Here is a 72,089-nt window from a genome sequence, read left to right on the forward strand (position 1 = left end):
ATAGCTACAAAATAAAAATATTATGTTGACATATCGTGTCAGTTCAGTGATGCTATCACGCAACACCACGGGCGCAGGCGCGTTTCGGAAAGTTTTCCGTCACAGCGGCAACCTAACTGAGCTATGGCTAAACAGCTGTCATTGAAACATAAAAAAAAAAAAAAAAAACACGTCTAGATGATGATATAGGCTACTTCTGGACCATGTCATACCTGAGGAGGAGGAGGAGGATGGTCGTGAGACACTTAACGTTAGTGGCTTTTTCATCAAAAACATACTCACTATTTGTATTTCAAATGATCCAGAACTTATTCAGCAACTTTTATTTAAAAAAGTTTTGTCAGCATTGCGATTCTCTTTGTACACATACACTCTTTAATAAACGTTTTAACACAATTTAAACAACGTATCATTCAGTGCTACTTCTATAAATAGTTTAAGTTGCTCAAGCAAGTGGTAAAATATTTAACCATGTACTTATATTAAAATCGCAAAGATTTTAAATTAAAACTTAAAATTGACAAAAACAGCCGACTCTCATGCCTTTTCTTTTGCATTTAAGTTTTAATACAATAAATCTTGCATGTCACAAAGAACTTGTTTTTTCACCTCCACGAATGAGACAAGTGTTCATTATGTCGCCTTGTTGAGGTAAATTGTAGTTTTCCTTGCTTTACCCCGGTCTTAAAGTTGGCTAGCCTTAAAAAGATGACTGTGAAAAAGAGTATAATTAAATTAAATGCATTTATGGTGAGATTACTACATTTTATTTAATCAAACGCATTTATGGTGATATTATTATATTTTCATGTCAATCTGTGTTCATTTAGACCACGAACCATGCGCTGGCACTTTAATTCAGCGCGTGCAGCACAGCAAAAATAGACTCGGTGCGGAAACGATCTCTGCACTGCTGTAGCCTCTACGCACCGCACATGGAACGCATCGCCAGACCACATCCACGCCCAGTGTGAAAGCTCTAATATGGAGCCCGGGAATCAGGTGTGTATAAGCTTAAAAAAACAGAGGCCCCTAGTATATTCACCAGGCCCACCTATTAATGACGTTCTGTATCCGCCACTGGTATGAGTATGTTCGTATGCGATTTCGAATTCAGCCCATCATTTCTTCGCTGTTATTTTTTTAATAAATCAATGCTATTGGTCAAACTTTATGTATGTCAGTGAATTTTACAAATATTTAACAAACAATGAAAAGCATTAAAACAGCTTGTGTTAAATCTTGTTACTCGATTAGACTGTCAAGCGAAACCTCACAGCTCATAGCTCCTCGTAGTTCCGCCCCTCCTCCTCCGGCCAGCGCATAGCTGAACGTAGGCTAATCAGTGATCTTGTAAGATTAAATAAAGAACTGTTTTTTAAAATAAGTACAGTGTTTTCTTTACTCAAGAAATACTATGTCTATAAAGGTTAATATTTTATGTTTTTGAGGTCTGAGATGCGGGAGCGGCGAAGAGAGAGAAAGGGCAAACCAGAGTACAATTTACTCTCGCGATCGACTGGAAAGCAGTCCGCGATCGACAGGTCGACCGAGATCGACTGGTTAGGCACCCTTGGTTTACAGTCTGTCCTAACACCATTCCTGATGAAGTCTGAAGCGCTAGATGAACTGCCTGTACTGCTCTGAGGAATGGGCCCATACCTTGAGCGACTATGTCAAGTTTACCAGAATAGTAATGAATTGGGCGTAAACTGCCCCCATGATCTTGCATTACACATGTAGTCATGAAGCCTATGTGTTCATGGACATAAAGCACAAATGGTCTATCAGATTGGGCAATTCCTAATGCTGGGGCTTAACATAGTGCTCTCTTCAAATCATTGAATGCTTTGAGGTGAAGTTCTTCCAAACAAACAGAATCTGAATCTTTACCATGGCCTTTCAACAAGTCACAGAGTGGCTGAGCAATCGAGGAATATTCTTCAATCCACGGTCTACAGTAACCTGCTGTGCCTAAAAATGAGCGTAGTGTTTTAATGGTAGTAGGCAGAGGTATGGCTTTGACTGAATCCGCTCGATCCTGTGTAATGGATCTATTTCCTGCACCAATTGTTTGACCCAGAAATGTGACTTGCTTTTTAGCAATTCGAGCTTTGTGAAAGCTGCATTTGTGTCCTTTTTTATGCAAATAGTCCAACAAGGCTGCCAATTCAGTTTGATGTACCTCATGATCTGTTGAGGCAATCAAAATATCATCGACATATTGGATCATAGTGGACTGTTTTACTGGACATTCTGGGTCACACAAATCACGTCTGACAGCCTGATGGTATATGGTTGAGTTTTGAAATCCCTGTGGCAATCGTGTCCACTGGTATTGTTCATGGTCAACTGTGAAAGCTAACCATGGCTGGCTGTCAGAGCGCAACGGTACAGAAAATAATTCATTAGATATATCAATTACTGAAAAAATCTTACAATCTAATGGTAAGCCATTACAAATTGTAGATGGATCTGCCACTAGCAGGGTGATTTTATCAATATGTTTATTGACTACTCTGTAGTCTATTGTAAGTCTCCATGTTGAATTGGACTTCTTGATGGGCCATATGGGTGAATTACATCTGCTGTTGGTTTTATCTAGCTCTCCCTGCGTCAACAACTTTTCTACAATAGGTTTGATCCCCTGTATAGCTTCCTTATTGATCGGATATTGTTTGGTGACCGGAGGTGGAGTTCCCGTCAATTTGACTGGTTCTACACCTGTCAACAAACCACAATCATCCTTGTCTTTAGCCCAAATTGGATGATTCAGTAAGAAAGCATACTCTGGAGGGATTGCATTATTGGTAGAAACTTGTGCTGAGGAAATTTTAATGCTAGCAGATTCTGAGGACATGTCTAAAGGTAGATGTACTTGTCTCAGGAGATCCATGCCTAAAAGTGCACCTGTATTCAATGGAGCACATAGCAATTTTGTAGTTGGAGTTTTCGGGCCAAATTGTACCTCTATGGGCGGGGTTTCATACAAAACAGAATCTTCACCTATTACGCCAGTTAAAGAAAGTTTGATTTTCTTGTACGGGATGTCTAAACCTTTAGCCAATTTTGTAGGAATTATTGTAATCTCTGCACCTATATAAAGCAAAAAATCAATCTCTTTCTCTTGTATGCTACCTTTCACAAAAATTATTTTGTCATTATGATGGATTACAGGGGAAAGGTAGCTACTCACAACCCCAACAATTAGTTTTTTTTCCTGTTCTTTGTGTGCTCTTAGAAGAGCCTGAGCGAGCTGTCCTAATGTTTCAGTGGACATTGGCAGAACTACGTCAGGGTTGTAGGCAGGCTGAGAAGAAGCAGAATTATGCATTCTATTTCTTTTATTATCTTGCAACTTCTTCCTACACTCTTTCTCCCAATGTCCTAATTTTCCAGAGTAGTGGCATGTACTTTCTTTTTTAGTCCATCTATTGTCTTGTTTCGTTGGGTTAACCCTCTGAGGTCGACAAACGCGCCGGCGCGTTTTGCTGGATTTTCTCCACATTGTAGCACTATAAACTTAAATCTCTCCGTCATTTATGGTCATACAGAAAAAATAAATATAAAAAAAGAATCTGTGGTATTTCTACTTTTGTATGTGTCCACTTCCAATCAAATCAAAACATTGTGCTTTTGCAAAATAAAGAAAATAAACAGTGTGTGTGTTCTGCCTCTCCGTCGCGGTGAACTTTTTTTTCTTGAGCACGTCTATAAACTGAAACAAAACTCAGCGAATACTTGTCACACATTTATGAGCCATACACCTTTATAAACATTTAAGTGTGTACTTTTAAATGATCGGATTCAAAACGAAAACAAATATTCTCTGTTTAAGTAATTTGTATAAAACCAACAAGATTTCCAGCTTCTCAAACGCTTCCTAATTATTTTTAATTCGGCCACGCCCACTCGCGCAAAAGATATTCACATGCAAATCTCCACATGGAACGCGATCGCCCTCATTACCTCAACAACAAAACACTTCACTTCACTTTTCGTCGAGTTTGAAAGACGTGCCTGAGCTTACATTGGATTTACATCAGAAGAAGAAGAACGATATTTGAAGACAAGAAAGATAAGGTAAGTAATTCTTACATATTAGTTTGCTATTGTTGCATAAATTTCACATTGCAGTTGAACTGTTGCTAGATATATGGTGAATATTATAATATTTAGACCCGTGTTTACTGTTACTGTGTTTGTGGATATCTGCTCAAACGTAGATAGGCTATGTATATGGTAGGCCTAACCATAATGTTTTATATTTGATCGCAATCGCGTTTTAATGTATCATATTTTTGATCGCGATCGCGTTTTAATGTATCATATTTTTGATCGTGATCGCGTTTGAATGTATCATATTTTGGAAAAGCAAAACGCTCCAAACGGCTTCATGTTTTTACTATTATCTCATTTCATATCATCATAACGAATGGAAACATTTGAAGTAACATGATAATCAATATATTTTTCTCTAGCTTAGTTGTTACTGAAATCTTTTTGAAAATATATATAGGCTGCTATATTGTTATTATTTTATGCAGCACTGCGCATAGCCTATACCTACAAGGCACAACAAACCTGGTGTTCATTATATGTTGTTGGAAACATTTGTGTGAGTGTGTGTGTGTATTCTGTGAATTTTAAAAAGCAATTTTAACAAGAAAAATCTAAAATGTATTCCCAAAATCGTGCAGGCCTTTCTCTTGATATTAGTATGTTCTTTTTTTTTTTTTTTTCAGGGCCCAGATGCCACTGAGTCCTGCTGACTTAAACATTCACAGTACATGTCTCTGTACATGAACATGGTAAAGTGAAAATCAAACACCTTAGAAAATGAAAGGTATGTACAATGTTTTTAGGAATGGCACAAAGGTCTCTTTCTTCAATAAGTGCTTTTTTGTTGTGTATCTTTGGATTATGTTGTGTTGTAAATAAATCCAAACAATTTTAAAAGCCATTCTTTTTTAAATCTCCTCATTCTTTGTGCAAGGTTGGTCAGAATGATGGGCCCTGATAAGCTCCTAATAGGGCCATTAGGGAGGTTCTTTGTCTTTCTCAGGTGTGGAAAGCTTTCATATTAATGAGGTGATCCGCCCCTTCGCATATTGCTTTCTAACACAAAACACGTCGTAAAATTTTAAAATCAATATATTGTCTTCTCTGAATGAGCAGTCAGGGTGATTCTCACATAGTTTTAGAGCAAATATTCTAGGCTACGTGATACAATTTTCAAAAGTCTTGTGAAGAAATAATCAGTATGGGTTTCATGACCTTATTTCAGTGAGAATTTATTTTTGTATTTTCACAAACCACGCATAAATGTCATTATCTCAAAACTACAAACTTTTACATACATGCTGCTGATATATTATTGTAGCAGAGTTTGTGCTGAATACAGTGTAATTAGACTTTAGCCATGAAAATGTCACAAGTAACAGAAATAACCACAAATGTCAGAGCATGTCAGAACACCTCCAGGGCCCAGAAAACAGCTCAGACCTCAGAGGGTTAAACGTAGCTGCTGCTATTTTTAACATCAGCATCTCTTTCCCATGTAGCTAACCTGTCTAGGTTACTTCTGAGAGTTTCGTTAGACCACATAATATCTAGGAATGTCAAGGCTGATCTGTACTCAGCTATAAGACCATCTGCCCAAATACGGATTAGAGCTCCTTTATCATCTAGCACACTTTCAGAATCCTCCACTATTCCACTGTAAGTTACAGCTGACTGACAAAATCTTTCAGTGTATTCACTTATAGTCTCTTCTTTCCGTTGCACACAGTTAGTGTAGTGAAACAGAGACGGATACAATTGCAAGTAAAAGAATGTTTAATGAAGATGGTCAGAGATACACAGGTCGGGGAAACAAACACTCTGATGGCGAGATGACGCAGGGACTTCAGTGGGCAACCCGGTGATGGTGTGCGGTGAAGGCGTGCTCAGGAACCAGGAACAATAAACAATCCAGACAGCGTGAAACACGACGAAGCGGGTCCACGAAGACAGTAATCCACACGAGGAGATGAGAGCAGTACACAGGGAACAGGACACGACACCGGGGAAGCCACAACGATCTGACAACATGAGATGGGAATTACTGCACATATAAAGGGAACGGGGATTGAACACAGCTGGCGACAATAATTAACACAATGAGTAACCACACCCACACAGACACACACACACACATCAGAAATGAGACAGCCGATTCATGAACCGTGACAGTACCCCCTCCCCTAGGGACGCCTCCTGGCGTCCCCAGCCAACCTTACCTGTCGATTGTAATCATCGATAAGGGAGTGATCCAGTATGTCTCTAGCAGGTACCCAACTTCTCTCCTCCGGACCGTAACCCTCCCAGTCCACCAAGTACTGAAATCCGCGTCCCCTCCGTCTCGAGTCCAGAATACGACGTACCGAATAAGTAAGTTCCCCATCTACGAGTCGCGGCGGGGGGGGAACCGGGGCTGGCGGATTAATGTGAGAATAAAACACGGGCTTGACTTTAGACACATGAAAGGCGGGGTGAATTCTCCTGTGCGCTGGAGGGAGTTTGAGTCGGACTGTCACCGGACTAATAATCTTGGTGACAGGAAACGGGCCGATAAATTTGGGAGCTAACTTGTTAGAAACGGAGCGGAGTGGAATATTTCTGGTAGAAAGCCACACTTTTTGGCCCACGACGTATACGGGAGGCTTTGACCGGTGGCGATCGGCCTTGGCCTTCATGCGCCCCCCCCGCTTGGAGTAGAGTCTCACGGGCTCTAGTCCAAGTGCGGCGACACCTCTGGACGAAAGCGTGAGCAGAGGGGACCGCGACTTCGGATTCCAGACTCGGAAAAATTGGTGGCTGGTAACCTAAACTACACTTAAATGGAGAGAGGCCCGTAGATGACACTGGTAACGAGTTATGGGCGTACTCCACCATAGAAAGTTGTTGGCTCCAGGACGAAGGATTCTTGGCTACCAAACATCGCAACATTCTCTCAAGATCCTGGTTGGCTCGCTCAGACTGACCATTGGTCTGGGGATGATAACCCGAAGACAGACTGACCGTGGCTCCCAATAACTTACAGAATTCCTGCCAAAATTTGGACACAAATTGGGAACCCCTGTCAGAGACCACGTCCGTCGGGAGGCCATGTAACCGAAAGACATGATCAATGACCGTGACCGCTGTCTCCTTGGCTGAAGGTAATTTGGGCAAGGGAATGAAATGTGCCGCCTTCGAGAACCGGTCCACTACGGTTAAAACAACCGTCATGCCCTTGGAGGGCGGGAGGGCGGTGACAAAATCTAGCGCGATGTGGGACCAGGGTCTCGAAGGGACAGACAGCGGCCGAAGTAACCCATCCGGAGGTCGATTAGATGTCTTACCAGTGGCACATACGGAACAAGCCAAAACAAAATCATGAATGTCGCGAGCCATTAAAGGCCACCAGAATCGTTGCTTAACTAAATAATTGGTGCGAGTCACTCCTGGATGACAAGCCACGTTGGAGCAATGACCCCATCGAATAACGTCGGACCGTAACCCCTCCGGAACAAACAAACGATTCGGTGGGCAACCGGGCGGAGGCGTTACCCCTTCTAAGGCCGTCTTGACCTTCGACTCGACCTCCCATACGAGTGTGGAGATAACTACTTTCTCAGGTAAAATGCACTCGGGAGTCACCGGGCGTTCGGATGGATCAAAAATACGAGATAAAGAGTCGGGTTTGATGTTTTTGGAACCCGGGCGGTACGATAGAACAAAATCAAAACGTCCGAAAAAAAGTGCCCACCGAGCCTGTCTGGAGTTGAGTCTTTTAGCAGATCTAATATATTCAAGGTTCTTGTGATCGGTCCAAACGATAAAGGGTACCCCTGAACCCTCTAACCAATGACGCCACTCCTCCAATGCTAACTTGACTGCCAACAACTCTCTGTTACCAATGTCATAATTACGTTCAGCAGACGATAGTCGATGAGAAAAAAACGCGCAGGGATGCATCTTGTCGTCTGAGGAAGCGCGTTGTGAAAGCACTGCTCCTACTCCCACCTCTGACGCGTCGACCTCCACCACGAACTGACGTGTGGGATCAGGGGTGACAAGAATAGGAGCCGAAACGAAGCGACTTTTGAGGTTGACGAACACTGCCTCGGCAGTGTTCGACCACCTGAACGTCGTTCGGGGGGAGGTCAAGGCAGTCAGAGGTGCGACTAGTTGGCTGAAATTGCGAATGAAACGCCGATAAAAATTGGCGAACCCCAGAAACCGCTGTAGGGCCTTACGGGAATCTGGACTTGGCCAATCTACCACAGCCTTAACCTTGTCAGGATCCATGCGCACTCCCTCAGAAGAGATGATGTACCCTAGAAAAGGAACAGACTGTGCATGAAACACGCATTTCTCCGCCTTGACAAAAAGCCCATTCTCTAACAGTCTCTGGAGCACTCGTCTGACGTGTTGAACGTGTTCCTGGAGAGACGAAGAAAAAATCAATATGTCATCCAGGTAAACATATATGAACTGATCGACCATGTCTCTCAACACGTCATTAACGAGTGCTTGGAAAACCGCTGGGGAGTTGGAAAGCCCAAAAGGCATAACCAAATATTCAAAGTGCCCCCTAGGGGTATTAAAAGCGGTTTTCCATTCATCCCCCTTCCTGATGCGAACCAAATGATATGCATTACGTAAGTCCAGTTTCGTGAAAATGGATGCTCCCTGCAACCTCTCGAAAGCTGAAGACATCAACGGCAAAGGATAGGAATTCTTTACCGTGATGTTGTTCAGCTCTCGGTAATCAATACAAGGTCGCAGAGAGCCATCCTTCTTCCCAACGAAAAAGAACCCCGCCCCCGCAGGAGAAGAGGAAGGCTGGATGAACCCAGAGGCTAGAGAATCAGAAATATATTTCTCCATGGCCTCCCTCTCGGGAACAGAAAGAGAGTAAAGTTTGCCCTTAGGCGGAGATTTACCTGGCAGTAGATCTATCGCACAGTCATAGGAACGATGCAGAGGATGAGAAGCAGCACGAGACTTACTGAACACCTCCTTCAGGTCGAGATACTCCGCGGGCACGTTAGACAAATCCGCTGCCTCACTCTGAAACACAGAACCAGACACAGACGAACAGGCAGACAACAAACATGACTCATGACAACGGTTACTCCAAGTGGAAATGGAATTATTGTGCCAGTCGATACGGGGGTTATGTTGAGTGAGCCACGGGTGCCCTAAAACCACTGGTGCTAGTGGTGAGTCCATGAGTAAAAAGGAAATGATTTCAGTGTGATTGCCAGAAGTGATAAGTGTGAGGGGTTCAGTAGAGTGGGAGATTCCTGGAAGTTCTTGTCCATTGAGTGCGTTGACGGAAATCTTGTGAGTGAGAGAAGTGATGGGAATCTGGAGTCTGAGTGCAAGTCCAAAGTCCATAAAATTACCCTCTGCTCCCGAATCCAGCAGTGCTTGAGTGCGGTGCGTGGAGGTTGCCCACTTCAGTCTTACCGGGAGGAGGGTTGATGATGGTGATGAGGTCTTCTCGGCGGAGATCCCACCCGATAGTAGCCTCATACTTACTACCGGGCTTGCTCTTTTACCGGACAGGAAAAGAGAAAGTGGCCAGGCTTGCCACAGTAAAGACAGAGTCCTTGGGATCTCCGCCTCTCCCTCTCCTCCCGGGAAAGCCGAGCTCTCCCCACCTGCATGGGTTCATGATCTGAAACTGGGCTGACCGCGCTCCCGCCGTTGGCCCGTGGATCCTCAGTGTGGTACTGGAGTCGACTCTGCTGTACCTGAGCGGTCACACGATTAAGACGAGCATCGACCCTCAGAGCAAGCTCCACCAGGCCATCCAGGGTCTTGGGAAGGTCCAGAATGTAAATCTCTTTTTGAACGCGGTCAGCCAACCCATGCAGGAACATGTCCCACTGCGCCTCCTCGTTCCATTGGCACTCTGCGGCCAGGGTGCGGAACTGGATGGAATAATCCGACACTGAGCCATTACCTTGACGTAGATCAGCGAGTAATCTGGCCGCCTCCTTACCCGCTACCGCTCGATCAAAGACTCTTCTCATCTCTGTGGAGAGTGCCTGGAACGAGGCGCAGCAGGTGTTTTGGTTCTCCCACACCGCCGTTCCCCAGAGAGCCGCCTTCCCCGACAGTAGTGTCAACACGAACGCCACTTTAGACTGTTCAGTGCAAAAGGTCCGTGGCTGCAATGCAAAGTGCAGGGAACATGCTGTGAGAAAAGCCCTACAATACTCAGGCTCACCTGAATACTTCTCAGGCGTGGGCAGACGAGGTTCTGGCTGATTCTCTTGCGGAGGCGGGGGGGCTGAACGGGCGGTGTGGGCGGCGCAGTGGGAGCTCGAAGAAGTTGTAGCTGTTGGGTGAGCTCGGACACCTGCGTCACGAGTGCTTGAACCGCGCGACCTGTGTTGGCGATCTCCTCTCCTTGTTGATCCATTCTTGTGACGCTATGTGTGATGAAGTCATTCAAACTGGTCGCACTTGCTGTATCCATGATTGGTCAGATCGTTCTGTAGTGAAACAGAGACGGATACAATTGCAAGTAAAAGAATGTTTAATGAAGATGGTCAGAGATACACAGGTCGGGGAAACAAACACTCTGATGGCGAGATGACGCAGGGACTTCAGTGGGCAACCCGGTGATGGTGTGCGGTGAAGGCGTGCTCAGGAACCAGGAACAATAAACAATCCAGACAGCGTGAAACACGACGAAGCGGGTCCACGAAGACAGTAATCCACACGAGGAGATGAGAGCAGTACACAGGGAACAGGACACGACACCGGGGAAGCCACAACGATCTGACAACATGAGATGGGAATTACTGCACATATAAAGGGAACGGGGATTGAACACAGCTGGCGACAATAATTAACACAATGAGTAACCACACCCACACAGACACACACACACACATCAGAAATGAGACAGCCGATTCATGAACCGTGACAGTTAGTGATTCTAGACCAGTCTATTTTGGGTCCTATGATATTCTTTAGAATTTTCAAGACACCTTCTCTCAAATCAACTTTACTGGCATGTAGCAATTCAGTAGTAACAGCAGACTCAAAATTGTTGAATTCAGATTCAGTTATAATTTGTGACATCAGCTGTGTGACTTATGGCAACGACATGTCGTAAAGACGCATTTTGCTGATCAATGTTCTTCTAAATTCAGAAAAATTTGTTAGTGCTGAGGGTAAGCTCTGGGGTTGTCTCTCTATATCTTTAGGTCCTAGCGCTTTGGCAACAGTTTGTATTTGGACAACAGAAGAGTTGGGAGGAACACTTTAAGTTCCCTCAATTCCCTGAGACCTTCTCCTAGCGCCACATACCTTTACTGAGTCTACAGGCTCATCAGTTACTGATTGGATGGCTACATCTGTTTCAAAGAAAGCTTGTAAATCAGGGTAAATGTTATCAGGCTGACTAACTTCTTCTACATCAGTTTTTCCTATAGCTTTGTTGCTGTTCAATTTCTTGGTCAAAGAGGAAACTCTAGCATGGAGCTATTTCATCTCTTTCTCTAGCTCTGAGTTATACTGAGACTGTTCTGTAGCTTTTGCTAAAAGAAACTCTCTGTGGCAGCAGATAATGCCCTACACATTGTTTTTGCAGATGCTTGCTCCAAGCACCTTTTTACCCTCATCTACTGAACAAGTTTTGTCTGGGTGAATTTCATATTTCTGAGTTAGTTCCTGTCTAACTTTTTCAGTGACTATTAGGTCCATTTGTTCTTCTAACATTTTTTTGGATTCACTATCTGACCACAAAGGAGTTGCAAGTCCACCTTTTTCAGTTGTGGGGATTAGTCTAGCACTTTTCCTAAACAAAGGAACTTTGTTCCTTTGTTACCACACAAACAAACACTAAAAAACTTCCCTGGTTAACAGAGGGTACACTTGTTAACACAGCTTAAGGCAGGCATACACTGTGCGATGTCTGTGCGATTTTAGCAAGGTACCTACTCACACTGAATGAGTAGATCGCATGCGATGTAAAGCCAAAGCTCAGGATTTATGTGCTCACACTATACGGTCCGGACGTCGAGCTGCGACTTCACTGCTCACACTATAGCCTACGTGTGAAATATGCGTGAATCAGCGTGATAAACCCTCGTGCTGGTTGCGCCTATAACATGAACTGGAGGTAAGCAACAGTAATTTGTAGCTAGTTTGAACTACAGATGTCCCTTTTTTTTTTTTTTTTTTTTGCTGCAGATGAAACTTCTGTTTTTTGGCGCAGGCGCAGTGAGGGAAAAAACACTGAGTTTAGGTCAAGCGGTTCGTAGCTATGCTTCATCTGTGCGATATAGTCACGAGGAGTGACCAAAATTTCTAATATGGCAGAAATTCATCCAACCATCCGATTGCCGGTCGGGAGAGGATAATCGCCTCTCGTATCCCCCTGTACACTGCACGAACACTGCACGACAAACGACGCACGACAATCTGAAAATCGGCCCGACCTGAAAAAGAGTCGCACGAGTCAGAATTCGGCTCAAAATCGGACGAAAATCGCACAGTGTATGCCCGCATTTAACCATCGTTAACTTTCCAAATGACCAACACTTCACACTTAACCTCCCTGCCTACAAGAACAGAGGGTAAACCAAAATATTAGCACGTAATTGTCACATTCACCGTCTGTCTTCTCTGCACTACATTCCCCAGGATCTTCTTTGGCGCACCTGCACTCACGCTCCCCTGAGTATTATCATAATCACCCGCACCTGTTCATCATCAGCAGCCTCATTAACAAGCACTATAAAACACTCACCACAGCCCCAGTTCAATGTCAAGCCTCCAACAGGAACAGACCATTATCCGTTGTCTCCTGAGTCTCTGATGCATCCAAGATTCCAAGACGTAACGTATACTCACCTGTGAAACACTAACCTCTGTGTCATTGTTCTGCTGTCTCCAGGACTCCTGTTCGATTCCTATTGCATGTGATCCTGTTTTCTCCCGAACTTCCAGTGTTTCCTCTGAGCTTGCTTGCTATTGACCGCATCTGAAAGAGAAAAGACAAGTATTAATGAACTGTGACTGCTTGGTATCAACATATCTGAAGTGAACGTGCTTACCTGCTGTCAGCCCCGCACTGAGTATCTTCTCTGAATCTGCATTTGAACGCGCTGAATACTCACCTTGTACTCTTGTCACCTTGAATAAAACTGTGTTTGGATTAGTGGTGGGCCGTTATCGGCGTTAACACGCTGCGTTAATCTATTCTCCAAATTGGGTTGGGAGCTGGCTCAAGCTACACAAGCTATGATGAAGCAATCTACCCGCGGCCGCGAGGAACACCCGGCTGCAAGCAACGCATCATATTCGTCGTCATCTTAAGTAAAAACGGTTGAAAGTGAAAGCTGGTGTAAAAGATCACGGCTGAAAGTGAAAGCTGGTGTAAAAGATCACGGCTGAAAGTGAATGCTGGTGTAAAAGATCGGTGCAACATCCATTATTTGGACTTGGTTCGGATTTAAGCCGTCCGACGTAGACTGTGTGGTGTAACAGTTCGGTAAATTAACACACGACTAATTCGTTCTACCACCTCAAATTCAAAACGAAACATATCACTGAATACCAGCGCGCGCGTATTATTCCCAATATATCTTAGTGAGTGGTGTAGCACATAATCTCTTTTTATTAAAAGCGCCCGATTTTAAGAATCGTTGTTGTGTTTCTTTTTAAGTGAAAAGACATCAGTTAGACAATATTCAAATTTTAAATTTGGGGTTTCATAAGCTCCAAGCCATAATAAACATTAGACCTACTTAAGTCTCTGCAGCTAGTGTATTAATTTTATTTATCTGCAAAATTATGTTGTATACTTACAGTTTTACACAATATATGTTCTCAAAACTACATACACCCTTTCAAAAAAAAAAAAAAAAAAAAATACATTTAGCAGTTGTTTAGCAGGGTCTGTGTAACCTGTTCTGAAATGGTTTTATTATAATATCGTTATCGCAAGAGGCTGCAATGTATATCACAATATGGATTTTAGGCCATATCGCCCATCCCTAATTGATAGCCTATAGTAGTTGATAATAACATAGGCCTACCTAATGTTGCCTACGGACGGTAACAGTACAGTAGTAACCTTTTACAGTCTATGAGTAGAACAGCTTTCTCAAGCAGTTTGTGATGCATTTTGGAAACAGGAGATGAGCCCCTGGTCTAATGCGCCACCTGGCTTGAGAAACCTGTTCTCAAAGACTTACTTTTATAGTCATTATTTGGGTAGCACACATATTCTGAATGCCTTCGGCAGAATTCAAATGAGCCATTTTAATCTAGATTAATCTAGATTAAAAAAAATAATCTATGCCCACCTCTAGTTTGGATTCACTTACCTCTGTCTCCTTGCCTATATCCTGACAGTAAAGCCTTGTTTATACTTTCGCCTGGCTCCGCAGCGCGAGTCTCCGCAGACTGCGTGCGCACCTCCTCAAACGGACGAGGCATTTATACTTGACGCGCTCGCCGTTCTACTATTCTTTGAAATGACAGGGGGCGACTCGAGTAATTGTCTCTAAACCATCAGGAATCAGCAGTGAGAAGAAGAAAGCTATACACACGTGACAATGTTTATTTTAGTACACCACCACCAATACAACACTACAAACAGAATCGTGTAAAACCCAGTAAACCCTGTTTATTAAAAATGTTCATTAAAAACACTTTTTATGCTCATTTTTTAAATGTAAGCAACTCATTTAAACGTGCAAACTGGGTGCCGGTGTGGTGAGAAGTTCGAGCGCGGCCAGATTCGGCTCGAAGTCGTTCATCTTCGGATGCAACGCCGTGCGCATTGTTACAAATGCCAGGCGAAATTGGGTCTTGCGAACCCAACGCGCACGACAGCCCACACCACAATGACGTCATTTTTGCCGCGCGCACCTTCGTGCTCGTGCGGACGCGTCGAGTATAAACCAGGCTTTATGCTAACCTTCTCTGCCTAAAGCAAAGGATACGATATATTAGCACATGATGCTAATCTTCCCTGATAAAGCAGAGGATAAATCTTCAATAACTTTACAGAGGATAAACCTTCTCTAGCAATGTAGAGGGTAATGCGCAGAGGATACAAATTTGTACTGGTCTTTAAAGGTTCTTTTGGATAGAGTGAAACTCACCGAATCGTTGGTTGTACAGAAAAATTTCGTCTGGAACTCAGTCAGAAAAGTTCATTCTTTGTTGAGATCTTTGAGCTTGAAGTTTCAAGATTCAGTCTGCAACTCAGTCAGAAAAGTTCATTCTTTGAGATCTTTTTGGTGCTTGAAGTTTCAAATCTGGATTCCAGTGAGTATATCTCCATCCAGGTCACACGGCACCAAATTGTAGGGAACTATTTCCTTCTTCAAATTAGAGACCAGGAGATGTTGGGATATCGTTCAAGCAGAAGTGATTCTTTACTGAGCGTTGCTGCAGTTCGTCCAACAATCTAATCTAAAGTAACTTTACATGGTATCTTATATGCATTTTAGGAGGGAGGGACTTCTGGAGGTGGAGAAAAATTCAAACAAAGCATACAAAAGTAGGGAGTAGTTGATTCTATCAAGCGAAAACCGGTTTGGCAGGTTATCTGGCTTGCTCAAGAGAAACAGACCCAATCAGCGTAACACTCTATTGCATTGCTAATCCAATCAGCCTAATGATTCAACGTCTGGCCTTAAAATGCTAAATTCAATGTACTCAACTTTTACTGTTGCAACCTAAATTAAACATTTAATAAATTTGTAATACAACAGACCCCAGAGGATTAAAAACACAGTATATAATTATTATAATTGATTAATCACTAATTATTATTATAATTTTAAAGTGTAAATACCATTTTAAATTCCTCTCTCTTTAACAGATCTGAGGATTGTGCTGTTGGGTAAAACTGGATCAGGAAAGAGTTCAACAGGAAACACCATCATCGGCAACTTGGTGTTTAATCAAGGTTGTTCTGCTAAGTCTTTGACTAGACACTGTGAAAGACATGTGACTGCAGTGGAGGAGGATAAAATCATCTCAGTGATCGACACTCCAGGACTATATGATACGTCAATGAGTGAAGAAGAACTGAATAACGAGATTGTGAAGTGCATCTGCATGTCTGCTCCTGGTCCTCATGTGTTTCTGCTGGTCATCAGACTTGGTGTGAGATTTACAAAAGAAGAGAAGAAAACAGTGACATGGATTCAGAAAAACTTTGGAAAAGAAGCTTCTCATCACACCATCATTCTGTTCACTCACACTGATCATCTGAAGGGGCTTTCATTAGATGAATATATCAGTGAAAGTAATGATCTCAAGGCTCTTGTTGATGAGTGCGGTGGCAGATTTCACTCATTCAACAATGAAGACATGAGTAATCGCTCTCAGGTCACAGAACTGCTGAAGAAGATTGATGAAATGGTGAGGATCAGTGGAGGACAGCACTACACTAATGGCATATTTAAAGAGGCCCAGAGAAGGACTGAACAAGAGGCTTTAAAACAAATACTGAGAGACTTCGGGCAAACAGTACTAACAGCGATAGGAGGTAAGGTAGGAGGAGGGGTAGGAGGAGTGGTAGGAGGAGTGGTAGGAGGAGTGGTAGGAGGAGTGGTAGTAGGATGGGTAGTAGGAGTGTTAGGAGGAGTGTTAGGAGGAGTGTTAGGAGGAGTGGTAGGAGGAGTGGTAGGAGGAGTGGTAGGAGGAGTGGAAGGAGGAAGGGTAGGAGCAGAAGCAGCAGCAGCAGGAGCAGAAGTAGCAGCAGAAGCAGCAGCAGCAGCAGTAGTAGCAGTAGCAGCAGCAGCAGAAGCAGAAGCAGGAGCAGAAGCAGCAGCAGAAGCAGCAGCAGAAGCAGCAGTAGAAGCAGCAGCAGCAGCATTAGAAGCAGTAGTAGCAAGAGCAGCAGCAGCAGCAGGATCAGCAGCAGCAAGCAGGAGCAGGATCAGCAGCAGGAGCATCAGCAGGAGCATCAGCAGGAGCAGCAGCAGGAGCAGCAGCAGCAGCAGCAGCAGGAGCAGCAGCAGGAGCAGCAGCAGCAGCAGCAGCAGCAGCAGCAGCAAGCAGGAGCAGGATCATCAGCAGGAGCATCAGCAGGAGCATCAGCAGGAGCAGCAAGAGCAGGTGCAGGACCATTAGCAACATTAAGAAAATAAAATAAGGGCCATAGTTAATCTGATTTGTTACGTTTGTGACGTTATGCAGCTACTTTGTTTCTGTTGTTGTTTCTGCTGTCTATTCCTCCTTTAGCATTGGTCCTGGACTTAATCTGAAGCTATTTGTGGTTGGACCAGAGAAGAGGCCTGGGCTATAAATTTCCCAGAATTCCTCTGGAGGGAGCGTTCTGCCTCTTTGATTGCCTTGTTTTTTTTTTTTTTTTTTTTTTTTGTAGGCCAAAAGGCCGTTACTTTCCTCCTGTTTATTGGGTTAGATAAGGAGATAGGGTATGTTTATTGTATGTTTTGTTTCATTTATTTTTTATTCATAGGGAAGTTAGTTTTTTGTGGGAAAGTTGTTTTCTGTTTGTTTATTGTTTTCACATTAACTCACCCTTTAAGATTTTGCTTCTAATCTTTTCTTTGTTTGTTTGATTCTTTCTTTTTAAGATACTGTTTTGTAAAAGTTAAAGTATACTGCTCTGAAAACAAACTAGAGAGCAAGAAAATAAAATTTTAAAAATGGCTAAGAAGTATTGTTTTGTTGTTTATGTTACACACAGACCTAGACCATGGACTGAAACAGATTGACCAACAAAGGCCAAATCTTTATATACTAATTAGGGCCCAAGCCCTGAAAGGGCGAAGGCCCTATTGTTTTCATAAGGATTATTATTATTAGGGCCCAAGCCCTGAAAGGGCGAAGGCCCTATTGTTTTCGGTAGGATTATTAGGGCCCAAGCCCTGAAAGGGCGAAGGCCCTATTGTTTTCGGGAGGATTATTTATTAGGGCCCGAGCACCGATGGTGTGAGGACCCTCTTGGAATTGCTCTGTTTATTAGGGCCCAAGCCCTGAAAGGGCGAAGGCCCTATTGTTTTCGGTAGGATTATTAGGGCCCGAGCACCGATGGTGTGAGGACCCTCTTGGAATTGCTCTGTTTATTATTGTTTTCGTTAGGATTATTTTTATTAGGTAGCCTGGTAATACCAGACTCTGCTACTTCACTTTGCTTCGTAGAGAGAGTCTGGAATAGCATAATAGAGAAGTGTTTTCTCTCTCGCGGGGGGGCGCTTGTCTGAAGTTTAAAATCATTGGTTACCCGTAAGCCAATCACATAACGTTTGGTTATGGCGTGTGTTATGCGCATGCTCAGCCGCATCTAACTTCCACTGTAAACACATGTATGATGCAAAAACTAAACCATTGAGCGAAATACCGGAGTGAACATGGCTGTGAACGACTTTTGCAGATTATGTGAAGTAAATCTACGCAAGTACGCATCCAAAAAAAATGGAAAAAAATAATACTCAAGTAAAGTACAGACACTCAAAAAGTGTACTTAAGTACAGTACTCTAGTAAATCGTTACTGTCCACCTCTGAATGAGAAACAGTACTTACTTCTGTTATAGTCTCCATAATCACCATAATGATGAGATATATGGATGATGGAGATCATGAAGATATCAACTCTGATCAAGACAATGTTAATCACTCTCAGAAAAAAGTAAAAAAAAGTACTTTTTTCAAAGGGTACAACTTTATACCTTAAGCGTGCAAATTGGCACCACAGACTGTAAAAAAATATGTGTGTAGTGTGCGTGACGTCACCCGTTGGTTGCTGAAGAGTGTTTTGAAGCCTAAAGTGGGCGGAGCCGGCCGTCGCCATCTTGGCAGCGCGTCACTCCCGGATAACAGAAAATGGACAGAGAGGCGGGACATGGGTGAGCTGAGGCTATTGGTATTGACCTGTTGCTGAAACCACGCTCGCCTAGCTCGACGTGATCGAGTTAGCTCAGGCTAAGGAGCTAATGCTATGTGCCAAAGGCCTCGCGCTAAAGTGACAGCTGATGATGTAAAGCCAATAGTTAAAGTTCATGTTTTTGCCCTTCGAAATATTATAATAGTTAAAAGACATAGCTACAAGTGAGACTGTGTATCGTGATTCTGTACCATTCTGCTAGTTGAAAATGTATTATGCAGTAACTTACAATATTACTCTGAGCTTGTGTGTGTGTGACAGTGATTTATGTGCATACATGTCAGTCACTCTTTTTTTATAGTCTATGGTCCGTCAGCTCGGCATAGCTCATCAAGTTCGTAGAGAGCTTTATTAGTCAGTCCATTTTAAATTCTGATTTTGGCCGCCTCTCTAATGGGTCAAACCATAGATATAACCTCAGAAGTTCAAGTAAATGCGCTAGAAATCCGCATTCATTCAAGGATGTGCATCTATTGCATGGATGGAGAGAAAGCACTGACACCTGCAGGATTTCATCTGACGGTACTTTTTATTTAACACTAAAAAGATAAATAAGCATATGTAGTCTATCTGTCCTCTGAGACCGCAGAACAAGTGTAGCCTCTATATCTATAGACACTTTTAAATCTGAACTCCAAAAAGCAACAAAATTGTCAGACATCCATGAGTGCATATTCACAGTGGAAAACAACTGGAAAACCCATCCATCCATTCATCTTCTTCTGCTTATCCGGGGCCGGGTCGCTGGGGGTCGCTGGGGCAGCAGTAAAGATGCCCAGACTTCCCTCTCCCTAGACACTTCCTCCAGCTCTTCCGGGGGGACACCGAGGCGTTCCCAGGCCAGCCGGGAGACATAATCCCTCCAGCGTGTCCTAGGTCTTCCTCTGGGTCTCCTCCCGGTGGGACGCGCCCGGAAAACCTTCCCGGGAAGGTGTCCAGGAGGCATCCGGAACAGATGCCCGAGCCACATCAGCTGACCCCTCTGAGGAGCAGCGGCTCTACTCTGAGCTCCTCCCGAGTGACCGAGCTTCTCACCCTATCTCTAAGGGATCGCCCAGCCACCCTGCGGAGAAAGCTCATTTTGGCCGCTTGTATCCGGGATCTTGTCCTTTTGGTCATGACCCACAGCTCATGACCATAGGTGAGAGTAGGAACGTAGATTGACCGGTACATCGACCACATTACTGCAGACGTCTGTCAATCTCCTGTTCCATCCTTCCCTCACTCGTGAACAAGACCCCAAGATACTTGAACTCCTCCACTTGAGACAGGAACTGTCCACCAACCTGAAGCGGGCAAACCACCCTTTTCCGAATGAGAACCATGGCCTCGGATTTGGAGGCGCTGATTCTCATCCCAGCCGTTTCACACTCGGCTGCAAACCGTCCCAGTGCATGCTGAAGGTCCTGGTCTGATGGGGCCAGCACGACAACATCATCCGCAAAGAGCAGAGAGGAAATCATGTGGTCCCCAAACCTGACACCCTCCGGCTCCTGGCTGCACCTAGAAATTCTGTCAATAAAAATTATGAACAGAACCGGCGACAAAGGGCAGCCCTGCCGGAGTCCAACATGCACCGGGAACAAGTCTGACTTACTGCCAAAGGCAAAGGGCCTTATTGGCAAAGGGCCCCGGACCCCATACTCCCAGAGCACCCTCCACAGGACGCCGCGAGGGACACAGTCGAATGCCTTCTCCAAATATATCACAACTGGAAAACAGTGCTGGTTATTCTCTCGACCACTACTCGACCACGACGGAGTCCAAAGGCGTGGGCGAAGTAATGGGTGTATTCAATTGTATGAAATAATCCCAAAAAAGCACAAACACGGCAGAGATGCCAAGTTCAGCGGCTGGAATTTGCTGAGGTGACGTGACGCTAACAGACAGACAAACTGCTGATAGTGACAGGCTGACATCAGCGGCAATCCACCTGTCACTCAAGTGGCCCCGCCCTTAATTATGCAGAACTTTAAGGCTTAATGTTATTTAAACGGATGAGTTATAAATAAATTCACCCCCTCACAGTTTTTATGAAGGGCAAGATTAGTTATTTAGACCAAAATCAATTTTTGTTCCAGGCTGTAAACATATTGTTTTCTGCTATAAAGTTGGGCATTTTAACATGGGGGATATATGGAATTGACTCTCTTTTGCAGCCTCTCTCTAGTGGCCAGACAATGAACTGCAGTTCTAGTTACTTCTGTATCGGCTTCGCAAGAGAGACCGGAAGGTTGCCGCTTGATTGCCACCTTAAAGGTACATATTAGTACCTGTGTACAAAGGTGCCTTTTGAAAAGGTTCTGGCCCAGTGACAGCTTTTGAACCATTTTTACTAAGAGTGATTTCTATCAGGATGACTCTGAACCAGACTGTCGATGTGGAAACAGGCGATTCAGAACAGGACTATGTCTTGGTCAATATTACAGAAAACAGAAGTACGTTTGGCAGTAACTGCTATTTTAAGGGGGTAAAAAAAATATTACTGATATTCAATTTTTTTTTTTAAATAAAGAAAAATAAAAAAATAGAGGGGACCTAGGATGATAACAGCACTAGACAACAGAGTCCATTACCACACTCTGGGCTACAAGGAAATGCTGAACATTTCAACACCATGTTTCACTTCCTCAAATCTGGTTTAACCTATTCTGAGAACAGTACTTGTTATTGACGCAGAGCAGAGAAGAGGTAAGCTAGCAGCAATGCTATATTGAGATTAAAAAAAATATCTTCCAAGCACAAGCCATGGTAAAATAATATAAGTGATTACATTACATTACAACTTAATAACATGAGGTTTAAAACATCAGTCATATGGGTTTTATTAGACAGGGTAAAATATTAAAACATGCTGTAATGTGAAACTATTAACAGTTTATGGACATTAAAATAAGAGGATATTTGCATTATTATTTGTATATATCATACTGCAGATATCTCTACTAATGATGCTTAAAGTTAGCATTAAATGAAAATTCATGTTTCTAAATGAATGATATTCATCTTATTGTGAATGTTTCATACATCCATAAAGAATAGAGCAGAATAAAGTAGGATATAAAAGAGTAGAATAGTCTTTATTGTCATTATACGCAGGTGCAATAAAACTCTACACAGCAAATTTAAATGAACACTGCTCAGCGTTTCTATGAGTCCAGAAATAAAATAAATCTGGTCAGTAATAAGTGTGTCACGGAGTCACCAGATCTGCTCGCTCCGCCCACTCGTTCCCTCTCCCCGGAAGTCTGATTCACCGCTCCTGCACATCATCACTGACTCACACTATAAAGAGACACTTCCCTAGTGATGGCAAAATGAGGCTTCCTGAACCACTGAGACCTCGCAGCCCATTGCTTCACTCAAAGGGTCATTACTCGAAGCTTCATTCAGCATTGCTCACTAGTCACACCTAGCGACTGTGCAAAGAAACAGCAGACAAATAAATCAATACTGAACCAATGACCTGAGCATTTGTCCATTGCCTGGGGATAAAATAAAATATGTTTATTTCGCTGTCTGAATTTACTTGTGCAGAGACAACTGTCACACACAGTTCATTAATTATTCATAAATTGTTTGGATAGTGACAGTATGAACAACAAAAGTGAGACTGTGTTGAGTGTTGTGCTTATGGTTGAGGGAGTGTAATAAAGCAAACTGCAACAGAAAAGTGTGGGGTGGGAAAGGTTAAGAATGGTTTCTTGGTTGTTTAGTGCATTGAACTGTTACTAGTTTTAGTGTAGTGTTGTGCTTATGGGACAGGGGATATAGAGGAGCAAACTGCAACACTGCAGGTTAGGGTGGGTGAAGGAAGGATTACACGTGATTTTTACTGAGGAACAGAATTGTTTCAAGTGTGTTGGGGTTTAGACGATTCCTCTTCTCAGACAAAACCTCTCCAGCCTTGGAAAAGATCATGGAACAGAGGATACAGGGGAACATAAAAACGCCAGTGCCAGCTGATATAAATGAGGAGACTGATGCTTATGTTGAGCCCAATATACTAGTGGATCCTCAGATCTTGTGAGATTCACTTCTGATAAATATCGGTCCACTTCTACAGTAGCATCTGCTGTTGCGCTTGAGCTCCTTCTACTGTGATCAACCGTGCTGTCCAGCAGAGGCCAAATGTCACCTAATAATAAAGGTACAAAGTAAAAAAAAATCCATTAACAATGCTTCACAGTACCAATCACTAATATTAGGGATGGGCAATACCACACTTTTAGGATTCGATACGATACGATACTTTTTCATCGATATCGATACCAATACCGTTAATTTCTTTTTCTTTTTTTCTTTAATTTTTGTCAGTAAAAATATTATTACATTTAAGACAAATCACAAGACAAATACAGACTATTTATACAAAATGTATTATGGTAAATACATAATAAAATTAGAATTAAAATAAATAACATAAATATGAATGAAATAAATTAAATATGAACAAAAACGAACACATTTTCACTTGTCTTATTTCTCAAAAAAAAGAAAGACCAATCTTGGTAGAAAAAGGTAAAAGAAAAAAAAAACTAAACAAACAAACAAAAAACTAATACATCAATGTTATGTTTAGAGCCTCTTTGTAGAAGTAAACATGTAACACTTCACTGAAGCAAAAACAAGACGTCATAAAGATCATAATAAACTAGGATTTACTTATCCTATAATGCATAACAAAGACAGTTGTTCCCTGAGAAAATGAACTTGGAAAAATGAACTAACGAGTATATCGATCTATCGGTACCACAGGATCGATACGCCCATCCCTAACTAACATGAACATTCACACAACAAAGGCATACACTACTTGCTGTTGTTTGAAGATTGCCCTGCTTCTGAAGAGGTTGGCAGCTGAGCTGGGGGTGTGTTGGTGAAAGCAGAATGGAGACCAGAACTTCTGATTACAGAAGCGCATTCAGATTTTAGTCTTGATACCACTTCCTGCAGTTTCCCTTGACTTGAGAATCCCAGTTTTTTTTAAATCTGGGATCCAATAACATGGGTATGGTCATCACACTTACTGATTCTAAATGTACTGCATGCTCCCTGACCCTCCGTACAAGTCTGTCACCCAGATGCCTTGTTAAATCTGAATTGAGGCCTTCTAGCTTGCTCGTTACAGCATGATTAAGCATCTTCACTTTGGAGGCAGACACCCTTTTCTCTCCCGAAAGCTCTACTGTATCCTGGTGGAAAGGGGCAAGAACATCTGAAGCATCCTGGACTGCCTCATACTCCAGGGCTGTAGGAGGGGTGACGTCAGTCTTTAGAGAGGTCAGGGCTGCCCCCACTGGCTCTCTCAGCTGACAGAGATGGTCCAGCATGTTACAAGTGCTGTTCCAGCGAGTGTCCACTTCAGTTATCATTTTCAGGACTGGTCTCCCCATCTGCTCCTGTACTTGGACCAGTCTCTCTTTTGCTGGAGTGCTGGTTCGGAAATAGGTCACAAGTTTCCTACATTTGGATCGAATGTTGTTGAAGCTACTGATGTCATCAAAAGATTTCCTCGCAATAAGGTTTAGTGCATATCGCATGCCTAACATTCAGTGATTCAATTCAATTTCAATTTTATTTAAATATAGCACACTTAAAAAACAACCAAGGTTGACCAAGGTGCTTCACAGGTTAAATACAACAGCAGGTCACTACTCACACAATAAAAGTACAACAAAAACAACAGACTTAACTCGAAGGAAATGCCAAAGATGGGTTTTTAACAATGATTTAAAACATTCAAGAGTTGGGCAGGTTCTGATATGGACATGATCTTCCACATGCTATCATGTTGGCTGCAGCATCAGTTTGGCTTTGAGCTGGGCAGGACCAGCGGCGAAGGAAGCTCTGGGCTGGGCAGGACCAGCGGCGAAGAGGGCTCTGGGCTGGGCAGGACCAGCGGCGAAGGAAGCTCTGGGCTGGACGGGACCAGCGGCGAAGGAAGCTCTGGGCTGGACGGGACCAGCGGCGAAGGAAGCTCTGGGCTGGACGGGACCAGCGGCGAAGAGGGCTCTGAGCTGGTCGGGACCAGCGGCGAAGGAAGCTCTGGGCTGGACGGGACCAGCGGCGAAGAGGGCTCTGAGCTGGGCAGGACCAGCGGCGAAGGAAGCTCTGGGCTGGACGGGACCAGTGGCGAAGAGGGCTTTGCGCTGGGCAGGACCAGCGGTGAAGGAAGCTCTGAGCTGGCCGGGACCAGCGGCAAAGATGGCTCTGAGCTGGGCGGGACCAGCGGCGAAGGAAGCTCTGGCTGGACGGGACCAGTGGCGAAGAGGGCTTTGAGCTGGGCAGGACCAGCGGTGAAGAGAGGTTTGGCTCTGGCTCGGGGGGCATGACACTCACAGACTCTGGCTCGGCAGGCATGACGCTCTCAGTCTCAGGCTCGGCTGGACTGGCGTGAAGCTCTGGCTCGGCAGAAGTGACGTGAACAGTCTCTGGATCGGCAGAAGTGACGTGAACAGTCTCTGGATCGGCAGAAGTGACGTGAACAGTCTCTGGATCGGCAGACGTGACGTGAACAGTCTCTGGATCGGCAGACGTGACGTGATGCGTAGGCTCGACAGGACGAAACCTTGGAACGATGGCCCTCTTGGCAGCACGTGCAGACATAAGCGGGGGATCAGCCATGCTGGAAAACCGGTCCAGTACATCCATAGACCGATCCAGTGGCTGGCTTGATGGTTGGCAAGACGTGACGATTCCCAGGCCGGGCGGACGAGACGTGAACTGACTCTGGCTGGGCAGACGGGACATGGAGCTGTGAAGACTCTGGACTGGACGCGACCAGCGGTGAGGGCTCTGGGGGTACTGTGAGCTTGCAGGGTGTTTCATCAGCCAAGCCCACAGTAAATGCCGAACCGCTCAAGGAGAGGGCCAGGTCGACATACCCTTCTAGGGTCCAGCCGGTATAGTCCTCCGGCATCAATTGAGCAACGTCATCATCCAGCCCGCTCCAAAACAGGTCCATGAGCTGGGTGTCATCTAACGCTCCCAGATGACAGCAAGACAAAAAGTCCCTTGCATACCTCTCAATAGGCTGGCCATCTTGGAACATCGAAGAAAGGAATTTCCTCAGGGCCTGGTTGCTAACAACTGCTGGATCCATTTTGTGGTGAGTTCTTCTGTTATGATGCAGAAGCAGGAAGCAGGAAGCAGGATCCAAATGCAGCAGTGTTTTATTAAATAAACTTGAATTAAGACAAAGACTAAGACTCCGGGACGGGACGGGGCAGACAACATGCAACATTACAACATCAAGAACTCACAAAGACTGAACTAGACACAGGGCTTAAATACAAAGGCAAACAAGCTAAACAAGATAACAAGGGGGCGTGGCTAATCAGAGACACCTGGGAAGACTAATCAACATAACGGGAGACAGCTAAACATGAAAAGACAGGGGAACACATGACAGACAAGAACAAGACACAAACCCACACCTTGACAGTCAGCCCCCCAGTTCACAAGCACTTCACCATTCCACAATAATTTTATTTTATTTTGATTATATATGCCTACATGAGCCTTGCCTATGAACTCGTAGGATTAGGACTGAGGCTAAAGTTTATGTGAATAAGGCTGCATTTGTAGATCAAAGCAGATTCATAAGAACTGTTTCTGTATTAGTCCCATTAATTAGTTAATTAGTCCCATTTATTATTATTTTTTTCATAAATTCATTCATACAGTTGTTTGTTCATACATTGGGTAAGAACTACATCAACACTAACACATGAATTATGAGGATTAATTGTATTGCTTTGTGGTTTACAGAGCACAAAGAGATTTATTAAATGAAACAATAAAAAAATGGATGTGTCTTCTGGGGCAGAAAGGCAGCTTTTCCACCTTTTGACCACAAGATGTCGTTAGTGTGCAATGTGTTGAAAAGCTTCGAGTAATAATCCATTTTATGATACAGTCGAGGGGGAAAGCCCCAGTGCTTCACAAAGCTTCATTTCACCATCACTACTTAGGGGCAACATTAAATACAGAATAAATAAACGGATCTATTTTCTCAGGGCTGGAGAGAGTAAAGCAGAACATTATAATCCATGTGTAGAAACTCTTCCTGAAGACATTTAATATCCGCTTTACAGACGCTCATGAAGTGTGTGCAAATACTTTCTGTTTCACCAAACTGGAGCTGACGTTAATCATTTCAAAATACCTTAAAAACTGTTTTAGAATTAATTTTCTACAAGTTAGTCATGGATAGTGGAAACCTTTTCAGTAACAAAACATTTATTTCACTAATAATGTAATAATTGTTTTTCAAGATTTTAACGGCATGTGGGAAACTGCTAAAATAAAGAAGTGAGACTAACAGTAATTCTCTCGTGTGCAAAAGTAGCCAATAAACTGTTCAGAGCAGATGTGTGTGAGACAGTGTGTTCACTCATTTGATGAGAGGAAGTGAATTACCAGAGGAGGAGCTGATGATGTTTAAAGGAAGAGCTGTAACTATATATAATGAAGAGAAAGACTGACAGAAACCGAAAATGGCTGATAAGTGTGATCTGTGTCTGCTGGGACTGATCATTCTCTCTTCACTTCTCACAGGTAAAGAAATCTGTATTTTCTCTAAAGACGTTTGCTTTACTGTTTTCCACCCCCTCTTTCTGCCACAATGACCATCTGTAGTTCCTAAAGGCACAGAGGGGCTGATAGTGATCACTGTAGGCCAAGATGTGTGTACTTCAGGGGTCGATGAAATGTCACACATTTAGTAACGTGGGGGAAGTTGTAATTATCTGATTGGTCAGTTTGAACGTTTCACATTTGGGTTTTAGTCACATGGTCAGGGAAAAGGATAAAAGAAGATTGTAACTGTTGCTCTGTCTCTTTTATTCTCTGGGTCTCTCTCTCTCTCTCTCTCTCTCTCTCTCTCTCTCTCTCTCTCTCTGGTAACATTTTACAAAAATGCTGGGTACAATTAATGGTATAAGTTATTATCATCTTATACATCTATTTTGAACTATTTTAAGTATAACTATAACTATGTTGCCAATAAACCCTTTCAATTACAACTAATGTGCTAACTAGTTTTGATTTGGTATTGACTTGCTATATAATATAATAGTGCTTTCTATTGCAATACAATATCGTCACTCTCTATAGCAACGCTCTCCCACATATTAATCTATTGTAACTGCGCTTATTTCTGTCGTTGGTATAAGTGATAGTGGGTGGAATAGACAAGAAATGTACAGTTTTCCATTAAAACAGCAATATAATGTAGAAACAAATGCATTCTGGGAGATATTTGTCTTTTTTAAAACACACCCTATACCCTCATTCACTATTTCCTACATTAGTTCACTAATATAGTCCACTTGACTGAGTGAATAAAAAAAGTGAGTTAATTCAGACACTGATGAACACCTGCTGTTAACAAGCAGAATCACTGAAGGAAAGAGGAACAAGAAGAACAGAAGAAATATGAAATCAACTGAAGACATTACATCTGTGAAGATCTCAGCAGAGGAGGATTAAACAACTCCACAAACAGCATTACCAGCTTCACTTATTACTAACCAGACTGACTTTATTTCTGTCAGACGTCTACAGGCGTTATTATTAAAAGGTGGCAGAGGTTTAGATCATTTGATGTCACCATGATGGTGATCAGTGTTTGCTTTAGTTGGGCCCTGGACCCTTGACTTTTGAACATTAGTTTGTCTCTGGCTGCGATAGCTTTGTCTTTAAATACATTTGCTATTGCAAAAAAGCTGAAAGAAAACAGGATCAGATGACAATGGCTGTTTGTTAATGGTCACAATCATCATCTAGTGGCACGGGTCTCATTTATTTTCTAATGTATTTTATCAGTGCAGTTTTTTACAGTGTGTATTTTAGTTTTCTGCTTTTAATGCTGGTATGTTTTATGTTTCATTTATTAATATATATCATATTGATCACTGAGATATACTGTGTTTCAGGAACCAGTGGAGTGGAGGATCATGTGTTCATCAGTTCTGGTGAAAATGTGCGTCTGTCCTGTAATAATGCTCTTTCTGACTGCAAATCAACTATGTGGATCTACTCTAACAGTCATTCAGCAGCAGTTGAACTGATTACTTTAGGGATAAAGAATAAAGACACAGAGAGACATGAGAGACTGACTCTGGAGTCTGACTGCTCTCTGAACATCAAGAACGTCACAGAAGAAGATCATGGATTATACACCTGCCAACAATGGACAGAACACCAACAACAAGGAACTGATGCACATGTTTTTCTGCATGTTCTTCATGGTAAGTTTATGATTATGTGGTCAATTAAAAATTCTCCCTTTAAACTCAGATGATGATTGAAGAGTCTGTGATTTGTGTTCAATTTCAGTGTCTCCATCATCATCATCATTATCATCTTCATCCTCACAGACTGAGATCAGTCCAGGCCGCTCTGTGACTCTCTCCTGTCAGTTGTATTCATATACTGGACTCTCCTGTGATCATTTTGTCCGTTCTGAGGGATTTGAGCTGTTGTGGGTGAATCAGGCTGGTGTTGATCTGAAGACAGACTCCAGATATCAGATATCATCATTATCAGATCCATGTATCATCACTCTGACTACAACACTCCTGAATGAAGATAACAACAGAGAGTGGAGATGTCAGCTTACTCACAGAAATCAAGTCAAGACCTCAGTCAGATACACTGTCAAGTATTCAGGTGAGAAAACAGTGTTAGAAGAGCCTCATAATGTCAGTAACACTAAGGTCTATCAGTATCACTGAACCAGAACAAACTGAGGGAACAAAAGCTTCTTTGACTCTCACAGAAGAGTAACTCAAAGCATTGCTTCAAACTAATGAACTGCAGTGAAGTAACAGTCCAAAACGTGATGCTGGAAATAATACAGGAATTGAAACTTGACAACAAAAATATTAACTTTTTATGTAATATGATGATCAAAGTTATAATATGATGGTCATATTGTACAGTATTAATGATCTGAACTAACATTCATCTTCACAGCTCAAGCTGATTCAACGACAGCAGTGAATCCAGTCCACATCACACACTCTCAAGATCCCTCAACTATAAACCCACACGTTTCTAAAGGTACATCATCACTGTCTTTCTCACATCAGTGCTTTCCAGAGCATAATGCTAGAGTTATCTTCAGCGTTAACTCATCAAAATATGACTGTCATATTCTACAGTATGATTGTCACATTGAGTTGTTGTTTTAGTTTCATTTCATGGACTTTTATGGTGTGTCACAATTAGCGTACTTATGCATATTCTTGGACATGTTTAGTATAAACAGTGAGAGTAGTGTGTTCATATAACACTCCGGTTCCTTCACTCGATTCTCCCAGAAAGCGTCACATGAAGACAATATGTTGAGTTCATCCATGCAGCGCATTCACTGTAGATACATGAAAAACACCAAACAGACAGAAAATACTGCTCATCCACTCACAAAATTATCAAAAAACATACATGTAAAAGTAAACAAATATACAAAAAAAAGAGAGAAACACAAAATAAGCCGTACACTCGTAATGCTCGGCAACAAGTTTAACAAATACAACTTCAGTTATTCATCAAGTCTGGGTGTCTTATGACCCCAATATGAAATAAACTGATTCAAATATATTTTTAAAAATATATATTTTTTTGAAAAATAGAAAAATAGTTATCTCTGCCAACATTTTGTTTCTGTCTTACCGGAGAAAGTTTGTCCTGCCATTCACCTCAACCTTAACACATCCTCATTTGAGCCTCTGTGTCTTGTTTCAGTGTTGGTGGGTTCTTGACTTTGTAATGTTGTTTGTTCTGTTTCTGAGTCATGTTCCCTGTTCCCTGTTTGAAGTCTGTCAAGTTTTGAGTTAATCTAATAAAGCTGCTGGACGTGAATCCTGCTTCCTCCTTTGTTTCAACCTGAACCCACCTCCAAATGGATCTAGTAGCAGCTTTGGGGAGTCTCCAACTAAGAAGACGGCCATGCCTGATTCTGGTTCCCAGGATGGCCACCGCCATGTCGCCTGAGAGTTTGCCTCTGGCCAAGATGGCCGCCGCCACGCCTGAGAGATCGTCTCCGGCAAAGATGGCCACTGCCACGCCTGAACCTGAGCTTTCAGCAAAGATGGCCTCCTCCACGCTTCCTGAGCCTCTTTCTGTTCCTGAGACTGAGCCTGTTCCTGAGCTTCTTCACGTCAGGCCTGTCGATCCAAAGACTGTTCTTGTCACGTCTGCCGATCCAGAGACTGTTCACGTCACGTCTGCCGATCCAGAGACCGTTCACGTCACGTCTGCCGATCCAGAGACCGTTCACGTCACGTCTGCCGATCCAGAGACCGTTCACGTCACGTCTGCCGATCCAGAGACCGCTCACGTCACGTCTGCCAATCCAGACTCCGGACAAGATGGTCACCACCGAGCCAGTGTCTGTTCCTGAGCCAGTGTCTCTGTTCCTGTTCCTGAGCCGGTGTCTGTTCCTGAGCCGGGTCTGTTCCTGAGCCGGTGTCTGTTCCTGAGCCGTTGTCTGTTCCTGAGCCGGGGTCTGTTCCTGAGCCGGGGTCTGTTCCTGAGCCGGGGTCTGTTCCTGAGCCGGTGTCTGTTCCTGAGCCGGGTCTGTTCCTGAGCCGTTGTCTGTTCCTGAGCCGGTGTCTGTTCCTGAGCCGGTGTCTGTTCCTGAGCCGGTGTCTGTTCCTGAGCCGGTGTCTGTTCCTGAGCCGGGGTCTGTTCCTGAGCCGGTGTCTGTTCCTGAGCCGGTGTCTGTTCCTGAGCCGGTGTCTGTTCCTGAGCCGGGGTCTGTTCCTGGGCCGGTGTCTGTTCCTGAGCCAGGGTCTGTTCCTGAGCCGTGTCTGTTCCTGAGCCGGGGTGCTGCCCTCAAGAAAATTTTGGGAGGGGGCAGTGGGTCCCCTGAACTGTCGTCTCCGCCATGGCCGCCCAAAGGGTCGTCTCTGCCCTGGCCGCCTGCACTGCCTGCTCCAGCTTGGCCTTCCGTCCTGCCGCACTCTCCAGGACCTCTTCCTCTCCATGGGCCTGGCCCTCCATCCCGCCCCCGGGTCCGCCTCCGCTCCACCACCCTCCTGGACGTGTCTGGAATCCACTCCTTAAAGGGGGGGGGGCTCTGTTATGATTCCTGTCTTGTGTTACCCTTGTCTTGTGTGGACTTATGTAATTTCCTGTCCTGTGCCATGTTTTGTAGTCCCTTGTAGTTTGTCTTGTTTATTAGTCTCCCCAGGTGTTTCTGATTAGCCACCCCCCCTTGTCATCTTGTTTAGCTTGTTTGCCTCTGTATTTAAACCCTGTGTCTTGTTTCAGTGTTGGTGGGTTCTTGACTTTGTAATGTTGTTTGTTCTGTTTCTGAGTCATGTTCCCTGTTCCCTGTTCCCTAGTCGAAGTCTGTCAAGTTTTGAGTTAATCTAATAAAGCTGTTGCACGTGGATCCTGCTTCCTCCTTTGTTTCAAGCCTGCATCGTTACACAAATGATGTTCACAGTTCCCCTTTAAAAATACATGTGGCCCTAACAACCTAAATATGTTGCGACCACACACACACACACACACACATACTTGTTTTTGTGGTATAGAAGGACACTGATGCCCAAACAAGTTTGGTGGTGGTATATGGGGACACCCCTTTCCCAATGCCCTACAGTGATGATACAAATATCAAAAATTTTGTTTTAATCTGCAGATCGCAAATCTGACTTCAAATGTTCTATACACACAACAGAACAGAAAATATTACCATATGATATTTTGGTGGTACACAAGGACATTCCCGCCCATCCTAAAATGTTCCCGCCTATGACATAATTGTGATTTTTGGGGCCCGACTTGATTATGAGGACACTCTTTTTACAATACACTAAATATGTCATTTCAGTGGATTACAGGGACCAATGTGTTTTACTGGTACATGACCACACACACACACAAACCTGACAACACAGTGTATTACCAAGACTAAGGTGATTTAAGAGGACTGGATCTTAAACACAATACACAACTGCATAATCCAACATTATAAGGACGAGTGTGTTTAATGGTACATGCCCACACACACACACAAACCTGACAACACGGTGTATTACCAAGACTAAGGTGATTTAAGAGTACCGGATCTCAAATACAATACACAAAACAACTTGCAACATTACAGGGACAGAGGTGTTTTAGAAGTGCTTTAATTATGACTTCAATAATATCATCATAAACATTGAGTTTTTTCAGTTTTACCATGTAATACAATCATGACATACCATTTTAAGGGGAAAGTGACATCCACAAACTTAAAAACATGGTCAATAAAACTTGCACAACTGTGTGATCTTTCAGAAAGCATACAGTATCATTACTGTTTTGACATATTAAAATGACAAGCAGATGAACCATTCAAAACTTCGAAAAGATTGACAAAACAGCCCTTGGAAACAGGCACAATTTAAAGACGTCATTAAACAGGCTTTGAAATGTATAAAATGAACTCACTCAACATGCAATAAATGCTGCAACATGTAGAGAAACCGACTTACAAGGGACGGTTTACCTAAAGACAATTCTGTTATTTCCAGAAAATGTAAACAGAATTGTCAAGTTTCAAAGCAGAATTACAGAGATAACAGGAAAAGTATTCAACAAAGTTAGTTTGGGCTGTACATCAGCTCTAGAAGAGTATAGTGTCATTAGAATACAACTATCATTGTAAGTACAAAAGCTCTCATGTGTTTAGAGATTACTAAAGCATGTATTATTCTGTACAGAGAATGAGAGTGAGGCAGAAATTGAAAACCCACGGAAAGGATCCTCAGCGGTCTTACACTGCTGGCATTCAGTCAGTGTGGCCAGTTTTCCTTTGGTTATACACTCACCTAAAGGATTATTAGGAACACCTGTTCAATTTCTCATTAATGCAATTATCTAATCAACCAATCACATGGCAGCTGCTTCAATGCATTTAGGGGTGTGGTCCTGGTCAAGACAATCTCCTGAACTCCAAACTGAATGTCAGAATGGGAAAGAAAGGTGATTTAAGCAATTTTGAGCGTGGCATGGTTGTTGGTGCTAGACGGGCCGGTCTGAGTATTTCACAATCTGCTCAGTTACTGGGATTTTCACGCACAACCATTTCTAGGGTTTACAAAGAATGGTGTGAAAAGGGAAAAGCATCCAGTATGCGGCAGTCCCGTGGGCGAAAATGCCTTGTTGATGCTAGAGGTCAGAGGAGAATGGGCCGACTGATTCAAGCTGATAGAAGAGCAACTTTGACTGAAATAACCACTCGTTACAACCGAAGTATGCAGCAAAGCATTTGTGAAGCCAGAACACGCACAACCTTGAGGCGGATGGGCTACAACAGCAGAAGACCCCACCGGGTACCACTCATCTCCACTACAAATAGGAAAAAGAGGCTACAATTTGCACGAGCTCACCAAAATTGGACAGTTGAAGACTGGAAAAATGTTGCCTGGTCTGATGAGTCTTGATTTCTGTTGAGACATTCAGATGGTAGAGTCAGAATTTGGCGTAAACAGAATGAGAACATGGATCCATCATGCCTTGTTACCACTGTGCAGGCTGGTGGTGGTGGTGTAATGGTGTGGGGGGTGTTTTCTTGGCACACTTTAGGCCCCTTAGTGCCAATTGGGCATCGTTTAAATGCCACGGCCTACCTGAGCATTGTTTCTGACCATGTCCATCCCTTTATGACCACCATGTACCCATCCTCTGATGGCTACTTCCAGCAGGATAATGCACCATGTCACAAAGCTCGAATCATTTTAAATTGGTTTCTTGAACATGACAATGAGTTCACTGTACTAAAATGGCCCCCACAGTCACCAGATCTCAACCCAATAGAGCATCTTTGGGATGTGGTGGAACGGGAGCTTCGTGCCCTGGATGTGCATCCCAGAAATCTCCATCAACTGCAAGATGCTATCCTATCAATATGGGCCAACATTTCTAAAGAATGCTTTCAGCACCTTGTTGAATCAATGCCACGTAGAATTAAGGCAGTTCTGAAGGCGAAAGGGGGTCAAACACAGTATTACTATGGTGTTCCTAATAATCCTTTAGGTGAGTGTATGTGCCTTAAAATGTTCAATTACAGTTGTAACTTCAGCATTTGACCAGCACACTTTTTGTCCTTTCCACAAGGTTTTCAATTCCTGCCTCATGTTCATTCTCTGTACAGAAGAATACATGCTTTAGTAAACTCTAACTATATGAGAGCTCATGTACTTACAATGGTAGTCATATTCAGATTTAAACCTCAGGTACCTTGAGGAACTTCAGTGGTTTCTCGATAGGCATCTTCTGAACACCTGTAGGAAATCAGTTATAGACAGATCAGAAACTCAGATGTAACTCAAACCTGCATCTAGAACTTAAAACTGGTTATACATCTGATCTCTAAAAATTACATTTCAAATGACATTCAAAACATTATTCTGGAGATGGAATGTTGTGTTAAACATCTCCTTTTCAAAGTTTTTGACCAACATGAACATGATAAACTTATTGGTTTGGTACTGATTCCATTCATTTTGTTCTAGAAAAATTGTTATTTATAATAATATCTGATTATTGATAACTGATTTTTACAATTAATGGCAAAAGGAATGTTTAGAAATGTAATTTGATATTATCTACTGGCACACTATAGTATGATATATATATACATACACTATGAACAATTCTAAACGCTTTTGTTTTTGCCCCCATTTTTCATGAGCTGAACTAAAAGTTCTAAGACTTTTTCTATGTACACAAAAGGCCTATTTCTCTCAAATATTGTTCACAAATCTGTCTAAATCTGTGTTAGTGAGCACTTCTCCTTTGCCGAGATAATCCATCCACCTCACAGGTGTGGCATATCAAGATACTGATTAGACAGCATGATGATTGCACAGGTGTGCCTTAGGCTGGCCACAATAAAAGGCCACTCTAAAATGTGCAGTTTTGTGTGGTCTCAGGGGGTCTGGAAACAAGTCATTATCTGGTGTGACCATCATTTGCCTCACGCAGTGCAACACATCTCCTTCGCATAGAGTTGATCAGGTTGTTGATTGTGGCCTGTGGAATGTTGGTCCACTCCTCTTCAATGGCTGTGTTGGATATTGGCAGGACCTGGAACACGCTGTCGTATACGCCGATTCAGAGCATCCCAAACATGCTCAATGGGTGACATGTCCGGTGAGTATGCTGGCCCTGCAAGAACTGGGATGTTTTCAGCTTCCAGGAATTGTGTACAGATCTTTGCAGAATAGGGCCGTGCATTATCATGCTGCAACATGAGGTGATGGTTGTGGATGAATGGCACAACAATGGGCCTTAGGATCTCATCACGGTATCTCTGTGCATTCAAAGTGCCATCAATAAAATGCACCTGCGTTGGTTGTCTATAACATACGCCTGCACATACCATAACCCCACCATGGGCCACTCGATTCCCAACGTTGACATCAGCAAACCGCTCACCCACATGACGCCATACACGCTGTCTACCATCTGCCCTGTACAGTGAAAACCGGTATTCATCCGTGAAGAGAACACCTCTCCAAAGTGCCAGACGCCATCGAATGTGAGCATTTGCCCACGCAGGTCGTTTACAACGACCAACTGCAGGTCGAGACCCCGATGAGGACGATGAGCATGCAGATGAGCTTCCCTGAGACGGTTTTTGACAGTTTGTGCAGAAATTCTTTGGTTATGCAAACCGATTGTTGCAGCAGCTGTCCGGGTGGCTGGCCTCAACGGTGTTGGAGGTGAAGATGCTGGATATGGAAGTCCTGGGCTGGTGTGGTTACACACGGTCTGCGGTTGTGAGGCCGGTTGGATGTACTGCCAAATTCTCTGAAAAGCCTTTGGAGACGGCTATGGTAGAGAAATGAACATTCAATTCACGGGCAACAGCAGGTGGACATTCCTGCTGTCAGCATGCCAATTGCACGCTCCCTCAAAACTTGCAACATCTGTGGCATTGTGCTGTGTGATAAAACTGCACATTTTAGAGTGGCCTTTTATTGTGGACAGCCTAAGGCACACCTGTGCAATAATCATGCTGTCTAATCAGTATCTTGATATGCCACACCTGTGAGATGGATGGATTAACTCGGCAAAGGAGAAGTGCTCACTAACACAGATTTAGACAGATTTGTGAACAATATTTGAGAGAAACAGGCCTTTTGGGTAAATAGAAAAAGTCTTAGAACTTAGATCTATAATTTTGTTCAGTGAATATAACTGGCTTAAAACCATTTTTCTTTGGTGAAAATACTAACGTAAAATTGCACTACAATATATATTGGTTTAAAATAATAATAAACATGTTCATAAACACAAACTTGTTATGCTGGGTACACACCAAAAGATAATCAGGCTGATTTTGGGCTGATTTCCCCCTTCTGAAAATCCTAGCTGTGTCCCGATTATCTTGATGGTTATAGATTATCTTATCAGATTTTCCCTTGGTGTGAGGTGTGTTAAGAGTGTCCGAACCTGATCGGAAGAACGTCAGAGCCGACCTGATCGCGAATCGCAAATATTCAACATGTGGAATATTTACGATCAGAAATCCTGAAATGTGGGGGGAAGCCCGAGGACAAACACGCGCATGCTCTGGAGATTATCACGTGAAAGGAAACCATATCCAATCAGAAAGCGAGATGAAGGAAGACGGAAGCATAAGAAACGCAGTCATGGCGCAGCACAAACTGAAATTGATGTGGACAGCAGAGATGGAGGATCAGCTTGTTGATTTGTGGCGCAAATGTTTACACAACGTGTTGTGTAAAACATTTCCAAACACTATCATCGCAATTGCTTCCTGCATATCGTCCGCCATGCTTATTCTGAGGTCTCTAGAGTGTTAACAGTCGAGACTCTGGTTGCATGGTCTTTAGGGTTGGGTATCTAGAACCGGTTCCAAAATGCCAAAAACCGGGGATTCGATAAGTCGCGCACACTTCGATTCCGCTTATCGATTCCTTACTTTGGTGATGCTCACATGCGCGAGGTGAATGGCAGTGAGCATTTGTTTACAGTTGTATTGATCTGCCAGGACCTGCCTGCCGCACATGCGCTGTACGTTATATTTACGATGGCGGAGCGCAGCAGACTTTCGAAAGTTTGGTTAAGCTTTTCAAAAAAAGATGAAAATACAGCGAATTGTATCACATGCAAGAAAGACAAACTAGAGCCGCATAATTCTGGATAAAATGAGAACCAGTTTTGTTTAAAATAGAGATCATGAATAAATACATCAGACAATTAATACGAGTCGAGTCTATAATTCCTTAAAGTGTTATATATATATATATATATATATATAGTATATTGTAAATTAAGATGCATTGTCACAGTTTTACTGGTAATAGCCTAAATGTAACAAGAATAAAAGGTAGAAAAAAGTATTTGCTCTCTTTTTTCTCTCCAATAAATATTGGAATCGAAACCAAGAATCGTTAAGAACCGGATTCGATAAGCAGAATCGGAATCGTTAAAATTTAAACGATACCCAACCCTAACGGTCTTTTCACATCATGGCACACCACACACTATATGAGCAAAACGGTTAAATCTAGGATTTTTTGTCCTCATGTTTGTGGTCCATCACATTTTGAAAATCTTATAAGATGTAAAATCTTTTGGTGTGTACCCATCATTAGTTGACACATACCAACATTACTGGAGACGCCTGCAGCTCCAGCAGGAACATCACCTTCAGAACCGCTTTCATCAGGATCACTGGCATCAGAGTCCGTCATACTGATCTCATCTTAAAGAAAAAGAGACATTTAAAACAAGAACATCTTCAGTTTAACCTGTATTGAGAAGTCATTTATGAAACATGACAAATGGCACCGTTTAATAATAATAATCATATTAATAACAACTATAATACTTCACTAAGATCACTATTATTAGAATTATCGCCTAGACAGTGATATACTAATACTGTCAATGAAAAATTAATATTTTATAATGAGTATATTATTTTACAATAAGAGGTTATAATACTTTCTTATTTTCTTCACTTAAGCTGTTATACTGGCAGAAACCTGCAGTTTAAGTGAAAACAGGTTTATAAACGCATCTTATTGAAAAATTGTATTACTACAAAAAATGTGGATATAATGCGAATGTGAAAATAGAGAGTAACTGGTGCTGGTTGCGTTCCCAAATGCATGTTAAACTTATGGCACATGCAGAGATGGAGTTCACTGCATTCATTCCCTGTGAAACGAGGCATGGAAAAAGCCAGATCATGAGCTGATCGAGCGAGCAAAGTGTGCTCTTCAGTTTGAAACACGCAGCACAACAGACTACAGACTTACTTTCTTATCGTCTTTTGCGATTTGATAAGGGCATTGAGCCATATTGTGCTTTTGATTTTAGTATGTTTGAGAGATGCTTTACCAAAGCAATTGCGCAAAACACAAAGACAATTTATGTTATTATGAGGCGTAAAAATATTTTCGGTTCTTTTGGTTCAAACTGTGGAGGGACAGATTAGACTGTGGTCGGTCACTAGAGTAAAGGTAATTAATGGTAACACTATGAATTTTACTCCTCCCAAAAATGCCAAATAATAAACAGGTGAGAGCGTATTTTAGGCTATATGACACGTTATAGTGAGATATGACAGCGCTTCTGCAACACGCATCACTGCAGATGAGTAGCTGAGGATCTCTTCAGCATGCTGATGCACAAAATACAAACTAAAAATAAATTAAAGTAAGTCGCAGATGCTCAACACACAGTCATCTTCATTAAAAGTAGTGAGAATAAATGATTTTACCAGTGCTGATGCTACTCTCTCTCCTATTGATCTTAAAATTAGCTGATGATACAAAAAATGCTGCTCATAGCGGTAGCTTTCGATGACGTGAACACCGTTAAATCTGATATAGCGCGGGAATTGAAGATCGGATTTATGTCCGTTTTGTGAAGACACATTTATGTGGCCAAGTGTAAATGGAATTGTTTTGACAATGAAATGACCAGGTGTAAAACAGCCCCAAAGATGATGTGAAAAAGTTCTTTCTAGACTAGCATTTCCTAAAATGATGCAATGCTCTTTTTATTACCATCTCAACACAGTCTTGATCCTCCAATGATGATTGTTCCTTCTCAGGGCTCACCTGAAAGCAAGGCAAAGAAAGAAAAAATAAACATCTATTAGAGACAAAGGATTCAGAGATTCTCCAAATGAAGCAGCACAGATACTTGACTCCATTAACACTGACTGATCACTGTCATAAAACATAAAATTAAAACATTACATTATCAATGATATACTTGAGCAAAAGAAGGCTGATGACGCCAAACTAATTCAGGTATGATGGGACATTTCAAACCACTCAGTATTAATACTGATCAAATTAATGAGATGAATAGTGACTTAAGATTTAAAACACTGTGACATAAGTTGTAATCAAGTATAAAGTTAAAACCCTATAAATATATGGTCATAACCAATCAGGGATGCATGAAAATAAATGCTCATTGATGTTATCGTTGTCAATCCGATAAGAAAATTAGGCCGCTATATTAACACTAATAAATAATGGATTTCTTCCTTCAGCTTCAGATGTGCGCTGTTCACCGTGATGGTTTTGAAATGTTTGAATCACAAATCTGTGAAATCAGCGCATTGTTACAGGGAGAGTTCGCTTGTGGAATTGTAAGTTGTAATATTTTTTATTTTTGTTATATATCTGATTTATCTCATATAGGATGCATTTGGCTGAGTTAATGAGTGCTACAGTAAACACTTCACTGTAGGCCACACCGGTGGTCAGCAAAACATTAATTATGATTGGGACTGTCATATATACATAACACTATAATGAGCAAACTATTGCATTAAAAACGTCGTGAATTCTTTGGGTTTAGTTGCTGTGTTTCAGCGTGTTGTCCTGGGAGGAGCGCATCCACAACAGGAGTTTCACTATGTAATAGTTGATTACTATTAATAATAGCTCAAGTTAATCTGTGCATGATTTTGTGCAAGTATAAGTTGTAATATTGTGTTTATTTTGTATAAATATCTAATTTATCATATATAGGTTGTGTTCCGTTGAGCTAAAACCATCTAACAAAGCCTCAGGTTTAGGGGTGTTCCTTCAGCTCTTTAGGCCATTTCATTTTAAGTTTAATGTTGTCTAATAACATTTTAATTTCATTTGATTTATTATTATTATTATTATTATTAAGGCAATAGATGTTTTGGTAAAACTTCACAATACATATGTTATTGCATTAACTAACATGAACTAACAGAGAAAAACTTTTGTTAATGTGAGTTAATAAAATATGTGAGTTCATGTTAGTTCACAGTGCATTAAATTAACAGATACAACACTGGATCCTAAAATGTCTTGGAAAATGTTGAGATTAACGTTAAGTAAGATAAACATGAAGTAAATCATGTAGAAGTATTGTTCATTCATTGTTAGTTCATGTTAACTAATACTAACAAGATGAAACCTTTTTATAAAGTATTGCCATTTTTTTATAAAGAAAGTTGGAAATATGAATGTAAAATTTATTTTAGAAGCTAAGAAACCTTACACTGGTTCAAACTAGGCCACTACTGTATATGTTTGATTTATGTTGAAGTGTTTGGGACATTGGCTTTAAAGTCGGCATGAAATGGAAGTTGAGATTGTCATTTTTTCCTTGTTGTGATGTATATCCGAGTGAAACTGCTTCTGAAATTAGAAAAAAATGTAGGGCGGGGCTTGATTTCGTCCTTCGGGAATTGATTGGATCGTTGGAGGTTGGGCGTTGCAAACAAAATGGAGGCAGATTTGAATGCCAGTTTACATTCAGTTGTGGAGGATTTCTCTCCAGCGGACTCCCCCACCGTTACCCTCACATGAAGGATTTTTCTATTGAGGAGCCCAGCGACGAGAACAAGGACAAGCAGCTAAATTTTCAGGCAGGAATCAGACCATATTTATATGAGCCTCCCGCGAAACGAGACAAACACCGATAGCCGCACCCTCATGGGCTCTGGCCGCACCCTTTCGCCATGGCACATGACCAAAAGAGAAGAGAGGTCGTTTTCAAGGGGGGAGGGAAGGGTAATGTATTTGATTAAAGATTATAAGGGTACATGAATTTTGAAAAAATAATGAAGTGCACAGATAAATCATTTATAATAAACACTACAATATTACATATAAAAAGAAGATTTGTCAAATTTGATTTCATGCCGACTTTAAATGATGTGCGTTTCGTTTTTGTAATCAGGCTTTCAAAGTATATCAAATTTTGGATTTAGATTCATCGGCTAATATATCAGATATCGGCTTTCGAATATAAAGAATGATCAGTTATCGGCCCAAATGTTCATATCGCTGTATCCCTAATTTGACTTCCAAAAACAAAAAACAAAACAATACCTTCTGTACATCTCTGGCCTCTGACTGGGACGGGGACGGACTCTTCATTTCGAGAGTGGAGGGTTCAACCTCACTGAGAGTCTACAAAACATAACATTAGACATGAAACAGTGGTGTAAATGTGTGAACACTAGATCTCACAGATGTCTCTGCTTCGTTTGCTCGTTCTCTTCCAGCACAACTCTCACTTACCTCGTCTAGTCCCACAGTCAGAGCAGCACAATCACTGCCTGATGACCACTGGCTCTTATGGCTCATCTGAAAATATGAAATTAAGCGTTACATACAGAAACACTTCACCTAAGAGTTTAAAAAAAGCATTATAAATGGAATATATAAAGGATAATGTACAGTCAGTCAGTAATTAATACAAAATAAACTGACAGGATAATAAGGGTCCTGATACACAGCTACCTATCAATAAATATTTGCACATGAAATACTGATTTGAGATAATATACAAGATTACAAAATAGTTAAAGTTTTCAAATCAATATTTAAATGCTACCACAAGGTAATGTTCACGGCTTTTATGCATCACATTACATGTGTTTTCATTACAGTGTGTCAGGTTGTGTGTAGCTTTACACCAGTTTTATGAGGACACCCTTTTATGAGGACATCATAAGAGCATGTTACTGATGTTTGACTTGACAGAAGAATCTCAGTGTGTTGTGTAAGTTTGACAGAATCCTGGTCTATGAGGACACAGTTTTATGAGGACATCATAAGAAAATGATCCTGATGTTTGACTTTGACTGAGTGTGTTGTGTAAGTTTGACAGAATACTGGTCTATGAGGACACTAGATTTACTGGGACACTGGTAACTAGATACATTTGGACGGCACTGAGTTCAAGTGTGTGTATGTATGAGAGTGATACGAGACATTGCGCCTGTGCTAGATGTACAGTAAGTGATCGTGACTCACTTCTTACACACACAATCATAATTCAGTGACTGATAACTGTGGCAAATAATCTGTTTCTGAGGAAACAGAGTTATTACATTAACTTATTGGATACCTTTAGAGTTGCTGTATCTTGTTCAGGTTTCATCTGATTCTTCAGAGTTATCATCTGAAAAAAAAAGTAGTAAAAATATATAAAAAAGACAAATAAATAATAATTTTAGTATCACTTATTGAAAGCCAAACAGAGGTTGCTATTTTTTACCAACTTCTTCAATGATTATATTTAATCTGACAAGCACAAATAGTTTTCGCTATTGGTATTAGCCACAATGAGCTGTGAATTATGGGTTATCAGTATCGATCCTAATATTCCATGTGTGTCCCGGTAAATCTAGTGTCCTCATAGACCAGGATTCTGTCAAACTTACACAACACACTGAGATTCTCCAGTCAAGTCAAACATCAGGACATTGCTCTTATGATGTCCTCATAAAAGGGTGTCCTCATAAAACAGGTGTAAGACACACACACACTTGACACACTGTAATGAACATGCATGTAATGTGATGCATTAAAGTCATGAACATTAACTTGTAGGGCTGCACAATGTATTGCTTTATCATTCATACCCATCTGTGGTAGTGACATTGCAGTACAGGCCTCTGTGAAGTCAGGCTATGTAAAGACTCTGCCGTGTTATTTTACAGTTGATTACTCAAGTTCTGTACCTAAATGCTGTTAGACTTACCTGGAATATATGAGGCATTGTTTATTTCACATCTTTGTTCATTTTTTTTATCTCTGCTTGCAATTTATTATTTTCTATGCAGATGCAAACCCCTACAAAATCACACCAATCATTCTAGAATGATTAATTATTTCCAAATAGAGCTATTCAAGACATCTGGTGAAATTGCTTTTCATATTGAAAAACTTTTGTTAATGTGAGTTAATAAAATATGTGAGTTCATGTTCGTTCACAGTGCATTAAATTAACAGATACAACACTGGATCCTAAAATGTCTTGGAAAATGTTGAGATTAACGTTAAGATAAACGTTAAGTAAATCCTGTAGAAGTATTGTTCATTCATTGTTAGTACATGTTAACTAATACTAACAAGATGAAACCTTTTTGTAAAGTGTTGTCATTTTTTTATAAAGAAAGTTGGAAATATGAATGTAAAATTCATTTTAAAAGTTAAGGAATCTTACATTAGGCCACTGTACTATTATGTTTGATTTATGTTGAAGTGTTTGGGACATTGGCTTTAAATGATGTGCGTTTCGTTTTTGTAATCAGGCTTTCAAAGTATATCAAATTTTGGATTTAGATTCATCGGCTAATATATCAGATATCGGCTTTCGAATATAAAGAATGATCAGTTATCGGCCCAAATGTTCATATCGCTGTATCCCTAATTTAATTTCCAAAAAAACAATACCTTCTGTACATCTCTGGCCTCTGACTGGGACGGGGACGGACTCTTCATTTCGAGAGTGGAGGGTTCAACCTCACTGAGAGTCTACAAAACATAACATTAGACATGAAACAGTGGTGTAAATGTGTGAACACTAGATCTCACAGATGTCTCTGCTTCGTTTGCTCGTTCTCTTCCAGCACAACTCTCACTTACCTCGTCTAGTCCCACAGTCAGAGCAGCACAATCACTGCCTGATGACCACTGGCTCTTATGGCTCATCTGAAAATATGAAATTAAGCGTTACATACAGAAACACTTCACCTAAGAGTTTAAAAAAAGCATTATAAATGGAATATATAAAGGATAATGTACAGTCAGTCAGTAATTAATACAAAATAAACTGACAGGATAATAAGGGTCCTGATACACAGCTACCTATCAATAAATATTTGCACATGAAATACTGATTTGAGATAATATACAAGATTACAAAGTTAAAGTTTTCAAATCAATATTTCAATATTTAAATGCTACCACAAGGTAATGTTCACGGCTTTTATGCATCACATTACATGTGTTTTCATTACAGTGTGTCAGGTTGTGTGTAGCTTTACACCAGTTTTATGAGGACACCCTTTTATGAGGACATCATAAGAGCATGTTACTGATGTTTGACTTGACAGAAGAATCTCAGTGTGTTGTGTAAGTTTGACAGAATCCTGGTCTATGAGGACACAGTTTTATGAGGACATCATAAGAGCATGTTACTGATGTTTGACTTGACAGGAGAATCTCAGTGTGTTGTGTAAGTTTGACAGAATCCTGGTCTATGAGGACACAGTTTTATGAGGACATCATAAGAGCATGTTCCTGATGTTTGACTTTGACTGAGTGTGTTGTGTAAGTTTGACAGAATACTGGTCTATGAGGACACTAGATTTACTGGGACACTGGTAACTAGATACATTTGGACGGCACTGAGTTCAAGTGTGTGTATGTATGAGAGTGATACGAGACATTGTGCCTGTGCTAGATGTACAGTAAGTGATCGTGACTCACTTCTTACACACACAATCATAATTCAGGGACTGATAACTGTGGCAAATAATCTGTTTCTGAGGAGCACTGGTCGCATGGCACTGCTTATGCATGGAAACCCTGAACTCACCTTTATAATGATTGCTGAATCTGCCCTGGAGCTCATCTGTGTCTGTAAACGGCATGTCCTCTTCCAGATCTTGATCTTCTCCTTCACTGACTCACTTCAGCCATCATCCCATGTGTCTGCGCGCATAGAAAAAGACTCTCACGACCATTGCATTTCATTTGACATATTATTCAAAAAGCTTGTTTTAAATAAATTGATCAATTATGGTAAACAGCATTCAAGTTATTTTAATACTTTATTATATGATATTTAAGGAATATGTTAATTGATAATAACTATTCATTCATAGATTTCATTCACAATTAATATTATAGGCAATAATAGTGACAGTATTAATAAGACTGAATCAAACAGAGTTCTAATAATATTCAGAGTAGCCTATATTTTATTATAGTCAGGAGTAATAAGAGCACATATTTGTGTCTTAATGTGTTTAAAGCAAGCATAACTGTAGTAATATTAACAGTAGCATATCAGGATACTGTACTGGGTGAAATAGCCTCCCCTTCACATACTGAAACGTTAGTCATGCCAACGCGTTATTATGATGGCTAGACTATTTTATGAGATCAGAAAAGGTAGCAGTTACAAATATAGTGCAATCGAAAACGAGTTTAAAATGACAAGCATCGCTGATTCCCTCATGTCAGTCTGTAAACAGAATCACTAACTTATAGGTCCGCTAGCACGGTTAGCATCACGCGCTAGCTGCTTTCTAACTGTAAAACGAGCAGCGAAGAGCATACAGAACATGCACAAACAAGCCAACCGGACCCACGTGCTATTAGAGAAGCAATTAAACAACATTATAACTTACCTTTTGGATAACAGTTGCCTTCATCAGGTCCACAGATGTCTTCTCAGGTGCAGAGTTTGTCCAGTCCAAACAGGAAATGACGTGACGACGAATGACTACACCTCTGATTACGTTGTACTTATCATAATATAAACGGGATTTTATTTATTTATTTATCATATATTTAATGCACAATTAATAAATTACAGGCAAAAATACTTAAATAATTAGTATTTTGCATTAGTTGCTACACATTTTAAAGCTGATTGAAGCTCCGCCCACTGGCGCCATCTTGTTTTCGCGATCTCCCGCCTACCGGTACCGATCTGACCAATCACTAAAGCTGATTGAAGCTCCGCCCATTGGCGCCATCTTGTTTTCGCGATTTCCCGCCTAGCGGTATCGATCTGACCAATCACAGGCCCCAAATAATACACTTGTGTGAAAGATGCAAATTTTTGATGACGCGGGTGTAATACCAGGACCTGGCTACAGGGGCGCACTCTCGAAATCAGGGATACACTGTGTATGGTAAAATTTCAGGGTTTTGTGGTATGTAAGGACATGGCGCCAAACTTTGAGAGGGAGCGTCTGGAACGTAGTAAATGACATCTACGCTGTCGGATTTATGAGGACATGGCCTCTGTCCTCATAAACCCAAATGTCCCCATAGTGCTGGTGCGTATTCAGGTCAAAAGTCCTCGTAAACCACAAAAACAAACACACACACACACACACACACACACACACACATAACATAACACCTCTAACAATAACCCTAAAGTTTGCAGGTCAAGCTCAAATTATGCTTTAAGTAATTTGAGCTTGTCCTGCAAATTCAACACATCCTCTTTTGAGCCATCTATTTCATTTTCAACCATGAAACTGTTCTAAATGTGGATTATTTTCTTATTTAATCGTCCGACTCGTCTGATAATCTTTATTAACCCTCTGAGGTCTGAGCTGTTTTCTGGGCCCTGGAGGTGTTCTGACATGCTCTGACATTTCTGGTTATTTCTGTTACTTGTGACATTTTCATGGCTAAAGTCTAATTACACTGTATTCAGCACAAACTCTGCTACAATAATATATCAACAGCATGTATGTAAAAGTTTGTAGTTTTGAGATAATGACATTTATGCGTGGTTTGTGAAAATACAAAAAAAAATTCTCACTGAAATAAGGCCATGAAACCCCTACTGATTATTTCTTCACAAGACTTTTGAAAATTGTATGACGTAGCCTAGAATATTTGCTGCAAAACTATGTGAAAATCACCCTGACTGCTCATTCAGAGAAGACAATATATTGATTTAAAATTTTTACGACGTGTTTTGTGTGAATAAGCCTTGTGCGAAGGGGCGGATTACCTCATTAATATGTAAGGCTTTTCTCACCTGAGAAAGACAAAGACCCTCTCTAATGGCCCTATTAGGAGCTTATCAGGGCCCATCATTCTGAGCAACCTTGCACAATACTGTAAATGAGGAGATTTAAAAAAGAATGGCTTTTAAATTGTTTGGATTTATTTACACAACATAATCCAAATAGACACAACAAATGGCAAAAAAACACTTATTGAAAGACAGAGACCTTTGTGCCATTCCTAAAAACATTGTACATACCTTCAATTTCCAAGGTGTTTGATTTTCACTTTACCATGTTCATGTTCCAGAGACTCATGTGAATGTTGAAGTCGGCAGGACTCATCTGGGCCCTGAAAAAAAAGTGAACATACTGATATCAAGAGAAAGGTCTGCACGATTTTGGAAATAAATATTAGATTTTTCTGGTTAAAATTGCTTTTTAAAGTTCACAAAATACACACACACACACACACACACACACAAATGTTTCCAACAATATATAGTAAATGAACACCAGGTTTGTTGTGCCTTGTAGGCATAGGCTATGCGCAGTGCTGGGTAAAATAATAATAAAAATATTTCAGTAACAACCAAGCTAGAGAAAAATATATTGATTATCATGTTACTTCAAATGTTTCCATTCGTTATGATGATATGAAATGAGATAATAGTAAAAACATGAAGCCGTTTGGTGTGTTTTGCTTTTCAAATTTTCAAATGATACATTCAAACGCGATCGCGCTGCAAAATCTGATACATTCAAACGCGATCGCGCTCAAATATAAAACATTATGGTTACCATCTACGTTTGACCAGATAGCCACAAACACAGTAGGCCTAACAGTAAACACGGGTCTAAATATTATAATATTCCCCATATATCTAGCAACAGTTCAACTGCAACGTGACATTTATGCAACAATAACAAACATGTAAGAATTTCTTACCTTAAATCTTTCTTGTCTTCAAATTGCGTTCTTCTTCTTCTGAGGTAGCCTAAATCCAATGTAAGCTCAGGCGCGTCTTTCAAACTCGACGAAAAGTGAAGTGAAGTGTTTTGGTGTTTTGTTGTTGAGGTAACGAGCGCGTTTGCGTTCCATGTGGAGATTTGCATGTGAATATCTTTTGCGCGAGTGGGCGTGGCCAAATTAACTGTAATGAGCAAGCGTTTGAGAAGCTGGAAATCTTGTTGGTTTTATACAAATTACTTAAACAGAAAATATTTGTTTTCGTTTTGAACCCGATCATTTAAAAGTACACACTTAAATGTTTATAAAGGTGTATGGCTCATAAATGTGTGACAAGTATTCGCTGAGTTTTGTTTCAGTTTATAGACGTGCTCAAGAAAAAAAAGTTCACCGCGACGGAGAGGCAGAACGCACACCCTGTTTATATTCTTTATTTTACAAAAGCACAATGTTTTGATTTGATTGTAAGTGGACACATACAAAAGTAGAAAAATCACAGATTCTTTTTTTATATTTATTTTTTCTGTATGACCGTAAATGACGGAGTAATTTAAGTTTATAGTGCTACAATGTGGAGAAAATCCAGCAAAACGCGCCGGCGCGTTTGCCGACCTCAGAGGGTTAACTGCTGTGCCCGATGAATCAGTCCGTTCTTAGGGAGTTGAGCATTAGTGGAAGATCTTCTCCAGTGCCTTTCTCTCCTTCTTCTCCATCTTGAGAGCTCTCCTTGCGTTGTCCTTCCGGAGGTGTTCAACTAAAAGATCGTCCATAAAAATCTCAACCTTGTCTGTTACATTAACATTTCTTATTTCTGGGTCATCTCCATCCGTTACATTCAAAGCATGCAGATAGTGTTTAATATATACCATTTCTGGAGATTTATCAGAAGAATTCATAATCATTTGTTCTCCAGTTCCGGCATTTATTACAGAGGGGAAGAGACAGGGCAAGATAAAAACAAAGAGAAAAAGAGAGTGATGGAGATGAGGAGATAAAAATAATCTACTTCACACTGAAATGATTTTAAAGTAGGGCTGTCAAACGATTAATCACGATTAATCGCATCCAAAATAAAAGTTTGTTTTTACATAATATATGTGTGTGTACGGTGTATAATTATTTTCTATATATAAATACACACACATGCATGTATATATTTAAGAAATATTTGCATGTATATACTGTGTATATATATTTATATTATATATAATTTATATTATATATAAATATTTTATATATAAATAACATTTTCTTAAATATACATGCATGTGTGTGTATTTATATATATAAAATAATTATACTCCATACACACACATATATTATGTAAACACAAACTTTTATTTTGGATGCGATTAATCACGATTAATCGTTTGACAGCCCTATTTTAGAGTTATTGTTATCCAATTTTTTGGCCTTCAAAACATCTTAAAATGCACATATTTAGATCAGAGAAATCTAAACCGAACCCCCCTAACTGCCTCACATTTGGGAGCTCAGTTATTATAAAACTCTGCCTTTGTACTAATAAACAGCCGATATCCTAGTAATATGCATGTTAATAAGCAACTAGTTAATAGTGAGAATTAGATCCTAAACTAAAGTGTTACCGTTTTTAAATCATACACTTAGTGTTGTCACGGTACCTATGCAAGAAACATCTCATGGATGCACTGGGACACATCTTCAGTGATGTATCCTGGGATCATTGGGTGTTTCGGGTCTCGCAACATCATACACCCTCGCCCAGGCGACCCAGCCGGGGTTGATCAAGCCCCGACTTGCGTCCCAGTAGCAAACCACGGATCAGCCCTCTTAATCCAAAGTCACCTTGTAGCTTTTTCTGCGGCTTCGCTTGCAGATTGAATGACCCTCTTCTTGGCCGCCCCTGTCAGACCCAAACGACTAAGGACTTTGCAAAGTGAACGCCCTGCAAAGCCTCAACAGCCGACTTCTATAGGCTCATAGAAGGTTTTCCAGCCTCTCTCCCTGCACTCCTCCACCAGTTCCTGGTACTTAGCGCGTTTCCTCTCATTGGCTTCCTCAATACGCTCTTCCCATGGCACCGTGGGAAGTTCCAGCATGATCAGATGTTTTGAAGCCTCGGAGGTAATTATCATGTCTGGGCGGAGACTTGTGGTTGCAATATGCTGAGGGAACCTCAGCTGTCTTCCAAGGTCAACCTGCAGTTGCCAGTCAGAGGCTTTGTGGAGGAGGCCTGTTGTTAATTGTGGACGCGCCAGGGGTTTCTCTCCAGCTTTGATGAAGAGGGCTACCTTCTTTGGAGCATGATGGTGTTTGCTGGTGCTAATGGCTGAGGCTACACTCTCAGCAATTGCCTTAAGCACCTGGTCGTGGCGCCAGCGATAGCGACCATCTGCCAGAGCCTTTGGGCAGCTGCTGAAGAGATGTTCTAGGGAGCCTCTTCCAGAGCAAAGAAGGCAGAAAGGTGTTTCACTCTTCCCCCAGACATGGAGGTTCGCTAGGCTTGGCAGGGCATCGTAGACAGCTTGTACCAGGAAACGGACCCGATGGAAAGCAGCCTGCAAGATGTTTGCCCAGGTAATCCTGCGCTGCAGTGTACTCTCCCACCTTGTCCATGCTCCCTGCTGCTGGAGCCCCACAACCCTGCTCACTCGCTCTTCCTCTTCGCATGCTCGGACCTCTTCCTGGAGTAGATGGTGTCTTTCCTTGCCACGGGCCAGGCTGACCAAAGTCTTCGGGATGTAGCCCAAGCCCACTCTGCCTGTTTCCACGGTGCCCACCAATGCCTTTTGTCTTAGGCGTGACTCTGCCACCTCCACTGCTTTCCCAGCCTTCCACTTCCTTCCTGTCCTCACCTCAATGCCGGCTGATGACACTTTGCAGTCTCTGGAATCCCTGTAGTGTAGGACTTCTCTGGTGCGTACCACCATAAATTCTTCAGTGAGGCCACTGAAGGGCAGCTGCAGGATGTTACTTGTCCCATACAGTGCAGCGCTGGTAAGACTGCGTGGAAGCCCTAGCCATTTCCGAAGAAAGCCACTGATCTTCCTTTCTAGGGACTCAACTGTTGTCATCGGGACTGCATAGACCAGCAGGGGCCACAGAACTCGGGGCAGGACGGAATGCTGGTAGATCCAGGCTTTAAATTTACCAGGCAGACCGGACTTATCAACCTTAGTGAGCCAAGCTCCAAGTTCTTTGTTGAACTTCTGGATGGCGGCAGAGTCTTTCAGGCTGGAGTCAAAAAGCTTCCCCAAACTCTTGACGGGTTGCTCTGTGATGGTTGGGATGACAGCTCCTGAGATGGAAAAACGGAACTTGTCAATCACTTTCCCCCTCTTCAGCACCATGGACCTTGACTTGGAGGGCTTAAAACTCATCCTTGCCCAGGTGATGAGTCTCTCAAGTCCTTGTAGGATCCACCTGCTCCCTGGGACTGATGTTGTTGTAATGGTTGTAATGGTTACAAAATTTCAGTATTCGGTACCAATACCAGTGAAAATCCATGGTTCTCGGAACCAATTTCGGTACCAAAGCTTAATTTAGATTAAATTTACATAAAGTGTATATCGTGTTTTATTTGACTTGACTGTACTTTTATTTAATCCAAAACTTAAAAGGGCTTTTAAAACCTGCTAAGAGTTATCCAGCCAAGAATAAGCCTAGAACTGCTTTTCTGACGGACTGATATGAATGACATAAATAGGGATGCACCGATACTGATACCAGTATTTGGGTGTCGGTCCGATACTGTGCTCGTAAAACTACCCCGATACAACCGCACCCGATACCACTTTAGGGGCCGTTCAAATATTGCATTTTTTTGCACGTGCAAAATCTTTATTTCAGATGTAGGCTATGTTGCGGCGAGATGAAAACGTCTCAACAGGTCATGTGACAAAAACCTTTCCGTAACAACATCGAAAGCTTGGCCGAACAGCTGATCATTGTCACGATCCACTCAAGAAAGACAGCGAGGAGGATCCAAGTGCAGTTGAGGTGAGGTTTATTAAAAGGGTAATCCAAAGAATGGTCAAAACAGGCAGGGTTCAAAATCCAGTGAAGCAATCCAAAACAGTAAACAATAAACAGGCTCAGGGAACACGGGAAACCAAACGCGGTGTGACAACAACAACGATACACACAGGACATGGAACAAACAGGGCTTTAAATACAGGAACAAACTAGATGACAACGAGAGACAGCTGGAAACAGATAACAAACACCTGTGCAATAACACAGACTGGAATTGTGGGAAAGGTAGTTCCTGTGAATGACACCGTGGGGAAATGAGGACATCTAGTGGATACCAGGGGAACACAACCAGACACTGTGACAATCATAGCTGTACAGGGCGGCTTTTTATTTCTCATCTCCATAAATATATCTAATAGTAAAGCTAATGCAAGGGCTAGAAATAAATTCTTTGCTGATACTTCATCATGGGGAGCACAGTTTGCACCGCTTTCTCCTTCTTTCCACAAGCGCTTGCTCTCCCGTGGCGTCTGTCGTTGCTGTGCAACCATGAACAAAGGCGCGCCTGGAAAAACCTCATTATGTGTCTCTTTCCTCCTTTCTTGTCAACGAGTGGATTCAGAGCCACCGCATCAGTAGCGCCGCCGGTCGCCATGTCTCAGTGATTTTATGAAGAGGACACAACTGTGTACCTTTTGGACTGCGCCTCAAGAACCAGATTAATCCGGTACTTCGTCACCACCGGTACTTAAGTAAAGCTGGTACCATAACGGTTTAATTTTTTTAGTATCAACTTGGTACCGAAGTACCGGGTCTTTTGACAACACTACATACACTCATTGGGAGCTGAGACCGGCTAAAATGAAAATCCTGTGTGAAGCTCGAGTATTATGTGATGATGATGTTGTGTATATGTGGCATTATGTGTTGAACTGAACTAACAGACGTGATCCACAGATCCAGAAGAAACTGAAGTCTGTGTGACTGCTGGATCATTATACAGAGGTACGACACGTTCATTTATACTGACAGCTTTATAACATTAAACTATCAGTCAGTCTGTAAAAGCTTCATCAATAACTGTTGATAGTTGAATATCCTTGACTTCAGTCATGTACAGTTTCTCTTCTTCCTCTCATGTTTCCTGCAGTGATTGTGACTATTGTTGAGATCGCAGTGTTTGCTGCTCCTACTGTGATTCTTCTTCAGATCATCTGTGCAAGAAGAGCTGGTGAGTTTTGAGCCGCACACAATCTGATGATTCACACTCATCTGATCTGGAACAATCTGCAATCATGATAAAAACACATACGAGAGGTCAGTCAATGCTTTTATTTTGCAGGGAGGAAGGACTCGAAGCACCCAGAGGAAATAGAGATGCCGACAATATTACAATAAAATACTGATGAGTTTAGAGCCAATCTGCAGCAATATTTACAATAGCAAAATCTTACAGAGGATTGTTCATTGTTTTATTTTCTTCTTCTCAGAAACAGAGAAACTCTGATCCCAATGAAGAAATAGTGACACCAAATTTAGATTAAATTTTCTTGTGGTTCATATACAAACTGCTTTAAATATAATATTAAATAAAGTAATGGACAGATTCAGACTGTATAATCTCTCTCTGTTCTGTGTGATGGAGCTGAATTGGTGATTCTTGTATCTCGTCTGTTCATTCCTGTTTTTAGCATCTTTTTTTTAATTTTGAATGATTCATGCTAATTAATTTTCTTAACCACCTCCATCCTCCCCAACCACCACCAAGACGGGACTTTTCCTCCTTCCACCACCAGATGGCCTCCTTCCTTACACTGAGGGGGGTGGGCTGCACCCCTGCCTTCGTCTCAGGCGGGATGTGCAGATTCCGTACCCTCGGAATGCGAGTTACGGAAAACTAGAAAACTGTTCATTAATAATAACGGAAAACATACCGTTTAATCCAAGTGTTAATATCCTGCATTTTACAGTAATGAGACTATATTGAAAATCCAGAGTGTCATTCGTTTTCGGCGTGCTCCTGTTGGGTTTCAAAATGCACATCAGGATTGGTTAGAAAAGAAAAGGCGGTGCTTAGCAGCGGAGTAATTTGAATACACAATTTAGATATCTTTAAAGTAATTTTGACAAGTCAGAATGTTATTTCCATATATCTACGTTGGAATTCTTCCTAGTAGTCATAAAGCTAAATGCATATATCTCAAAAGAAAGGTCTTCCTAGTCAAAAATCAGTATAACAGAATTGCAGATATCTTTAAATGAGATTTGAGAATCTCTTATTAAGTTTTGCAGTCAAAAATCCAACTCAAAGTATCTACAAAAAAAATAGAGATATGTGTCATTAAGTGATAGGAAAACCCATGTTTCTAAATGACAGAACCTAGTTACAATACAAAAAAAAAAATAGATGGGTGAAATCTAACACACTCGTGGTCTTACTGTAGCAAAACCAAACCTTGTGCAGCTCCAGTGGCCTCACAAGGATCAAATGAATATTCATATTGGAAAATATAAAATAAAACAAATTACATTTTCTGCCGCTTTTAGTGCAATCATGTGGAATCAGAAGACTCGGCCATTACAATATTTTAAATTACTTCTTCCCATACCTTTTTTGCCATGATCATTCTGCTTTCCACTTGACCTGAAATCACACACAAAAAAATGTACAACTCAGTATTACAGTATTACATTACACATGTCAGAATAGGTTCCACTGGGACAATGCAAAACCTCAACTGACTTTATAAGCCTAATATATGCACATATGCATTCTATAGCTACCTGTTGGCGAGCATGGAGCCATAATATGCTATTTATCATGTTGTGTTCATATTCTAGACTCAAGTGCTTTCCTGTATCATTAACAAGTAACTTAATGTTACAGTATTTACTGAATTCGTTTACTTAACGGTCTTATAGCCACGTTAACCCTTATGAAAATTAACTATGGTTTAACCAAAAAAAAAAAAAACCTTGGTAACGTTAGGTCTATTTGTAGTATAACTGCAGGTTATTAAAAATGGTAATAAAAATCCACCAAAAACGTGGTTACAATTTTTTTAAAGGTCCCATTATATGCCCCTTTTCACAAGATGTAAAATAAGTCTCTGATGTCCCCAGAGTGTGTATGTGAAGTTTCAGCTCAAAATACCCAACAGATCATTTTTTACAGCATGTTTAAATTGACATTTTTTGGGGCTCAGAAAAACGACCTGTTTCAGTGTGTGCCCTTTAAATGCAAATGAGCTGCTGCTGGACGACCCAGGGGGCGGAGCTTCGTGAGCTCGTGCTCAGTCTGTCAGGAAAAATTCATCTCACGGAATGATGATAATAAAAGAAACTCTCAGTAACGGTGTTCATTTCGAGTCGGACAATAATGCCTACAGAGTCAGAGTGCTGTATAGAGATGGAACAGGTATAGTTTAGGAGTTTAATTACGGTTATTATAACATACTTGTCATCTGCTTGTGATCCATTATTTATTAATAGCCTACAAGTCAGCTGTTTCGGACCAGGTCCGAATGATGATCAAACATGTACTGATGAGTTTAATAAAGTTTATTGTACATCACACAAAAGATGAAGCGTCAGTTTTACTTCAGAAAATCACCGTAAGAGCTGAGTAAACACAGTAGGCTAAGTTATAAGAAGTGCACAAGTAGCCAGTAGAGTTGAGGGAGTATTCCTGTGGGCGGAGGTTAGTCAAAAAACGGTTCTAGTGATGTCATTAAAGAAGGATGTAGAGGGGTGTAGTCCAATCGAGCCGTTTTTTTGTAGTCAACTTCTGTTAAATAAAATATCTCGCTTGGCATTGAACTTTGAGCTTTATAATTTTACAGATATTATTTATGCTCTAACAGCAACATTACACACTAACTAAAGTTTGAAACATGGGATCACGCAGAACGGGACCTTTAAGATAAGAGTTTTCAGCTTCCAGACAGTGTTTCAAAATGTCCCACCATAAGATTGATTTAACGTTACTGACAGATACTATCGCGTATTAACAAAGATTTTATACACAATTAAACGGACTTTGATATGTATAACAAGTCTACGAAAGCTCGTTTTAGGTCTTTTGAGGTGTGGGATATTCTTAAAACAGATGGAAAATGTAAAGATGCATGCTACATTTTCAGTGTTTTGCCTCCAGCTCTCGCCAGTTAACTGAACATCATTTAACATGCTAAGATTATAGCTTGAAAACTGTAACGTAAACTTAACACAAATGTAATATAAAATATCGTTCACATGTAGACTCTTACCTGCAGCCGGTTATCGGTTGGCATGATGTCCACTGTGACGAACCAGGCTCACTGAAAAGGGCGTTATTCCCGAAGAATGTCCACTTCACGAGAGTAGTAACGTTAGAATTCAAATCTCCCGCTTCGCTTGCCCTCGACACAGATCCAAAGTCGACTGACTGATCAACTAACCGTTGTGGGCGGGACTAAACGGCGGAAACGTAATGGCGGCGAATTTGAATCTGCGTCATCACACACACACAAAGCCCTGAATGTGCAGCAACGGAGATTTGGAAAAATATTACTAAAATATACATGAAATTATGGGAGAATAAGACAATTAAATAAAATGAGCATCTATTTGCAAGACAAGATTAAAAGACTAAAGCCTATGCAATAAAAAATAATTCAATACAGGCATAGCCTACTGTAGCCTATGTAGGGTAGGCTACTGTATGTACAAATACTATTATTTACCTTAAAAAAACTCACTTTTTTTACACATGCTTAATAATCTGTAAGGACAACATATTGAATATTTCTGCAGTTATACCTTCTTTTCTTTGTTTTCTAATTTCACAGAAAAAAATCTGTAAAATATTACTTTGTAAAAATACAGACAAGTTCCTTTTAAAAAAACGAAAAATTGATGTAAAACCAAAATACAAGCAATTACCTGTAAATTTAATAGTGGACCTTAAATTACAGTAAATATCTGTAAAATAACAGGCATTCACTATAATGGCAAAATGGTAAAATCCTGTATAAAAACAATACAGACCATTACCTGTAAAATTACACTTTTTTTTACAGTGTAGGCAACAAATAAAAGCCCAAAATGAGGAAATGTACATTATTTATTTACTTAACAACAATAAAATAGTACAAGAACAAAAATAAGACAAAAAAACTGAACAGAAATAAATATATCTTTTTGATCTTCTCAGCTCTGTGAGCTTCGAATTGATAGATGTGCCTAGCATCATGAATGACAGTTGCCAAAGTGAGATATGAGCTACAAAATGACCATCCTGCCATGAGCTATATAGGAGGCATATCTTACATATAGGGCTTATATGTGGATATAAATTAGCAATACAGGAGACCTATATGGCCTGTATATGCACATATATGCACCTCAGTTTTGCCTGTATGTGGCATATATACGCATATATGCAGCATATATATTATCATATATGTGCATATATGCTGTATATATGCAGCATATATGCACATATATGCTGCATATAGGTTTCATATATGTACATATATCCACATATAGGTTCTTTCCATGTGGTTGTGCATATAAATATGCACATTATTATTTTAATGATCTAACTACTTTATAGTGATTAATGTAGTTATCATAAGATCAAGCTAGCTAAATTAATTTGGACATATTATGCTGCTGTAATTATTTTTCTGTAGTGGTTGATGAAGATCATTAGTGATAGTTTTTGTGTTATTGATTTTTTTTTATCCATGTCATAGTGTGTGAGAAATAAGAGTATTGTCTTTCAATTACAGGCTTTTATCATGTATCCTGACTCAAATAATGTTTCTAACAGCAAACACTCAGAATAAAGTGAGATGATCTGCTGATGATCCTGAATGGCTTGTTGAATGAGTGTTGATAGTCTGAGGCTCATCAATATTAACAGATCTGCTGAAAACACTCTTTATTTCATGACAATAGTTCCTGTTTTCTCCTCATTTATTATGCTGATGTCTTCAGATCTCCTGTAAATTGACACTTAAAGCTCATTTCATTGGTGTCAGCAGACTGAGGGGATTTGATGATTACAATTATGTACATTTATTTCTGTCTTTTTTACATTAACCCTCTGGGGTCTGAGGGGTTTTTTGGGGTCCTTGAGATGTTCTGACATGCCCTGACATTTGTGCTTTTTTCAGTTGCTTATAAACATATTAATGGCAAAGGTGTAAATTCACTCTATTTAGCACAAACAGGACTACCATAATATGTGAACAACTTGCATGTACATGTTTGTATTTTTGATAGAATAATGTTTATGCATGGTTTTTTCAAAAACAAAAAACTAAAGTTTCTGAAATAAGGCCATAAAACACATTCTAAATATATGTAAATAAGACTTTTGACTAATGGATGACGTTGCCTAGAATTTTTTCTTCAAAATTATGTGAAAATCATCCTGCCTAATCATTCACATAACACAATACATTGATTTAAATCTTGTAAAACACTTTTTGTTTGGAAAGGCCATATGCGGGTGGGCGTGATTCACACCTGCAGAGTCAATGGGGCCCGCATAATGAGGCTGCATACGTAATGAGCCTTTCATTCAGGTGTGTGACTGAGCCACAAGAATGCAAGGACAATATATAACTGGTTTGTTGTTTTTTCCACAAATTTTGCTTGCAAATTGTACACTATCCAAGGTAAACATTTCTAGTAATCGTGCAGTTAATTGTTCTCATAATGTTTTTTTCAGATTTGGAATATATTCTCTTCCCAAATGTGTCACTAATAAAGCATAATAAAATTATTTAAAGAGAAGGCTTATAATGACCTTTTAAGATTTTGTTTACATCTATCCTTATATATATATGTTACGTCTCCCTTTTAAAGGTGTCTAGGGTTAATAGGGTAAGTAACATATAAGTATTGAATTTAAATAAAAAAAAGAAACCAGGTTCAGTTACTGATAGTTGTAATGATGTGTTATAATGATTCAGACAGAAACAGATATTCTCAAACGATTTTTAGTAATTCATAATAATAGTAATAATACACCCGATTGCTTTACAGTGTCCATGTGAGTAAATAAATATTTACAAAATATACAAGTAACATCAATTGAACAAAAAAACACAGAACACATAAGAGGAGGACAACGAGCGGTGCTAAATCAAAGAAATAAACATAACAAAACAAACTATCTTAACCCTCTTATTACTACTAATCTAACAAAGAAATAAAACACGAAAATAAACAAATCTTCGGCCAACGGATAGCCAACTAAACTACACTAGCTAACAAAACATAAGTACATGAGGTAGCACCCGCTCCTTACCTGATGTATTAAACAAACAAACTCTAACGTGTTGTACTGTGTAGGTCACGTGACATACTGCTATTCCTCCTCTCTGCGTCTGGAGAGATCGTGGACAGCAGTTCACATATCAAAATAATCAAATAATACAAACTTAGGAAAACATAAATAAGAAAGCAAATCGAGGAGGCTAACAACACAACAGAAATCAAACAAGAAAAAACACGCCCCCCTCTCTTCCTCTCGTCACTTCCAGCTTCTTATAAAAGGAGAGTACTGATTGGCTCCTTCAGGAGAGAATGTCATTGGCTTGTTAAATCATGATTGACATGAAGTTGAACCAATCGAAGTGGACCTAAAAATAAAGGACAGCTCAGAAGAAACAGGAAGGGAAGGTAAAAGAAAACAACCAAAACGATGCAGACGTAACAATATATATATATATATATATATATATATATATATATATATATATATATATATATATATATATATATATATATATATATATATATATTTTTTTTTTTTTTTTTTTTTTTAAGGTTATACAATTACAACAACATTTAAAATTGTAACAATATTTCCAGTGTAATCTTTCTTTGTATTCGCGATTCATATTAAAACAGTATTTTTTCCAGCTGTAGTAGCTCCACAACAGCGCGCATCTGTGCATTCATTCATAGAAACGCGATTCATAAACAGTATTTTTGCCAGCTGTAGTAGCTCCACAACAGCACGCATCTGTGCGTTCGTTCATTCCGATTAGAACAAAGCAAACAGAACTGACCTAATTCCTCAGCGGGATCCGTTTGCTCCTCGAAATGATACTTCCAGAACTTCTGAGGTAAATTTTTGCAGGATTATTATCAAGATAGTATTATTCCTCACAGCATCGTAAAGTACATAAGTCTGAAAGTGAACTCGCGGTGTGTGTTATCCAGCTGATGTGGGCGTTTCACAGGTTTGTTTGGATCGCCTCACATTTGCGTTTGAATAGCGCGCGCTCTCCGTGGGCGGAGCACATTAAAACTTAATTAGCTGAGATGAGAACGACTGACATCTCTCTCTTTGCATACATATTACATAAACTGTGAATATTTGTTTTTTTTTTATAAAAATTACTTCATTTAAAAGAAGAGAATTCAAGCTTCATGCCTGTGTGACTTTATGCCTGTTTGACTGAGTATTCTCTGAGTTACAGTTCATTTTCGGACGCGTTTCAGAATTGACTTCACTGACGGAGAGTAGGCAGAACTTGCATCATGTTTATTTTTCTTTATTTGGTGAAAAGCACAACACTTTGTTTTTATTATGAGCATACACAAAAAAAATACACACTAAACAGGATCGATTGATGTATAACACAAGCATATAAGATAAAAATTAATTTTTATTTTTTATTTTTTTTGCACTCATACGGAAAAAAACGAGCCTATCGCGCTGGCCTCAGGGGGTTAATGCATTATAGTCCTTCACGTTGTTAGGGGTTAACAGTTTAGGACCCAAGGACCAGATGTTTGAAAGAAGACCCGGAGTCAGAATTATAAAAAAAAATGAAGAAAAGTTTTACTGAAGATAGTTTGCAGTTTCATCAGCAGAAGTCAGCTTCAAGACTCGCACAGGAGTTCGTAGGACGCCCCGTTTACAGTAACAAAGATCACAGCAGTTATACCATTTCCAAGGTCTAAGCCAAGTCATTGCTTACAGGCTGAATGATTCTCATTGGCTAAGAAATAGATAAACACAGTAATTTTCCACATATACAGATAGACAGAAGCATATCTCCATAGATTATGCGGCTGACACTCGGATCCTGAAGTCAGGGACGTTGTGACCTTCCAGGTCGCAGATTTGGGTTGCTGGGCGCCAGCATGTCCCGAACAACAACTCAGTCAATCTCCAATAATGCCAGAGGTTCCTTAACCTGTAACCAAGAAGACTAACACACACACCAACACACAGCTTTGCAAAGGTTGGATTTGGCCAGGCTCTAGCTATAAACAGGAGTCTTGTCTCAATACATCAAGATAACAAGTCCTTTTTCTCAAGGATATTGGACACTTTAGTCTAAATGTAAAATAAGGCTTTAACTGAGAAACGTTGAAGACCTTTCTCAAACATAAAACCAGTCCCTATTTCATTTCTGGAAGCTAGGATAAATAGGCAAGCACTGTTAATGCATTCAGATATCAAATACATACATTAAAAATTACATGAAAAAAAAAACATTTCAGTAATCACACTGGTAACTTCCATAACAAAGTAAAATCTCCAGAGAAGTAATTCAACCCATGTGATATTTAGAAGGAAAAACATTGATTAATACCTTGATTATAATCACTCATTACATATACATTGAAGCAGCAGTGGATTTCAATCCACCCCCTTCAATGTAAAACAAAAAAATTGGCAGTATTGGTTAGGTCTCATTTGTGTAGTGTCAGCCAATAGCATTTCAGTTCAGGTTGTGTAATATCGGGAGAGTACCGGGTAGGTCGATCATTAGCATGCGAGTCAATCTCATGCAGCAATCGGCAGAAAGCAGATGCAAAACACAGTCCCAGGTACTGTGCACATACGATTGTTTATATATTCATATTTAGCATAGAACATTACTCAACGTTTAACATAATCCCAGATTTATGAATATGTAAATGTCTGACCAAACAACTAAAATGTTAATTATGCAAGAAAGCCTTTGTGCTTTGGTCATCTGAACCACTGATTTTGACTTATTTTATTTAATATGTAAATGAGAAACACATTTTAATAAAGCCAAATAATTTTAAAAGTATAAGTACAAAATAAAAGTAAATACGTTCGTAGACTTAAGACAACACATGAGAGACTCTTTTTTGTCCCCTGCTGGCGTATTTATGTAATATGAAGAAATTGTCACTGAACAAATCAATATACGAATCATTTTGGTGAACGAACTGAAAATGACCGAATCTCTGGAAGGAATCCAAATTTCCACCACTAGTAAACACATTCAACCATCACGGTTCAGCCAAGCATGCTGAGAGTTCAGGGCCGAGAACGGTTTGTAATTGTGCCGTGCCGTACCAGGCTCAAGTGGAAACACAACTGAAACCTTTTCCGAAAGTGGAAAAGCTGCTTTCGTTTCTCAGCACATAAAGATGAACTACTTACCGTGATCTCAGACTGTGTTGATGAGGTTTCTCCACTGCATGGATCTTCAGGTGTAGCTTCAGGTGACTTTTAAAAGAGAAACTGTTTCTACACTGATCACACGTGTGCGACTTCTCTCTCCAGTGTGGATCCTCTCATGTGTTTTCAGCTGTTCTGATCGACTGAATCTCTTGTCACAGTGTGAACACTTGTAAGGTTTTTCTCCAGTGTGGATCCTCTCATGTGTTTTCAGAGATGATGACAGACTGAATCTCTTATCACAGTGTGAACACTTGTAAGGTTTTTCTCCAGTGTGGATCATCTCATGTCTTTTCAGAGATGATGAGATACTGAATCTCTTATCACAGTGTGAACACTTGTAAGGTTTTTCTCCAGTGTGGATCATCTCATGTATTTTCAGAGATGACGACATACTGAATCTCTTATCACAGTGTGAACACTTGTAAGGTTTTTCTCCAGTGTGGATCATCTCATGTCTTTTCAGATGTGATGACATACTGAATCTCTTATCACAATGTGAACACTTATAAGGTTTTTCTCCAGTGTGAATTCTGTTGTGCTGTTTTAAATGTATCCTTGTAGCAAAAGTCTTCTCACACTCAAAGCACATGTACTCTCTCACACCAGTGTGAGTTTTCTCATGTTTATGTAAATTAGACAGCAGTGAAAAACTCTTTCCACACACAGAACATGAATGTGGCTTCTCCTTCATATGAACTGTCAGGTGTGACTTCAGGTGTGATGCATTAAGAAATGTTTTTCCACACTGATCACATGAGAACGGCTTCACTCCGGTGTGGATCCTCATGTGAACATTAAGGTGTGAAGATTGACTGAAACTATTCCCACATTGATGGCATGAGAATGGCTTCTCGCCTGTGTGGATCCTCATGTGTTTCTTAAGGGATGATGATTGACTGAAACTATTCCCACATTGATTGCATTCATGCGGCTTCTCTCCTGTGTGAACTCTCATGTGAATCTTAAGATCTTGTTTGTCTGAGAATCTCTTTTCACACTGATCACACGAGAACGGCTTCTCTCCAGTGTGGATCCTCATGTGAATCTCAAGACGTCGTTTGTTTGTCAAACTGTTTCCACACTGAGTGCAGGTGAACGGCTTCTCTCCGGTGTGAATCATCATGTGTTCTTTAAGACGTTGTTTGTCTGAGAATCTCTTTCCACATTGATCACATGTGAACGGCTTTTCTCCGGTGTGGATCCTCAGGTGACACTCAAGATTATGTTTGGTTGTGAGACTCTTCCCACACTGAGTGCAGGTGAAAGATTTCTTGGCTCTTCTTTTCTTTAAAAAATTCTTTTTAGTTTTTAAGCAACTCAAAGGTTTTCCTCCAGGTTGGACATGATGTTCCTCCTGCACTTCACTCAGTTCTTCACTCTCCTCGCTCTCTTCCATCGGGTCTGAAACGACAGTAAAACTCTTATTGTAAATTACACTTGAAAGGATTGCTCCTGTCTGCCTCGCTGCCTGCTGTGAGTTTGTTTGCTTCAGTGCTATTAGCTCCGTATAGCCTCGTATTTCTCTCTGTTTTGAACCATCATTTACTATAATTTCTTGTTGTTTATACTACTAAATACAGCTTACCCAACATCTCAGATTAACCTGTCATCGCTACTTTACGTTATAATTAGCACAGCGCGCTAGTAATTCGCTAGCCTGCAAGGAGACAGTCAGGCTAACGGAGAAGATTTCAGAACTAGAGACACGCATCCAAACTTTAATTGAGGATAGTAAGAGTGCTAGAGCTTTAGATACTGCTTTGGATGTGCCTAGCATAGTGAACTCTTTACATGAGTCGGTTCCGGCTGAAGTAGTGCCTGTGCAGCCGGGCAAATGGGTGACAGTGAGGGATCGCTCTAGTCGCGGATCAAAAAACCACTCTTCCGTTCCGATTACCATAACAAATCAATTTGCCCCACTCAGTGAAACACACACTGAGAGTTGTGTTGATTTTGCCCTAGTAATTGGTGATTCGATCACACGGAAGGTGAAAATAGAGACACCAACCACCATAGTCACATGTTTGCCGGGAGCCAGAGCACCTGACATCAAAGCAAATTTAAAAGTGCTGGCTAATGCTAATCGTAAATTCTCTACGATTATTATTCATGTCGGCACTAATGATGTTCGACTCCGCCAGTCGGAGATCACCAAAATGAATATTAAAGAGGTGTGTGAACTTGCAAGTACGATGTCAAGGACTGTAATTTGCTCTGGCCCCCTTCCTGTTCGCAGGAGTGATGAGATAGTTAGTAGATTGTGTTCGCTCAATGGTTGGTTGTCAAGGTGGTGTCCGCAAAATAATATAGAATTCATTGACAATTGGAAAAGTTTTTGGGGCAAACCTGACCTGTTGAAAAGAGATGGTATTCATCCGTCCTGGGATGGTGCTGCTCTTCTCTCTAGTAATTTGGCTCATAGTCTTAGAGATAAAAAAATGTCAAATTGGGCACCAGGTCAGGAAGCAGACAGACTGGCTTAACTGGCTGTCTGCTAGCGGCCTCGCGTCACCAAGGTCAGATAAATCCTATCACATAGAGCCTCTTTCACCTAGCTATCATCATATAGAGACTGTGTCTGTTCCCCGAATTTGGAAATCCAAAAAACGAAAAAATATGCACAGTAATTTTATAAAAATCTAAACGTGTTAATAAAACCAAATTACTATTAGTACTCTTATAAAGTTCAATCAGGCAATCATACATTTCACAATTTTAAATTTATGAATGTCAAGAATTCAGAAGTGTATATATTTATACAGCCTACACTACACAGAAATAATATACAATTAAGTGATGCTTTTTTTTAAATGGATTGTGCAGGTTAGGTATAAAAAATATAGGCTTTTAATAATCTTTCAGTGCGCAAAACCATGATACCAGTAATATGAAAGGCTTCAAAACAGAGCGTATGCACATCGCGGGTGCAGAATGATGTGCTCAAAGCAACATGGAGTCACGGTGTGCTGCGCTGCACAAGTGCGCATTTAAAAGTTCACGGCACAAAGGGAAGAAGTGTCGAGCGCACAAATCCTAATGTATATCTGTCCAACAGTTTATTGATCATTTGTTTCTTCACAGTTTTAAATTCCAGTTATTGTGCGTTTAATGCCGATTCATAGTCCTTATGATGTGTGTGATCTAACAGGCACAAGGTAGCGAGTCGTTTAAAAACAGCAACAAACATACAATACAAATACACTACACAAAATAAAGTCATTTTATGCAAATCCATAGCCTTTTATCTACAGATCAAGCATTATAATGTGAATAAATCATATTGGAGAGAGCATCCTGCTGTAACCGGACGCACGTGCTGTTTGAATACTGAATGGAGAATGATTGACAGCCGCAGAAACGAGGGGGAACGAGTTTCCGTAAACTTTAATTTAATGATGTAAATAGAGCTGTCCCTCACATTAAAGTATGGAATGGCTTCAGATGACTTTGTGAAATTATAAGCAGACCCTCTCAGACCCATGTCACCCAAACTGATGTGAAAAAAGCGGGAGGCACCGAAAAGCGCACTGTTTGCATCCCTGAATAATCTAGATGTGCTGTGTTTTACAGAAACCTGGCTAAAACCAAACGATTACAATGAGTCCACCCCACAAGATTACAGTTATAAACACGAACCTCGTCTGAAAGGCAAAGGGGGAGGTGTCGCTGTAATTTATAGTAATATTTTTAAATCCACTAAGAAATCTTACAAATTGTAAACCATGTTGTAAAATAAAACAGTTCAAATATTTAAATTTAGTTTGACCTGATGTTGACAATATGAAACCTCCCTTTACCGACCATTTGTTAAAAAATAAACTTTTGCTGCCATGTCATAGTTGAACTGTTTATCTAAATGTGATGAAGTGCTTGAATGTTTCTAACATGAATGTTCTTCAGCATCATGAATGAATGAAGAATGAACACCAACCTCTTTGTTCTTCAGGATCTTCAGTGTGTTTCATTCTGCAGGGTTCTGGATCACTCATGTTCTCACTGTCCTCTTTAATAAACTCAGTCTTTGCAGATTTCAGCTCTTCCTGATGCTCTGATGCGCGTCTTCACTTGCAGCTGATGGGAATTTACAGCATTTATTGGAGAATTACTGTGGGAGGAGCTTCATTGATGATGAGTCACAGTGGGAGGAGCTTCACTGATGATGAGTTACTGTGGGAGGAGTTGATCTGCCTAAATCAAACATAAGTTACTGAGTTGGTTTAGTTAAATTAAATTGCGATAAAACGAGAGATGCGATACATGGATGTGCGCTGTGTTATAATGCGTTGCTATTGACAACGGTTATTATAAGGAAGGAAATGCCACAGAATATTATCTTGCTTAAAAAAGTGCATGGAGCTGCTTGTTTTATTTGTTGATTTTCAAATATCGTTAGCCTCATAGCATAATTGCCTAAGTCCTTTTTTTTTTAAATAGGACGTATGCAATTAGGCTAACGATATTGAACTGTTTTTAGTGTGAGCATCAGTTCTTTTTGAGAACTTTCATCTCGTTTTAACAAAACCGTGATATAATGATAATCGCGATAATTTTGGTCACCATAATCGTGATATGAAATTTTCAAACCGTCCCATCCCTAAATATGAGGGCAGTTACAGCAAGTTAACCAATAAGATAGTGTATACTTTACATCATATATGAATATGACACATTGAATAACAAGGCAATATATATGGTCAGTTTCTGACTATCCTACCACATGTACATTTGTAGCCTGGAGGACCCTTATACTGTGTTCATGATAGAAAGAAAATGAGACAGTTCCTTCTTACAAAACAAAGAAATCCCTCTGTTATAAGCTTTTGCTGAGACTACCATACTAGAATTTCTTAAAGCTACATATAGTAGGCAGCAAATCCCCTCAGTCTGTTGACACCAATGAAATGAGCTTTAAGTGTCAATTTACAGGAGATCTGAAGACATCAGCATAATAAATGAGGTGAAAACAGGAACTATTGTCATGAAATTAAGAGTGTTTTCAGCAGATCTGTTAATATTGATGAGCCTCAGACTATCAACACGCATTCAACAAGCCATTCAGGATCATCAGCAGATCATCTCACTTTATTCTGAGTGTTTGCTGTTAGAAACACATTATTTGAGTCAGGATACATGATAAAAGCCTGTTAAACTGCTCTACTGAAAGATATCTCACAGTGTAACATAAATCATCAATAATAAAACAAAATAATTAAATAAATTATCTTTATGAACCTCTTCAGGCAAATAACTACAACACCATAATATGTGAATCTAAATATAGTTCGACTTTATAATAACTATTAATTGCAATAAAGTAATTCCATCATTAACATGTTATATATTCATATGTACAGAAACTGACAATGATCATAATGCTCTAAAAAATAAAGAAAATGACATTTATTAAACCATCGCAAAAGTACATTTCTTTCTTAAGTTAATTTTTCATCACTATTTTTTGTGTTTATTTAAAATTAGACAAATCTGATATTATTTTAATCTCCAATATGTTATTTAACACAGTTGAGATAGTTCTTGAATGCTTCTCTAACTAGCAGAAGTGTTTAAATCCCAGTTGTGCAGGCGGGAGCATGTTGTCACACTGCGTTACAATGTGCCCCTATTAGAAATATGCTATTATATTATATATACGTTTATTAATTCTATTGAGAAAACGTGAGAAAAAGGTGAATAAAGACTGAGAGTCAATGTTCAGAAATTACTAATTATTTATTTGTTTTTCAAACATCCCAATCCAAATTTGGCTCAAACTTTTCAAATCAATAATTAAACCAATTGTTCTATATGGCAGTGAAGTGTGGGGTCCTTCTATAAAATTTGACTTGTTAAATTGGGAAAAACATCCGTTTGAAACTCTACAATTAGATTTCTGTAAAAGAATACTCAAAGTCCAAAGAAAAACACCAAACAACGGATGCAGGGCAGAATTAGGCCAATACCCTCTCCTTCTAAACATCCAAAAATGAGCCATCAAATTCTGGAAACACCTGAAAACAAGCGACCCCAACACACACCATTACAGAGCCCTCAAACACCAAGAGCTGAGCGTAGCGAGGAGTCCCCTGTGTCAGCTGGTGCTGAGACTGACTGAGCTCTCTCCTGCAGAGATCAGCTCGCCTCAGCACACACACACACTCACACACATTCGGCCTGCACAGATTATCAACACAGAACAAGACAAGTACATCACCCATTGGACGAACACCATTCAAAACCAACACAAACTGGAATGTTATTCGGCACTAAATCGAGAGTACACTGTTGCGAGCTACCTGAGCACAGTGAGTGATGTGAAGCTCAGGAAAACACTGACGATGTACAGACTCAGCGAGCACAGCCTGGCCATCGAGAGTGTGTGTGTGTGTGTGTGTGTGTGTGTGAGTGTGAGAGAGAGAGAGAGAGAGAGAGACTCAGCGAGCACAGCCTGGCCATCGAGACGGGCCGGCGCAGACAGACCTGGCTCTCCCGTGAGGACAGACTCTGCACGCACTGCATTCTGGGAGTGCCGGAGACCGAGCTGCACTTCCTCACAGAATGCCAAAAATATGAACACATCAGAGACCAATATTACCCCAAAATTAATAAAATATTTCCCCAATTTAACACCTGTAATCCAACCCAAAAACTCAGATTCATCCTCGGCGAAGAAGCCAAATGCTCCAATATAGCGGCAAGATTTGTAGCATCTCTCCACATCCTGAGGGACGAGCAGAGCAGCAAACACCCAATACACACACTCACTCACAGCCTAACACACCCCATCACACACACACACACACACACACACACACACACACACACACACACACACACACACACACACACACACACACAGCCTAACCCATCCCATCACACCTACACACATATATTTTAGTTTTTTATATACATGATTTCTGCAATATAATCCTTTTCATTTTATTTATTAATCTTTGTTTACACTATTATAATTGCTATGTTATCTGTATTATTATTTTTGCAATAACTAGCCAAGATAATATATATATATAATACTATCTTTTTTATTTAATGTAACTATTATTATAATTGTGTGTACTAAATGTTCTAAATCATTTTCTATGTTGTTGTGATGCTTTGGCAATACAAAATGTACTTTTTTGTCATGCCAATAAAGCTTTCTGAATTGAACTGAATTGAGAGAGAGAGAGAGAGAGAGAGAGAGAGAGAGAGAGTGTGTGTGTGTGTGTGTGTGTGTGTGTGTGTGTGTGTGTGTGTGAGAGAGAGAGAGAGAGAGAGAGTGTGTGTGAGAGAGAGAGAGAGTGAGAGAGAGAGAGAGAGAGAGAGAGGAGAAATGTAACAAAGTTGAATGTTGCATGTAGAGAGAGAGAGAGAGAGGGAGGTGTTCAGAGAGGAGTCTGTTGGATGTTAAGCTGTTATTTGTTTTATGGACTCAATGTTGAAAATTTTAAACATTTCAAACACTGTTGGCAGAAGTGAAAAATAAATAATTTTATGAAGTTACAATTTTGTTTGATTCCATGATGTATTTTATTGAACATGAGCAAATCCAAATTATTGTAATTTACTTATATCGTGTCTTTTCACTTTATTAAGATCAGACTCTGCAGGTAAAATTACAATAATAAGGTGACTTGGACTTGACTTGACTTGCCCAAGAAAAAAATACTTGGGACTTACTTGAGACTTGCACATGTGTGACTTGGTCCCATCTCTGGTTCTCACACAAACATCGAGACAATCACACAAACGAACTCAACATCGCTCAGGTCTGAATGAACTCCACATATTCTCCTCATGCTCGCTGCTGCTGCACTAAATGTTTATTTCAGAAGGAAGACGCCAGAAAAGACGCACAAGTATCGCTGTGATCGATGAAAACAATACAGAAATGAGCCTGTCGCTTAATCAAACTGTATAAAGTGTGTGTGATGGTTGTGTAAATGTGAGAAATACCGTGAACTGCTCTCCTCACCTCAGAAGACTCGACGCTGAAACTCAATGATGGAAGAGATGGCTACTAACGAGTATGGAAAGCTGTTTTACATGTCCCATTAATTATGGGTGTAACTTCTGTTAAGCTGTAAACAATCAGTGAAAGACTAGCTCTATGGACGCAATAATATTTTTAAACTGTGTACAATTACATTATACTACTCATACTTCAACCATTGAACATTAAAAGGACATTTAAAAGTGTAAAAACATCAACAAGGTACTTTCAACAGGCGATGAATAACCCCAAAAGCATGAATCTTTGCACAGCAAAATCGGACGGTTATATATCACTGTGGTAATCTGTATTGTTTATACGCTGCCTTAATAAAATATTTAAATAATTTACTTCAGCATTACGTGATACTATTTCAAAGTGATTTCAGTCATTTTGACAGATAATAAACTTGGAAAGAGACGTGATGATTTAAGGAGAAAAAAAATAGAGAATCTTCTGCATTCCAGTAAATTATTAATGGGATATATGGTAAATTAAATTGGGAGAACAGACCACAAATGTGCAGTATATATGTTGACCTTTTTCATACTATTACAGCGGAAAGCAAAAGGAAAAAAGAAAATAACCATAAGGATAACGACTGAAAAGAGCTCTTGCCATTGATATTCATGTTATAACATGTCATGTTAAATACCAAGTGTTACGTTTTTCTCATGTTATTCAATACCTGTCTATATTGTGTTTCAGCTCAGATGATTTTTGGATTGATGCGAAATGGAGAT

General features: G+C 40.5%; 3 protein-coding genes across 7 annotated transcripts; 2 read left to right on the plus strand and 1 right to left on the minus strand.

Annotated features, from left to right (window-relative positions):
- Positions 1-10,575: 10,575 nt before the first annotated feature.
- LOC308694957 (GTPase IMAP family member 7-like) lies at positions 10,576-22,959 on the plus strand (the record flags this gene model as incomplete). The annotated part of the gene is made up of 4 exons (XM_081372816.1): positions 10,576-10,606; positions 15,893-16,797; positions 16,956-17,136; positions 22,820-22,959. The coding sequence occupies 4 exons, from the start codon at positions 10,576-10,578 to the stop codon at positions 22,957-22,959; spliced, it is 1,257 nt and encodes a 418-aa protein (XP_081228942.1).
- A 4,466-nt stretch (positions 22,960-27,425) lies between these two features.
- LOC308694185 (uncharacterized protein) lies at positions 27,426-54,553 on the plus strand. The gene is made up of 7 exons (XM_081371557.1): positions 27,426-27,491; positions 28,871-29,185; positions 29,274-29,606; positions 29,913-29,999; positions 53,858-53,905; positions 54,051-54,131; positions 54,243-54,553. Exons 1-7 carry the CDS (start codon positions 27,431-27,433, stop codon positions 54,296-54,298), a joined length of 981 nt encoding a protein of 326 aa, XP_081227683.1. The 5' UTR covers positions 27,426-27,430; the 3' UTR covers positions 54,299-54,553.
- Positions 33,073-46,710, minus strand: LOC308694191 (uncharacterized protein). Of its 5 annotated transcripts, none has more exons than XM_081371571.1 (11): positions 46,630-46,710; positions 45,813-45,928; positions 44,858-44,923; positions 44,666-44,746; positions 43,335-43,388; positions 42,503-42,568; positions 42,311-42,391; positions 39,989-40,042; positions 38,578-38,676; positions 35,143-35,221; positions 33,073-34,384 (listed from the first exon to the last, which is right to left on the minus strand). In XM_081371571.1, the coding sequence occupies exons 2-9, from the start codon at positions 45,846-45,848 to the stop codon at positions 38,662-38,664; spliced, it is 453 nt and encodes a 150-aa protein (XP_081227697.1). In that variant the 5' UTR covers positions 45,849-45,928; positions 46,630-46,710; the 3' UTR covers positions 33,073-34,384; positions 35,143-35,221; positions 38,578-38,661. The 5 variants fall into 5 exon arrangements, with proteins under 5 accessions (XP_081227697.1, XP_081227699.1, XP_081227698.1 ...); XM_081371572.1 differs by having other exon boundaries at positions 34,372-34,384; positions 35,178-35,221; XM_081371573.1 differs by lacking the exon at positions 43,335-43,388 and having other exon boundaries at positions 33,073-35,221.
- Positions 54,554-72,089: the final 17,536 nt, after the last annotated feature.

This window comes from Scardinius erythrophthalmus, assembly GCF_964197995.2.
Source record: "Scardinius erythrophthalmus genome assembly, chromosome: 1".
Taxonomy (NCBI): domain Eukaryota; kingdom Metazoa; phylum Chordata; class Actinopteri; order Cypriniformes; family Leuciscidae; genus Scardinius; species Scardinius erythrophthalmus.

What these genes read in the sequence shown, in the direction of transcription:
- LOC308694185 (XM_081371557.1), top strand. Translation starts at nt 27,431, where the DNA reads ATGGCTGATAAGTGTGATCTGTGTCTGCTGGGACTGATCATTCTCTCT. An exon ending in TTTTCTGCATGTTCTTCATG is followed by an intron (nt 29,186 to 29,273) that starts GTAAGTTTATGA and finishes GTTCAATTTCAG; the next exon opens with TGTCTCCATCATCATCATCA. An exon ending in ATACACTGTCAAGTATTCAG is followed by an intron (nt 29,607 to 29,912) that starts GTGAGAAAACAG and finishes TCATCTTCACAG; the next exon opens with CTCAAGCTGATTCAACGACA.
- LOC308694191 (XM_081371569.1), bottom strand. Translation starts at nt 45,848, where the DNA reads ATGAGCTCCAGGGCAGATTCAGCAATCATTATAAAG. An exon ending in ATTCAGCAATCATTATAAAG is followed by an intron (nt 44,924 to 45,812) that starts GTGAGTTCAGGG and finishes TCATATTTTCAG; the next exon opens with ATGAGCCATAAGAGCCAGTG. An exon ending in AGGCCAGAGATGTACAGAAG is followed by an intron (nt 43,389 to 44,665) that starts GTATTGTTTTTT and finishes TTTTTTTTTCAG; the next exon opens with ATGATAACTCTGAAGAATCA.